Source organism: Sorex fumeus, unplaced genomic scaffold (genome assembly GCF_029834395.1).
Source record: "Sorex fumeus unplaced genomic scaffold, SorFum_2.1 ptg000155l, whole genome shotgun sequence".
In the NCBI taxonomy this organism is placed as follows: domain Eukaryota; kingdom Metazoa; phylum Chordata; class Mammalia; order Eulipotyphla; family Soricidae; genus Sorex; species Sorex fumeus.
The window spans coordinates 1,992,766-2,061,934 of record NW_026606212.1 but is presented as its reverse complement, the minus strand read 5'-3'; the positions used below and the strand labels follow the sequence as shown (position 1 = coordinate 2,061,934).

General features: G+C 52.5%; 3 protein-coding genes across 4 annotated transcripts in view; 2 read left to right on the top strand and 1 right to left on the bottom strand.

Moving 5' to 3' along the window:
- The window catches only part of PPP1CC (protein phosphatase 1 catalytic subunit gamma), a 17,687-nt gene extending 10,350 nt beyond the window's left edge, over nt 1-7,337 (top strand). The window contains exons 4-7 of the mRNA XM_056107234.1: nt 2,691-2,795; nt 3,735-3,958; nt 4,160-4,294; nt 6,017-7,337. Of these exons, the coding sequence (XP_055963209.1) occupies nt 2,691-2,795; nt 3,735-3,958; nt 4,160-4,294; nt 6,017-6,106 (554 nt within the window). The 3' untranslated portion in view covers nt 6,107-7,337. The remainder of the gene's footprint in view (nt 1-2,690; nt 2,796-3,734; nt 3,959-4,159; nt 4,295-6,016) is intronic.
- A 10,046-nt stretch (nt 7,338-17,383) lies between these two features.
- HVCN1 (hydrogen voltage gated channel 1) lies at nt 17,384-35,683 on the top strand. The gene is made up of 6 exons (XM_056107147.1): nt 17,384-17,434; nt 23,318-23,584; nt 29,156-29,260; nt 31,298-31,529; nt 34,637-34,749; nt 34,922-35,683. The coding sequence occupies exons 1-6, from the start codon at nt 17,414-17,416 to the stop codon at nt 34,985-34,987; spliced, it is 804 nt and encodes a 267-aa protein (XP_055963122.1). The 5' UTR covers nt 17,384-17,413; the 3' UTR covers nt 34,988-35,683.
- On the bottom strand, nt 34,538-56,397 carry TCTN1 (tectonic family member 1). 2 transcript variants are annotated; one of them, XM_056107144.1, is made up of 15 exons: nt 56,131-56,397; nt 54,252-54,372; nt 52,596-52,726; nt 50,004-50,155; nt 47,881-47,968; nt 46,483-46,592; nt 45,293-45,313; nt 42,773-42,910; nt 42,064-42,189; nt 41,641-41,726; nt 40,337-40,477; nt 38,240-38,402; nt 36,595-36,717; nt 35,973-36,117; nt 34,538-35,199 (listed from the first exon to the last, which is right to left on the bottom strand). In XM_056107144.1, the coding sequence occupies exons 1-14, from the start codon at nt 56,342-56,344 to the stop codon at nt 35,974-35,976; spliced, it is 1,758 nt and encodes a 585-aa protein (XP_055963119.1). In that variant the 5' UTR covers nt 56,345-56,397; the 3' UTR covers nt 34,538-35,199; nt 35,973. The 2 variants fall into 2 exon arrangements, with proteins under 2 accessions (XP_055963119.1, XP_055963120.1); XM_056107145.1 differs by having other exon boundaries at nt 42,773-42,907.
- Between the last annotated feature and the right edge of the window lie 12,772 nt (nt 56,398-69,169).

Genomic DNA, 69,169 nt, shown 5'->3' with positions numbered 1-69,169 from the left:
GTACTTGATAGTGCACTGGATAATTGACAGAAATAAGCCTTACTGCCTTGAAAATATGTTTGGTACAGGTTATTGTGTTTTCAAAACAACTATATAAAGAAAAAGATTTGAATCCTTCTGTCTCCGTTCTTAGTATTTCTACAAGAAAAGGTTCCATCCGAGAAGAGGGTGGTTGTAGTTGGAGACTGGGAGAGCCCGACCAGGCCCCGCCTGGCGTCTCAGGGAGGGTTCTCGGACCCTTTCTAACTAACCCTGTTTAAGTGCGCCCCTAGGAAGGTCACAAGGACAGGCCTCTCTCCTGCTGCTGTCTTGAGCCCCCTCGGAGAAGTGAGGTGGGTGGGGTCATCAGGGAGAGGAATCGGTCTTCTGAACTGTGGCCAGGCCGAGAACCTAGTAAGACAGATGCTGGGCCCAGAAAAGGTTCTTTGGGGGACCAGAGCTAGTGCCGTGGGTGGGGTACTTGCCTTGCATGTGGCCAAGCCGAGTTTGGTCCCGGGCAGTGCAAAGGGTCCCTGAGCACCACCAAGAGGAATTGTTGAAGACCACAGTTGAGTGTTACTTGTTTTCATACTTCGTAGCCATCAAGACACATTTTGCCTCAAGACTCTTGCACTCTGAAGGTTCAGGCTTAGGTAGCTTTTGTTAGTTTGCACACTTCTGTAAAAAGACCAGTGATGATGATGCTGGAATTTTAACTAAAGTTAAATATAAATTAATTTAAACTTTGAGGTTTAGTTTTTAAGATGAAAACTACAGGTCCAGAGTGCTGGCTAGTCTAACGGCCCCGGCATATCGTTTGTTCCCTCACACCCCGCCAGCTGTGGTCCCTGAGCACAGACAGATGTGGCCTGAAAGCCAAAAATAAAATGGAAAATACACTCCCATGAACCATTATTCAGAGCCAGACTTCAGTAGGAAATGGAAACGGATGCAAAGCATTTCTATAAATGAAGTTACCTGGGCCGCAGTGATAGCCCAGCACGGAGCTGACCGGGGTTCAATCCCTGGCATCCCATATGGTCCCCTGAGCATTGCTGGGCGTGACCCAAAAAGTAAAATAAATGAGTGAATAAAGTTGACTGGCCCTGTGGCTGGGGAGAGTCATGGCCTCCGCAGGGCCGCCCCTCTGGTCCCTGAGTGTGGCCCCAAAACCAAAAGAATCAGAAGATCCGGGTCTTGTTTCTTGGGCGATTGGAATTGGCGATGGTGACTGTGCGCTAGTTACCTTCTAGTCCCTGTAGAAAGGACTTCTGTCAAGCTTCTGAACCCTCTAGCAGGGACAGGGAGAGTTCTCAGCTTCCAAGAAACATTAAGCAAGTGGCAGAAGTAAGCTAAGCCGTGAGCTGTTTGTGTAGGACAGACCCCAGTTCTCTGCAGCAGGAAGGGCCAGATGTGTCGGATTCGTGCCCCTGTCCGGCCCCTGTGCTGACTGCCCAGTTAACAGCTCGCTTTGCTGCCGGGGGAGAGGGCAGGAGGCCAGACACCCTGATACGAGGGCCATCCCCGTCCTTTCACAGGTCAATACTGGCAAGTGTGGCATGCAAGGCAAACGCCCTACCCTGCTCTGCTGTGCTAACGCTTCAGCCCCAGCCACTCCGATTCTTACGGAACTGTCACAGGAAAACTACTTTGTGTTCAAAACCCAATTCCCAAGCTTGCCAGTATTGACCTGTGAAAGGACTGAGGGTCCCCCCCCAAGCACCGCCGGGAGTAATTCCTGAGTGCAGAGCCAGGGGTAACCCCTGAGCATTATTATGTGTGACCCAAAAAGCAAAGATAATCGGAATGGGTCAGAGCCATAGTACAGCACATAAGGCTTTGGCCTTACATGCAGCCAACCCGGGTTCGATTCCTGGCATCACAGATGGTCCTCTGAGCCTGGACACAGGCTGACTCAGGAAAACAAGGGAACACTGGGCATTTGTGCATTGTTATCCTGGGGGACCAACAGGGGGCAGTATAGTTCCCTGTGGCTGTTGGCCTCCTGTTTGCATAATTACAGCTGGAGAGTACCTGGGGCCCGGCAGTCATTGAGCCATTGAGCCATTGAGCGTGATGGGTGCTAATCTGAGCCTTCCTCAGAAGGAAGAGGCTACTTACTGCACATGTGTGAGTTGTTCATAATTCCTTTTTTTTTTTATTTTAAGAAAGGAATAACTGGTTGTTTGAAAATGGACAAAACAGTAGATTCCAGAGCTGCTCTGCCAGGCTGTTTCTGTGTAATGGTGTTCCTCAATCTGCCGGGATTCCAGTTTCAGATTTCTGTGGGATTTTTAGGTTTTAAAATTGCTCGTGGAGATTGAAATTGTTGTTTACAGATTGAACTCTGAGTGACGCGAGAAGCGTAGCTCTGCATCCGTCACGAGGGTCTGGACGGTAACCTGAGAGGTTGCCCAGTGGCGAAGCCCCTACCTAGCTGTAGAGGCTCACCCCATGTCGCTGCCCAGGGACCCGGCGCTGCCAACTAGCTCAGCAGCTGGCTCTCAGCCTGGGCCCTGATTTTTGAAAGGAAAGGGTGAAGGGGCCAGCGGAGATGGCCCAGAGGGGTCGTGCACGTGCTCCGTGGCGGGAACCTCAATTTGATCTCCAGCACCACGTGCGGGAGAGGGAGAGGCGAGTTCTCCTGAGATGGAATCTGCAGAACAATTCCTCGGTTTCTATTTTTAAAAATCCACCCTAAAATTTTACAGGCAAAAGAAGATACAACATTAAACTATGGAAAACTTTCACAGATTGCTTTAACTGTTTACCGATAGCCGCCATCGTGGATGAGAAGATATTCTGCTGTCATGGAGGTATGTGGCGCGGGGGACGGCATGGTGTGTGGCCACGGGGCCCCTTCGGCATGGTCGGGATCTTTGGCTCGAAGTCTGGTACAAGCAGTGGGAAATTCTAGATGGTGGATGTGATTGGAAAACAGAAGTGGGGCGGGAGAGAGTTCTGCAGGAAGGCACTTGCTTTGCACACTGCCGGCCTGGGCTACGGCCCCTGAGTGTCAGGTTAAGGCTGCGCACCTCTGAGTGTGCCCGCCACCGAAGAAGTGGGGAAAAGAAAGAAAGTGGAGCCGAGTTTTTCAAATCTGAAATTAAACGACCATGAGATCCAGCATGGTGTGCTTGACCGAAGTCCTGACCCACTGCCTTCCCTCGGGGACTCGGGCTCCGGCAGAGCTGAGCGTGTGGCGTTGGAACGCACACGGTCCCTGTGTCAGCCTGGCTAGTCCCCGTCTTCATGCTGGTCATTCAGAGTGGAAACGACATCAAGTGTCTCTCCTGTTCATTGTCATTAATGGGGACGCACTCTGGGGATGGGGCCGTTCCTGTCTGGAATTTGAATGTGTCGGGCTCAGTGTGTTGATCCAACTATCTCTATCTGCTGTGACTGTCAGGTTTGTACGTGAATACGTTCCAACTGTTTTTCTAGTTGAGGATTTGCTGTTGCACCCGCACGCTGGGGGTCGGACAAGGTGGGAGCTGCACCCTGCAGTGCTGGGGGGACATTAGTGCCAAGGATTAAATCCAAGCTTCCTACGTGCAGAGCTTGTGTTGGGCCTTTTGTGTTGTCTGTGGCCCTGGGGGGTGAGGGGTGGGCCCTACCCGAGGTGCTGGTGCCCGCTGAGCTGGCAGAACCTTGCCGAGTCTTTAGGCCTTGATGTAACCTTTGGCTCTTAGAAACCAAGGAAATTAAGTAACATTTTCTTTTTCAAAATGGATTTTTTTCTGCCCTTCTCCTAGGTTTATCACCAGATCTTCAATCTATGGAGCAGATACGGCGAATTATGCGACCAACTGATGTACCAGATCAAGGTCTTCTTTGTGATCTTTTGTGGTCTGACCCCGATAAAGATGTCTTAGGCTGGGGTGAAAATGACAGAGGAGTGTCCTTCACATTTGGTGCAGAAGTGGTTGCAAAATTTCTCCATAAGCATGATTTGGATCTTATATGTAGAGCCCATCAGGTATTGATTTTGAATTTTACATGTACACTTTAGAGCATGTGTGTGAGCAGATTCTCCTTGTTAGTTTGGTGGGTAGGTATTGCTGGTTCATACAGAATGTCTCTGAGTGACCTCAAGGCTGGCAGGCTCGGTGGGGAGCGGAGGTGTGGTTTACTGGCCTAAAGCGTGCACCTATTTATACTGAAAACATTTTTCTCCAAGGTGGTTGAAGATGGGTATGAATTTTTTGCCAAGAGGCAGTTGGTCACACTGTTTTCCGCACCCAATTATTGTGGAGAGTTTGACAATGCCGGCGCCATGATGAGTGTGGACGAGACGCTAATGTGCTCATTTCAGGTAACAACGCCTTTCCTGTTGCTTCCATATGCTGATTGGATAGTTTTCAGGCTGTTTTTGTTTTCCCTGAGTGTTTGTCCAAGTTAATGAGTAGATCCCTTTTATTTAATTTAAGTAGATCCCTTTTAAAAGAAGACTGTTTGGGGGCTGGAGAGATAGCACAGCAGGTAGGGCATTTGCCTTGCATGCGGCCGACCCAGGTTCGATTCCCAGCATCCCATATCGTCCCCTGAGCACTGCCAGGAGTGATTCCTGAGTGCAGAGCCAGGAGTAACCTCTGTACATCGCCAGGTGTGACCCAAAAAGAAAAGAGGGGGGAAAAAGACAGTTTTGCTGGAAACTCCCTCAGTGTTGAATTTCTGTTTCCTCTTGATTAAAATGGGTAAATACACAGATACCTTCTGTTTTCTTGGCTCCTTTACTACTGATCTGCTTGTGTCTGCAATGCAGAAGCTGTGTGCACTGTGTGATAGCTTCTCTCTCCCTCTGTTTTCCTCCTGTCTGTAAAGCCTTCCTGATACACCGTGACATGTCTGGCCTTCACTGGCTACAATAGCATTATTTTCACATCTGCTCTAATCCTTTCCTCTTGATTTAGGATTAAACTTCCTTGGCTCCAAAGCGGCTCTGCCCTAAATTTAGCCACTAAAGACATGTGGCAACCATGAATAAGAGAATTAAAACTTCTGGAGCCAGAGGAATAGTAAAAAGGGGAGAGTGTTTTCCTTGCCCACCTGGATTTGATCCCCATATGATTCCTGAGCACTGCCAGGAGTAGTTCCTGAGTGCAGAGCCAGGAGTAACCCCTGAGCCTCTCAGGTGTGGCCCAAAATCAAAGAGGGGCGGGACTTCTTTGGAGACTGAAGTAATAGTACAGTGAGTAGCACATTTGCCTTGCATGAGGCCAACCTGGCTTCGGTCCCAAGTATCATGTATGGTCCCCTGAGCCCACCAGGAATGATCCCTTAGAAAAGAGCCAGGAGTAAGTTCCAAGAACCACCTGGTGTGAGCCAAAAACAAAAACTCCTTTTTAAAACACTTGGCCTGGGGCTGTAGTGATAGCACAGCGGGGTAGGGCGTTTGCCTTGCACGCGGCCGACCCGGGTTCGATTTCCAGCATCCCACGTGGTCCCCTGAGCACTGCCAGGAGTAATTCCTGAGTGCAAAGCCAGGAGTAACCCCTGAGCATTGCCGGGTGTGACCCAAGAAGGAAAAAAAAAATAATAAAACATTTGGCCAATTACTGGAGAGAATTTGCTCCCTGAGATTATGAGAGGGTGATTAGGGGCTGTGGGAATTGTGGCTTTAGAGAGCTTCCCACCTCAGGTCGGGGGACAGCAAGAGGGGGTGAAAGGCAAGCCAGCTGTGAGCCCTGCGGGTCCCCCAGACGGCACAGGCTGTGGCCACACCCCTTCTGCCACTAACAGGAGCGTTTCCCCTGCAGTGTTGGAAAGAGTAGCCTAAAGAGGCACTAAGGTGTCACTCAAAATTGTCTGTACAAAGGCAAAGGAGTTTGCTCAAAGTTTGTGCTTGTCCCTGTCCATAGCATTCATTACCCAGATTCTGAGTCTGTTTAGTTCATTTGCTAGAGGGTCTTTCAGAGTTTGGGGCAATTTTTAGATAGAAGCTTTTTTGCACGAAGTATTTGCATGAGATGTAAGGAATCTTAAGGTTTGGGGTTGCGTGCGTTTCCTAAAGTGCATTGCTTTTGCATCTTTGCAGATATTAAAGCCTGCAGAGAAAAAGAAACCGAATGCCACGAGACCTGTAACACCTCCACGGGGTATGATCACAAAGCAGGCCAAGAAATAGATGTCATTTGACACTGCCTAGCGGGGACTTGTAACATAGAGTGTATAACCTTCATTTTCAAAACTGTAATGTGCATTGGTCAGCTTGCTCAATAGTGTGTCTGTGGAGCGCGCCCACCCTTCCATTTTTGTCTTAATGAATCCATTTGCTGGTTGTAACAGCAAATGAAAGACTCTACAATTCCACCAAGTATTTTGTTCTGTTTTTTAATTCTCGATTCCTTTTGCAAACAATTTTAATCATGGTGTTAATGCTGTACATCCCGGACAGTTATCCTTCCCGGGGGGTCGTTGTACAATTGATCTTTTTTTAATTCAGGAAAAAGAAAACAACATAAATAATGTAAGAGCTCATTTTCTTTAGGACATAAACAGAGCCCTAGGGTGCTCGGTATGTACATGTTATTGTCATATAATACATATCTGTTGATACAAGCCACTGTGAACATTTTTTTTAATTTTGTTTCAAAGGGATTGCTTTTTTTTCTCTCATTGTCTTACATGTAAAAACTATAGTTTTTATAGCTGTCAACATTAGGAGTAACTTTTCGACCTTGCCAGCATCACTGGTATGTATATTTAATTAAAGCACACTTCCCCCTACTATATAAAAGACAATTAAAGCCATTATTTTAAATGTTTGTGACTCTTTCCTAAAGCCAAAGTTTCTGTTGGAAAACACTGAAACACCCGAAGTAGAAGGTGACCTGGGTCTGTCCACAGCGGCCTCCTCGGGACTCAAACAGCGATTAGTAACTTAGTGCTAGTTAAGCTATTAATGATCAGACTTAATAACATTTTGTACAATTCCCATATAGTCTATTCACTAAGTAATCTTTTTACAGTTACGTCAGGCCTGAACCCGACCATTCAGAAAGCTTCAAATTATAGAAACAATACTGTTCTATACGAGTGACCGGTTATGCTTTCTAAGGCCACATTCTTTATTCTGCGGTGAAGTTGAGGCTTATAACTCAAAACAAAGGAACTCACTCTCTACCAGTTTATACAGAATTCACAGTATGACTTTTTTTTAAACTAAGACCTGTTAAAAAGAAATCTGTTTCAACAGATGATCGTGTACAATACCATGTGATGGAAATGAATATCAGACTTATTAAATGACGAACTTGGTAAACCCTCTGGTGTCTGTTTATCAGCTCAGTACCCACAGGAGACTGTTGGTGGCTTACTGGATAGATTCTAATGAATAAATTGCTCTGGAAACCACAGTGATGCTGTTTGGATTTGTCTTCCTTCCAGTGTTCTGTTCTCAGGCGAGGATTAGAACACGAGCATTCGGAGTTTTTGTTCTGGCCCGCACCGAGGGCGCTTCTGCAGTGGAGGGATCGGGTCACAGCATGCTCCCTTGTACTCGGAGAGCTCAGACATCATTCAGGTCCAGAATCTTCTCGCTTGGGTTCAGTCAAACTGGATTCACTTCTAGGGTTGCTTTATTATTCTCATTTCACCAGCATTTTCTTGAACATTCTTTTCTTTGATCTCTTCGTCCTTAATCTCGAGCACAGTGTTGTTGTTAATTGGTGACGGGTGTGTCCGGTGTATATTAATCTCTCAAAGCCCATCAGAAGAGGGTGAAGACATTGCTTGTCTTTTGGAAAGCCGTTTCTGCATCAAGATCTGCCCTCCTGGGTGCTGTTGGGCACTGCGCAGGCACGCAGAGCAGTGTGGCTGCATTAACAAGCCCTGGCCGGGGGCCTCAGGCGCAACTCGGACCTCGGCTCTCCAGGAGGAAGGAAGCACATCCCTCGTGGCTTCCTGTCCTACTGCTATGCCAAGCACGGGCATCGTTTCCAGTCTGCCCGCCTTCTCCCAGGACCTCTGGCTACAGGGTGAAAGACGCCAGTTCCTTGTATGAAAGGCAGACTTCCTGCATCTTTGATCTACACATGAACATTAGGAGTGGAGTCACTTCTCAGGGTTCCAAAATTCTGTAGTCAGGGGCTGGAGTGATAGCCAGCAGGGTGGGTCTTTGCCTTTCACGCAGCCGGCCCAGATTCAATGTCCAGCCCCGTATAGTCCCTCGAGCCCACCAGGCGTGATCTGAGCGCAGAGTCAGCAATAAGCCCTGAGCCATGCCAGGTATGGCTCAAAAGGTGCCTTAACACTGACTCGAAGACTCGAGAGAGACAGGTATTGTTGCAGTTGGAGATCTGTGGAGCCAGGGCTCAGACCAAAGCAGGCCCTGAGACATAGGGGCAGTCACCGTCACAACAGTCCCTGGGAGCTCCCTGTCAGGAGCGCAGGGAAGAGGATTCCCAGGGGGCTGCCGCGTGCAAGGAGCAGGTTTATGTTCCCGTTTCCCCTGCCTCTTACTCAGCTCTACACACCAGCTAGCTGCAATCTGCAAGTTGGGCCTTCTCTCCACACACAAACACCTGTCAAGGCCAAACGGACCCCCTGTGCTGGCTGGCCCACCACAGAGGAGAGAAACCGGAGGATTATAAGGATCCAGGCACAGGGAGGGTTTCAAGAGGGTCCTACAGGCCAGGGCAGTGGGAGTCATACAGGGGGCCCCAGTGCAGTCCCTGAGAAACAGGCTGCTGTGGCCCCAAAGCCAACACACAGGGGACTTGCACATAACCATCCTAAGGATAAGCTTTAAGATAGCAAAGATCCCTAAGTTCCTCCAATAGCAGGGAAAGGAACTTAATGTTTCCGTTAGGATCGCTTGATCCAGGCTATGTAAATGTCAAATTGCATTCACTGGATCGTGTGTGTGAAGCGCGACACTCCAGATGTACTCCAGTGCCTTCATCCACAAGACTGAAGGAAAGAAAATCACTGGCGCCCCTGCAATTAGCACGAGTCTCAGGATAACCGGCTGGCCTGGGAAGCCAGCCGAGGGAAGCCTGCTCAGCATAGGCTATTTGAGAACTTGAGGGGTGTGATGTATATAGCCACTGAAACGCCAGAAGTTCTCGGGAAGGTTGTCACGGTCAGTCAATGACTTGATGTATGTTACAGGAGCAAACGAAACACTTTATGAAAACTAGTGTACGGGCTGGAGCAATAGCACAGCGGGTGGGGCGTTTGCCTTGCACGGGCTGGCCCGGGTTCTATTCCCAGCATCCCATATGGTCCCCTGAGCACCGCCAGGGGTAATTCCTGTGCATCGCGGGGTGTGACCCAAAAAGCAAAGAAAAAGAAAACTAGTGTAGGGCTGGAGCAATAGCACAGCGGGTAGGGCGTTTGCCTTGCACGCAGCCAACATGACCGACACAGGTTCAATTCCCAGCACCCCATATGGTCCCCTGAGCACCGCCAGGGGCAATTCCTGAGTGCATGAGCCAGGAGTAACCCCTGAGCATCGCCGGGTGTGACCCAAAAAAGCAAAAAAAAAAAAAAAAAAAAAAAAAGAAAACTAGTGTAGCCTGTAAAGTTGGGAGCTCCCGCATTTTAAAGAGAACTTTAATACTTGATCTAACGAAACTAGCCAGCTTTAAAAGGCATGCAAAGTACTGGGAACGAGGCAGCAATGTTTAAGAACTAGAAGTTCTCAAGCCTTCTTGGGGGCTTGCACAGAGCCTCAGCTGGAGGGATCATAAAATGAAATCACTCTCAGAATTGAGCATTGAACAATCAGTTTCAGGCTCTTCGTGTTCCTAGAACGAACAGACGCCATTGGGCTACACTAGCACGCGACAGGGACAAATGGAGATGTTACTGGCACCCGCCCAAGCAAATCGATGGTTAATGGGAAGTCAAGTGATCAGAATTGAGCAGAACCTAAGCTATGGCTTGGCAGATGCAGTGCTGACTTGTTGATAGGACAGGCAGAAGGGCCCCTTTCCTCCCCTCGGAAGTGACGGCTTAGTTTTATAAAGAGGCAGAAAAGCAGAAGTACAAAGTGATAACAGCGGCCAGAAATGTTGGGGCCCAAGAGGTAAGAGGGGCGTGAAGGTGCCACATATGGCCACCCACGTACTGCCAGGAGTGATCCCTGAGCAGAGCAAGGAACCAGCCCTGAGCACTGTTGGGTGTGGCGGAGGAGCAGATAGATTGGTTCCTGGATATTGTCAAACTTGGGGGAAATTTTTTTGTTGTGTGTCCAAAACCCCAGGCTAGCATACACTCTACTACAGAGCTATGTCCCTGGATTTGGGGGATATGCAGTACCTGTTCGTGTCCCAAAGCAATTTTTTTTGGGGGGGGGGCTCTTTAGATCACACCTGGCAATTCTCAGGGGTTTCTCCTGGCTCTGCACTCAGGAATTAGTTGCTCAGGCTACCCTATGGAATGCCAGGGATCGAACCTGGATTGGCCTCGTGCAAGGCAGACGCCCTCCCTGCTGTACTATCGCTCCAGCCCCAAACCCATTTTTCTGAGATAAGTACATGTGACCAAATACTGGATTTTAATAATCACCCAAGATTCCTACTTAGGAAAAATTCTGAAGAGCCACTTCAAAGCGTGTCTTCCCTTTTCTCTCTAGCTCCCCAGTAGTTCAGGGTCAGATTCTGTGTTGCTGGGCGGACCGGCCCGCATGGCCCACAGTACACAGTCCTGCCCTGAGCTGACCGGCTGGCAAACCCTGGCAGGTGAAGCAGATGGAGAGAGTGAATGGGAAGGGGCTGGACAGACAGCTCATGAGCTGTGGGCTCAAGCTGCCCACCCTCAGCCCAGTGGTGCTTGAGAGGGCGCGAGTCTGCCAGCTAGTTGCCAAAGGGAGTTCTTGGCCCGGAGTCCAACCCAGGTTTGCCACCTGCAAGGCAAGCACCTTCCCCCACTGTCCTGTCGCTGTGGCCCTGTGATGTCTTCTAGCTGATAACCCCCATGTCTGAAGTTGGAGGATCCGTTTCTAGCTTTTGTTCCCACTGGTTGCAGTTCCCCTGTGTCCTGTGCGTATTTGAGCTGGGACCTGCATCTTTTAACTGCAGGCACATCCGCCCTCTGCACCTGCGCTGACGCTGAGCTCCCTCTCAGACCTGAGTTTGCCTCTTGGGATGGGCTGCAGCATCGACAGGAGCGAGCCGTTAAGGTGTGACCCTGGCACCGCGCTGCCTCCCTCTGTGTCCTCCCCAGCACTGCCACCAAGTGGGCAGACCGGCCACAGGCCTGGGAGGGAAACAGGGTGGGCGGGACGTGCAAAATCTTGATGCTGTTCAGGTTGCACACAGGTATGAGACGAGCCTCGAGCCTACAGGTTCCAGTGAATTCTCAGGCTAGAGCCAAGTCAGGCGAGTTGGGGCTTTGTTTTGTTTCAGTTGCTGGATTCCACCTAGCAGGCCTCTTTATCTTCCTATCACAGAGCCCAATGTGTTGGGGTTTAGGGAAATTAGGGCTGGGCCCTGTGAGGTACCTAAGAAGCCCCACAGCACCATCAAGTTTAGCCTCAAAAATGGCAGCTTTGCGGCTGGAGTGATAATCCAGCACGCAGCTGGCCCAGGTTCAATCCCTCCCAGTAGCCCTATATGATGCCCTGAGGCGGCCAGGAATGGTCCCTGAACATGCCAGGCATGGCACAAAACGAAAAATGGTGGCAACTTCATAAAAGACTCCGCTTTGAGTAGGTCAGCTTCATCGCCTTCCCCTGCGCCCTAAGTGTTGCAAAACACGCCAAGTGGAGGGCGGGAGCGATAGCACAGTGGGTAGGGCGTTTGCCTTGCATGAGGCTGACCTGGGTTCAATCCCCAGCATCCCATAGGGTCCTCCGAGCACCGCCAAGAGTAATTCCTGAATGCAGTCCAGAAGTAACACCTGAGCATCACTGGGTGTGACCCCAAAATGAAAAAAAAGGCACCCTAAGGGGAAGATCTCTGGGGTGCAGAGAAGCTTTGAAGACGAAAGTCCTGTGGGTGTTCGCTTGCCCCCCCCCCCCAAGACCCTGGTCCCACTTCTGTGGAGACCCGCCTGCTGGTCCTTTGGTTTCAGTCCCGGCTTTTATTTTTGTTCCTTTGGAGTTTGCTATTTGGGGGTGCCAGAGATAGAACTTGGGGCCTTACTCTAGAAGCATGCACTCTGCCAGAGCTGCGTGCCCAACCCCTGTGGTGTGCTTTAGAGAAAGGTTTTATACTCCAGCATTTCAGTGTAGACTCTTAGCACTTCCCTCCCCCACTTTCTTCTCCCCAAGTCTCTCTGCTTTTTTGTTTGGTTTTGGATTTTGGGCCACGCCCAGACATGTTCAGAGCTTGCTCCTGGCTCTGTACAGAGATCACTCCTGGGGGCTTGGGGGACCACATGGGGTGCTGGAAATCAAACCCAGGTCAGCCACATGCCACACAAGCTCCCAGGCCCTCCCTGAGCATCATTGGATGTGGCCCAAACCAAAACTATATATATATAAGATAAAGGCCCTCCCGTTGTTCATCGATTTGCTCGAGCAGGCCCAGTAACGTCTCCATTGGAGATTTTGTTGTTACTGTGTTTGGCATCTCGAATACATCACGGGGAGCTTGCCAGGCTCTGCCATGTGGGCGAGGTGCTCTCGGTAGCTTGCCGGGCTCTCCGAGAGGGGTGGAGGAATTGAACTCGGGTCGGCCATGTTGGCTGTGTGCAAGGCAAACGCCCTACCGCTGTGCTATCGCTCCAGCGATATCAAAGCTATAAACATATATATATAATTTATATATATAATTTATATATTATAATATATAATTATAAATATATATATAATTTTTAAAAACACATTTAGTTCATGCTAATATCTTTGATCCAATTTAGGATCACAGTTTTTACTTATTTGATTTCCATTTATCCTTGTTGAAAATCTTCCTTCCTGAACAGTCGCATCCTTTTGCCCTGCGCCCTGAGTTCTGAGCAGAGTCCAGAAGTCGGGGGCGAGCATCAGTGAGGGGCCGCTGTGAGTGGCGCTCCACGCTCCTCCGGCCGCGTGGCGGGGAGGGGGGGGGACGCATCTGAACTGCCTTCTGGAACCTCTGATGGGGACCTGGGCCCACTGCAGCCACGTGGAGCCACACGTGCAGGAGGCGCCCCCCGACCCCAGCCAGGTGCCCCTGAGCCAGAAGCCTGGGGTTGAGGGGGCTGGCCCGGGTTTGGCCCCTGGAGCCCTGGCGGGGCGGGGGTCTGCTCACTTCCGCTCCCCAGAACCTGCCTGCTGGCCCTCGCGGCTTCTCCCGGCTGGGCAGGGCCGGAGGGACAGTTTTGGGGTCTCCCGCCCCCCTCCCCATCGGCCTCTCTGCTCCTATAAGCTGGCACCGCTCAGCTGCTGTCACGACCGGGGGTAGGCACAGAGGGGCGCAGGCCGGACCCCCACCACTCCTCCCAATCAGGGACTCCAACCAGGCCGGGTCCACCGTCCCCCTCCTCTGGCCTCTGGGACACCCCCACCCCGGGCGCCCCCCGAGGGGCAGTCTGGGGGCGCTCCAGTGCCAACGGCCGCTGGGCTCTGGGAGAGCCGGCTGGCCCCTCGCTGGCACCCAGAGCCAGCAAACGCAGCGTGGACCCCGAAGGCCTCCCCAGGGGCCCCGCGGTGCCAGCGCCCCCTCCCCGCGGCCGCCTCCGCGCCGCGCACCCTGCACCCCCGTCGGGTCTCCCCTAAGGCCGCCCGGCCGGGCCCGGGGAGGGGCGGGGCGCCCCGCGTCGGCGGAGGGCGGAGGAGGGTGACAAAGGGCCGGACCTCGGCGGGGCGGGGCGGGGCGGGGGCCGTCGGGGGCGCGGCGGAGGCGGGCCGGGAGGGGACAGCGCGGCCGGCCGGGCCTGGGGCGCAGTCGCTGCGGTGGCCGCGGGCGGGCGGGGCGCAGGTAAGTGCGGGGTCCGGGCGGGGTGCATCCCCCTCTCCCGGCGCTCCCGGCCCGGCTGCGGGACCCCCGTGCCGGGCGCGGCGGGCAGCTCGCCCGAGGGGCGGGGGATGACGTGCCCTCGGGGGGCGGGGGCCAGAGGCCAGCGGAGGGGTCGGCGGACCCCGGCCTGGTTGGAAACCCTGAGTGGGGGGAGTGGGTGGGGGTCCGGCCTGCGTCCCTCTGCGCCTGCCCCGTGGCCGTGACAGCAGCTGAGCGGTGCCAGCTTATAGGAGCAGAGGCTGGTTGGCGGGGGTGGGGGCGGGAGACCCCAGAATTGTCCCTCCGGCCCTGCCCACCCGGGAGAAGCAGTGAGGGTCAGCAGGGAGCGGAAGTGAGCAGACCCCCGCCCCACCAGGGCCCCAGGGGCCAAAGGGTCCCGCTGAAGCCCTTGATCCTCACCAGCGGGAGCCTTTCCGCAGCCCCTCCGGGCAGGGCCCTCGTGGGGGTTGGTCCCTGGCTGCCCTGTCCCCTGCCCTCTTAACTCTTGTCCATGAGTGACCATGGCCCACGGCTGCCCCTGGCCTAACTGCTGTTTCCACAACCGGGGCCAGCGGCTGTGGAAGCTTCTTGAGTAAGAATTGGAGGGGGGGGGGGCGGGGGCAGACAGCTTCTCCCCCACCCCCAGGGATTGGCAGGGGCCTGGGTTATGAAAATGTTGGGGCTAACCCTTGCACAACTCCTGCAGGCCCTCGAGCCCCCAGCCCTCCCGCTGGTTTAGCAAGAAGGTGGAAACCCAGCGGGGGTTTTTATTTTTTTTGTCAACCCCCCAACCTCCAACGGCTTTCCCCTCTGCCCTCCAGGGATGCTGTCCCCCACATCTAGGTGGCGGCAAGTTTGAGTCCCTGTGGCCCCTCCTGCCTCCCCCCCCCACCACGATGCTGACCATCCTCCTGTCCTGCTCCCTACCATCCTGTCTCCTTTAGTGGCCCCCCACCCCGAGCTTGGCCTAAGAGGTAGGGTCTCTGGTACCCGCTGCATCCCTGCCTCTGTGCCATGAGCCCTGCTGTGGGGCTGTGCCCTGCACCGTGCCGCCACCCTCCCGGTGCCTGGCCGAGCACTGTGGTTTCCAGCCCTCCGCAGAGGTGATAAGGTAGTGACCCTCTAACCCGGAGAGGCCGCCTGGCCTTGTGCTTTCTTCCTCCTCCACTCGCGGCACAAACATCAGCCTGAGCTTGTTCTCGCCTCTGCTCTTGGATCACCCCGAAACCCACCCTGTGCCTGACACATAGGAAAGGCACAGACCATATGACCAGGTGCAGGCCGGGCATGCGGCCATCACACTTCCATGTTCCCTCCCGTTGCCAAACAGCACCCTCGCTCCATTTCTCCACCACCCTCAGAATCCTCTTTCCACCCTCTGGCCTTCCTTGGCATTCCCCTGATGCTGGTCAGTGGGTACCACCAGCTGTAATGTCCAGGGCGCATGGGTTTGTGTGGCTGGATGGGAATGTCTCCCTGGTGAGGACTGCCCGTTTCCCTGCAGCTGCGCCAGCACTGGGCTTTTTCACTTTCCTTTGTCTTGTTCGGTTTCGTGGCTTCACGTTTTCCTTGTTTAGTGCTGCATGAAGCCGGGGCTTTCCTCGGCATGTGCTGCTTCTGTTTCCTGTCCCGTGCAGGAAGCAAATCACCCGGCACCTCCCTGCTTCCTTCACCTTCACTTGTGGTGTGCAGGGTTACTCACTGGAACCCCAGAGCGGCAGAAATCTGGGGAGGAGCCACATTGACCCCTAGGGGAAGTCTGTGCAGTCTTTGCTCCTTGAAGAGAGAGCTGGTCTCTCCTACAGGTCACATACACACAACCATGGGCTTGGCACAACAAAGGCAACCCGCTGGGCTTAGCAGGGCTGAAGTCCACCCTTGGTCTGGGGCCCCCTGCAAGGTGCTGACTGCTGTCAGGAGCTCCAGGGAGAATCTGCTTCCTCTGGCAGCATCTAGCAGCACCCAGTGCCTTGGCGGGACAGTCCTTACCTGTTTCCCTCTTCTGGGAAGGGCGGGAGGATGGAGAAGATGTTCAAATACATCTTTAGGGTTAAGAATTTTGGGGCTGGATGGGGCTGGAGCGATAGCACAGCGGGTAGGGCGTTTGCCTTGCACGCGGCCGACCCGGGTTCGATTCCCAGCATCCCATATGGTCCCCTGACAACCGCCAGGAGTAATTCCTGAGTGCAGAGCCAGGAGTAACCCCTGTGTTTCACCGGGTGTGACCCAAAAAGAAAAAAAGAAAGAAAGAAAAAGGAATTTTGGGGCTGGAGCGATAGCACAGCGGGTTGGGCATTTGCCTTGCATGTGGCCAACCTGGGTTTGATCCCCAGCATCCCATATGGTCCCCCGAGCATCACCAGGAGTAACCCCTGTGCATCGACGGGTGTGAAAAAAAATTCGTGATATGCGGGGCCGGAGTGACAGCAACATTATCTCCTGGTGCAGCTCTCTCCCTCGACCCCAGTTCGCCTCACCTGTTTGAAAGCTCCGATTCTCCTGCACTTCCCGCCCCATTGGCCCCGCCTGACCCCACCCAGCTCCAGATCCTACATTGAATCCCATCCTCAGGGGAGTCCCTTGACGAGTCCCAGACTTCGAGAACCACAGAGATCAGGGTCGGAGCTGTGTGTGCGTCCTGAGCTGCAGCCATGAGGGGGGAAGGGATGGATGGAGACCACCCCCGGGGCTTCCAGGACACTGGGAAGAGTAGCTGCTTCTGGTCCCTTCCACACACCCCTCCCCAGTGACAAGACAGTGGGGAGGGTGTTTGCCTTGTGCACAGGCGACCCGAGTTTGATCCCCGGCATCCCCTATGGTCCCCCTATTTCCACCAGGATTGATCCCTGAGTGCAGAGTCAGGAGTAAGTCCTGAGCACAGCTGGGTGCGCGCGCGCACACACACACACACACACACACACACACACGCAGCAACAACCCTAAAACAGAACAGAACCCAACAATACCTGCTGCTTCTGGGGAGGGCAGGAGGGCAGGGGAGATATTAAAATACATCTTTGAGGTTAAGATTTTTATGACATGCGTATGTCACCTTCTTTAAAAATTACTTGGGGGGGGCGGAGTGATAGCACAGTGGGTAGGGCGTCTGCCTTGCACGCAGCTGACCTGGGTTCAATCCCCGGCATCCCATATGGTCCCCCAAGCACCGCCAGGAATAATTCCTGAGTGCAGAGCCAGGAATAACCCCTGAGCATCGCTGGGTGTGACCCAAAAAGCAAAAAAAAAATTACTTTGGGGTGATAGCGTGTAGACCTGGCACCACATGGGCCCCCCTGAGCCCCCCCAGGAGTGATCTCTGAGCATGTATAGGTACGTGTGCAGAGAGATGGCACAGAGGGCTGGAGCACGTGCTTTGCAGGTGGGGCTCCAGGTCCTACACCCCCAAACCGCCCACGGGGAGTAGCCACCAAGCACTGCCAGGTGTGGTCCCCGCCCAAAAAAAAGTGCAGTAACTTGTCAGTGTAGCGAAACACACAGAAGAGCGCCCGCAGAGGTAACGGGTCTGTGTACGTATCCTCTCTTTACAGGGCCAGAGACCCAGGACCATGGCCACCTTGGATGTAAAGGTACGTCTGTCCGTTCTGGTGGGCTCGCGACATCAGTGGTGCCCCAGTGCTGAGGAGAGAACGCTGAGAATCCTCCGGGGCTCACCGGGGTGCCGTCGTGATGGCTTCTTCTGGGCTCACCCCTGGCAGGCAGGGCTTGGGGACCACATGGGGTGCTGGGGATCAAACTTGGGTCAGCTGTGTTCAAGGCAAGTGCCCTCCCCACTGTGCTCCAGCCTTTGTCTAGTGCTTTTGCTTTGGTTTTGTCTTTTGGGGCCACTCCTGGCTGTGCTCAGGGCTGACTCCCGGCTCTGAGTTCAGGGATCACTCCTGGTGGGCTCAGGGGACCCTATGGGACGCCGGGGATCCGAGCCAAGTTGCCGTGTGCAAGACGAGCGCTCTCCCAGCTGCGCCCTGTTCTGCAGGGCCGTGTGCAGAGCTGCGGAGGCTCTGGGGAGTGCCGTGAGTGCTCCTGGCTTGGGGAGGGGGCAGCCTCACCTCAGCGGAAGAGGAAGGTCTAGGAGCACGGGCTGCTGCAGGCCCCACATCATCTCGGGGGCTTGTTCGCACAAACCTCAAACTTCCTCCCCGGCCCTGCAGAGGAAAAGCAACTACGGTTGTGCTTATTTAAGGACTTCCCTGATCTTAAAAATAGGGACCCCCAGGGAGGGGAGGGGCCCCGAGGGATTCGCAGGAGCGGCCGCACCCACTCTGACTCTGGGGGTCGTGAGTAGGGCCAGGTGACAGAGCCGGGGAGGATCCTGGAGGGGGCGTGGTCACTCCCTGTCTAAGTGTACAGCAGGGAAGGCCCTAGCCGGGCAGGTGGGCTCTTCTGGTGAGTCCCAGCACCACAGAGTTCCCTGAGCACAGAGCCAGGAGTAGCCCCCGAGCACCTCCAGGATGACCCACCCCTCCCCCCACACACCTCCCCAAAAGAACAACATCATTCTGGTTGCTAGAAAGTCCTGCTTTCTTTTTTTCTTTCTTTCTTTTTTTTTTTTTTTGACTTTATTGGGCCACAGCTGGCGATGCTCAGGGTCACTCCTGGCTCCGCACTCAGGAATTACTCCTGGAGGTGCTCAGGGGACCATATGGGATGCTGGGGATCGAACCTGGGTCAGCCGAGTGCAAGGTAAATGCCTCCCCCCCCCCCACACACACACACACTGGACTATCGCCCTGGTCCCAAAGTCGAGTTTCCCTGCCCTGCTTCTCCTCATGGCCAGCGTGTCCTGGGTAGGAAGGACGCTGGCCAGCTCGGGATGAGATCTTGGTGAGATCTTGCTTCTTCACATTGTCTCTTTGTTTGTAGTGAACATTAACATATTCTCTGCACATGATTATATGATTAAAAACAGCCCCAAACAGGTATGCGTATATTAGGGTAGACCATATGAAGCCAGCCCTGAGAGAGCTCAACAGGCTGAGTGTGGGAAAGGTGGGGCGGGGGTATACCGGGGATGTTGGTGGTGGGGAACGTGCACTGGTGGAGGGATGGGTGTTTGATCACTGTGTGATTGTAACCCAAACATGAAAGCTTGTAACTATCTCACGGTGATTCAATAACATTTTAAAAAATAAAACAAAAAACAGGTTGAGGCTGGAGCAATAGCACAGCAGGTAGGGCGTTTGCCTTGCACACGGTTGACCCGGGTTCGATTCCCAGAATCCTATATGGTCCCCTGAGCACTGCCAGGGGTAATTCCTGAGTTCAGAACCAGGAGTAACCCCTGTGCATCGCCGGGTGTGATCTAAAAAGCAAAAAAAAAAAAACAAAACACCCAGGTTGAGTGTGTGGCCCTCCTTTGATCCCTGGTACCATAGAACCCCCTGAGCACTGCTGAGCATGACTGCTGAGCACTGATCCAGGAGTAAAAACCTCTGAGCACTGTCAGTTCTGGCTCAATAAACCAAAAAAAAAAATAGGTAAACCATATGAAATACCCAGCCAGTTTGACTGAGAAAAAAGTTGCCCAAGGGGCCCCCAGAGTCACCAGTTCAGAGGATGCAGTACCATGACCCCTGCCCCAGCACCCCACCAGCAGTGCTCAGGGGATTCCAGAGCCACATCCAGAAATGATCTGAAGACTGCAGAGTACCAGGGATTGAGCCCAGACTGGGCACAGAGCAGGCATGTGCCCTGAGCCCTGCCCGCTCTGCCTGTCCAATTCCTCTGCTCTGGGACTCCTACGATCCTGGTCCTGGGTCTCCTGCTCTCTCCCTGACTCAAACGTTGATTTTTTTTCTGCGTTTGTTTTGGGACACACTCAGCAGTGCTCAGGGCTTAGTCCTGCTCTGCACTCAGGGACCTCTCCTGGCGGGGTTCAGGGGACCGTATGGGATGACGGGGATCGAATCTGGGTCTGGTGCATGCCAGATAAGCGCCTTCCCACTGCACTCTCTGGCTCCCAGAAGTGGAATTTTTCCCCCCGCTATTTCTCCAGATACTTTTCTGCCCTGGTCTCTCTCCTTCGTCTTGGGACTCCAGGTCACCTGCCTCTACCTTGCGCGCTGTTTCTCCCCCCATCCCCCCAAACACCCTCCTCCAGTCTTCTCTCTATCCCACTAGACAGTTCCTATTGCGTCGTCTACGTTCCCTGATCTCTGGTTGGTTGGTTTTGGGGCTGCACCTGGTGATGCTCCTGACTGTGTGCTCAGGGTTCCGGGAGGTGCTGGGGTCAATCGGGACCTCCCCTGACTTCTCTCCACCCCTTGTCAATGATCCCGCGCTGAGGGGGTTGCCATCCAGTGACGGTTCACTCATCTCCTGGTTGTAATTTTAGTTCTGGAAAGTCCATCTGGGTATTTGTTAGAGCTTCCATTTCCCTGAGGAAATGATCTTTTCCCATATTTCATGGTTTCCTTGAAATTCTCCCTCTCCCCAACGTATCTGTAACAACTATTTTCAAGTCTTTGCTGGCCGAGGTCTATCCATTTGCAATGAATCAGCTACTTTTTCTACTAGTTTGGGGGCCACACTTTTTTTTCTGCTTCTTTGACCAGTCATTTATTATTGTACGATGGACATTATGGATGCTCTGGGCTCCTCCCAGTAATGCCATGTTTGGGAGGGGGTCACCCCTGGGGAACTGGGGGGACAGAGGTCCCAAGATTGAACTAGGGACTCAGAATTGGAAAACTTCAAAATTGCAAATGTGTGTATGTGCGTATGTGTGTGGTTCTTGGGATTGAACCCAGGGCTTCATCCATGCAAGGCAAGTAAGCCACATTCCTGGTAAAGGGGAACCTGGCTGTGGCCGGCTCGGTGAGGTCTGCTTCTGGCCACTCTGGGATGTCTGGTAAGTCGCCTGTGTCCATGGCTGCTCTGCCCCGATTCTGGGCACTCACACTGCTCCCATCCAACCCGACTCTCTCTGGTGGCACTTTTGCTGTTTAAAATTCAGGGCAAGGGGCCGGAGCAATAGTACAGCAGGTAGGGCATTTGCCTTGCATGCTGCCGACCCAGGTTCAGCCCCTGGCATCCCATATGGTCCCCAAGCACCGCCAGGAGTAATTCCTGAGCATAGAGCCAGGAGTAACCCCTGAGCAGTGCTGGGTGTGACCCCCCCAAAAATTCAGGGCAGGCCAGTGTGGGGCGCTTTTTCTCTCTGCACGGCTTCCTTTCTCTGGAGCACTGCGGGTCCTGAGGGGGCGGGGCTCGGCCACCCTCAGCACAATGTCTGTCGCATACCTGTGGGCTGGTGCCCAGCACAGTGGGGCCCCCAGCTCCTTTCCCTCATCCTCTTGACAACTCGTGGGGAGCAAGGGAAGGTCACGCGTGTCCATTTAGAGCTGTCTGCGTGGCAGGGCTCACGGAGGGAGGAGGAGGGCGAGCCACTCGAGCGTGCCCAGAAATTTCATGATTTTGCACGTTTACACTCTGAAACGGTTTCACTCGTCCCAAAAAAAGAACGGGGCTTTTGCATGTATGGAAAATGTTTTGCATGGGCGGCATTCTCTCCACTCATCTCTAGACCTTCCTTCCGCCTCCCCACGTTGCTTCTGTCACTTCAATCCCAGCGGTTTTTGAGCCTCTGTTCAGAGCGACTTTCTGGTGCCCGGTGCCCGGGAGGGAACCGGAAACCGTCTGGCTCCTGTGGCGTTTCAGGACCATGTCCTGGGGGAGGCAGGTGGCCAGCAGAGGACAAGTGGACGCCAGCCAGCCGTGCGTGCCGTGGAGAGACGAGGAAGGGAGGGGGCACAGCATGCCCCTGGGAGGAGGGAGGTTGTCCGGGCAGGGAGAGCTTTGAGCTGAAGCCTGAGCTATGCGACAGTGAGATGGGGGCGTGGGGGTGGACATCGCCGGGAAGAGGGGACTCTGTGCGTGGGCCCAGCTTTATGGGGTTCCAGGGAGGGCTGGGCATGATCTCATTGATGTGCTAGAAAGTTCTTTCTGGTCGCTCTCTGGAGAGAGGGTGGGAGGCCCCAGAGAGCTAGAAATTACCAGCACTGGGCAGGGCAGAGAAGTGGCCATGAGAGAAATGTCTGTCTTGAAACAGTCTCTGAACAGCGCCCACAGTGTCTGGTGAGGTAAACAGGGAGCAGGAGAGAGAATCCAGGGAGTGGAAGGCCAGGCCGCTCCGGGATGGGCCGTCTGTGCTCTGTGCACTTCCCAGATGGCTGTGCAAAGGCTGGTCAGGGCCGCGCCTCGTGTCTGGAGCTCATCAAGGCCACCATCCCGGGACAGCTGTGGCGCTGAGGGACCCCCAGGAATGTAGATGCCGCCTCGGGTCCAAGTTTGGTGTAACCAATACCAAAAATGCGAGGTCTTGGGACAGAGAGAGAGAGAGAGAGAGAGAGAGAGGAGAGAGAGAGAGAGAGAGAGAGAGTGCACACACCGTGAGGGGAGAGCCTGCCTTGCACGCGGTCAGTCTGGATTTGTTTCTGACACCCCAGAGGGTCCCCCAAGCTCTTCCGGGAGTGATCCCTGAGCACTGTCAGGTGTGGCCCAGCAACGAATGTGTGAAGTTTCCTCTGAAGGACTCCAGCAAACAGCGGGGGCTAGAAGCGTCTCCTGAGTCAGGAGAGTGGAACCCCAGGTCGCGGGGAGGGGGTGTTTGGAGAAAGGGCAGTGGGGCGTGGGGACCCTTGAATGGGGCTGCGAGGTGTCGCCAGTGCCCCGGGCTTGTGCATTGAAGAAATACCCGCCATGATGGGGCACCTTTGCAGAGAACACTCTGGAACGGGGCTCTGATTCTAGCAGATGTGGCAAAGCTTCTCTTTGGAGAGTAGGGACTTCATTCAGAGACACACAAACTCCGCGGGGCCAGTTCCTTGGCTGGTGGCACCCATGCCCCTTCCTACACTCTGGGGGGGAGCCCCTGGCCTCACCCCTAATCCAGCACTGGCTGTTGTCGGCCACAAATGAAACATGGCAATGTGAGGAGCCTGTGGTGGTTCACTTGGGATTTTCCTGAGCCCGGGCCTCTGGGCTAGCTCATCTGCTTCCTCTTCCTCGCTGACACCCGTGGTCTGGGGGGGCGTCCTGCCATGAATCTATCCGGGGTGTGTCTGAGGCTTCAGGCTGGGCGGCCCCATCATCCGTGGCAGGAAGGCGGCCCCAGCTCTTAGTGAAACTCGGGGTACTTTTACTTTAGGCTCTGCCCGGCCCAGCTCTTAGCCTGGGAAGGCTCTTCCAGCATGTCGCGCGTCCTATGAGGGTCCTTTATGCCTGGGGACCTTGGGGGCCCTGCAGGACGATCGCGTGGGTCCAGCCACAGACAGGCCTGCCAGGGGTTTCCTGTTGCTTCACAGGCCCGCGTCCCTGGAGTCCAAAAATACAATCACGAGAAACCGCCGTGACCCAGTGCCTGCGCCGCTCCCCGTCGGCGCGGGGGTGGCGGGGTAGGGTGGGGGGTCCCGGCGGGCCGCCCCGCCCAGCGCTGCCTCCCTGTCCCCTACCAGGCAGCCACCCGCAGGGCCAAGGCGGCTGGCAGCACCGAGAGGATGAGCAAGTTCCTGCGGCACTTCACCGTGGCGGGGGACGACTACCACACCTGGAACTTCAACTACAAGAAGTGGGAGAATGAGGAGGAGGAAGACGAGGAGGAGCCCTCGACGGCCACGGCGGAGGAGGGCAGAGGGGCCGCCGCCCCCGCCCAGCCTGGGCCCCGGCCCCCAGCACAGTTCAGAACCTCCCTGAGGAAGCTCTTCAGTTCTCACCGCTTTCAGGTAAGGTGGGCCGAGCCCCCCGGGGCCCGAGGCGTGGGCACCCGTCTCTGCCACCACCCCCTCGCTCATGGCGCCCCGCACCCACCCGTCTGTCCCAGCCAGGTCGCCTGTTGTTGAGGGGAAAAAATGAGTCGTGATGAAAAGTCCCCTAAATATCCAGCACCTGTCGACAGACTGCGCGTCCCCGCCAAGGCTGCCCCCCCATGGTGCTGGCTGAGAGCGGCCAAACCCCCAAGACCGCCCCCAGGTCCCCCAGCAGGTGGGAAATGTGCAGAGCACCTCAACCCAGGAGGCCGAGAGCAGACTGGGGTCCCCGCTAGTTGGGGGAGGGCGGGAGGGCTGGAGGGCAGCTTCTGGATGTTTCCCATCTGCAAGGGGTGAGAAGGTTCTGGAACTTGAGCGTGGCAAGGAGCTTGTGAATGGGCTTCATGCCCTTCATGCCACTGAGCTTCATGCCAGCGTCGAGGTGGGGAATTTTATAAGGCAAATCGGTTCACAGCCCCTCAGCAAATCGTCGAAGCAGGAGCCGGGGCCAGGCAGTGGCCCAGCAGGCCGTGGGGGCCCCTGGCACCCACACGTGGCGCCGGCGCTGGCAGCCTGTGCTGTGGGGTGACAGAGAAAGATTGGCCAGGCTCAGCCGCTGCCCAGTCAGGTGCGGGCACCAGCAGGAACAGAAAACGCCCCGTGTGGAAGGACCTGCAGCCAGGCGAGTCCTTGGCTCCATGACTGGGAAGGACAGAGACGGCTGAGCCAGTGACCCCTCCAAGCTGTACCCCCAGACCCTGGCGCCCAGCAGGCGGCATCGCCTTCTCTGCTACCTCTGTCCTGCCCATGGAGCCACTCCTGGGCACGGTGCGCCTCACCCCCCCTCCTCGGTTTCTCTCCCGCGGGCTGACAGGCCGCCTCCCCCCACCCCCACCCCCTCCGTGCCGCCCCCGTGACAGGAGAGGAAAGTTGCTATTAAGCCATCGGGGCTGAAATCCCAAACCCCCAATTTCAGGCGCAGAAGGAAGCAGCCAGCTGCCGGGTGCCCCGGCCGCCCCCTCAAGGAGGAGCCCTCCCCCGCCCCCCCACCCCCTGCTGGGACCCCCCAGGGAGGCTTCTCTTGGGGAACAAGTCGCTTCTTAGCACCTGCTGTTGTTAGGAGGCAAGGGGGTGGGGTGCGGGGGTTTGGTGGGGATGCCCCGGTCATGGGGGGAGTCGCTGGGGGGGGCGGGGGGAGGGGGCTTCCAGAACGGGCCGACGGATGCTGATTCCGAGAAGCAACTTTCCACGTGGCTCGGAGTTGGCCGACACGGAGGCCCAAGTGGAGGCTTGAGGAGGGGCCGTTGAGCTAACGGGTCTGGGGCACCTCGGGAGTGTTCTGCAAGGGAGAAGGCTCTGGAAGGTTCTGCATGGGCCGACAGGAGGCAGGCCAGGCTGGATGTGGGTGGGAGTGGGGATACTGCCCCCGCAGAGGCAGTGCTGGGGCTTTGCGCGCAGAAGCTTCTGGAATCCCTTTTGGGGCTGTGTCTCCTTCTGCTCCCCCGGACGCGAAGTGGGGGGCCCAGCACCAGGGACTGTCTGGGGTTTGGCGGATCCTGAGGGCCCAGGAACAACTTTCCTCGCCTGCTCGCTGTGGCTGGACACCCACCCCTGGGCGCGGAGGCCCCTTCCCGGCAATGCTGAGCCCAGGAGGACTGGGGGGGTGACTAGGATGGGGTGAGGGACAGGGAGTCTCCTCCCAACCCCGCCAGCTGTTCTGCCCTGGGCATTTCGGCTAACTCGGCTTCCCAAATCCTCAGCATTTTTTTTAGTGTTAATTTTTTACTCTATTGAATTGCCCTGAGATAGAGCATTAAAAAGCTGTTCATGATTGGGTTTCAGTCATAGAATGTTCCAGCAACACCCATCCTTTCACCAGTGTAATTTGCCAACACCAGTGTCGCCAGTTTTCCTCTCCCCCTGCCCCCAACCCTCTCCCCAACACACAACCCAACCTGTCTGTATGGCAGGCACATCTCTCTCTTTCTTTCTTTCTCTCTCTCTCTCTCGGCATTACGGTTTGCAATACAGATGCTGAAAGGTTATCATTATATCCCTTTACCTACTTTCAACACTCAATTCTTGTCCAGAGTGATCATTTCCAACTACTATTTCATACTGGACCCTCCTCTGTCCTATCTACCTTCCACCCCTGACACCCTTGTCCATTTTCCCTGGCCTTGGATATTAGTTTCATACTTTTTTTTTATATCCCATAAATAAATGCAGACATTCTCTGTCTTGTCCCTCCTTCTGACTCATTTCACTCAGCACAACTCCATTTATAGGCAAATTTCATGACCTCATTTTTTCCTAACAGCTGCGTAATATTCCATTGTGTAGATGTACCATAATTTCTTCATCCATTTATCTGTTCTCGGGCACTTAGGTTGTTTCCGGCTTCTGGCTATTGCGAATAGCGTGCAGTGAACATAGAAGTACAGATGGCACTTCTGCTGTGTGGTTTTGGACCCCCAGGGTAACAAATCCTCGGCATGTTGGTCAGAAAAACTGAATAGGGCTGGCAATGTGGATTTAATTGCTGCAATAATTAGTTATAGCTTGAAATTGGCAGGAGGTGGGGGAGGGGGTCCTTCCACATAGGCTGAGGGGTGATCGTGCCAGGCCTCCTGTCTCGGTGCCTGGGACCCAGGTTTGATGCCTGTGAGGGAGTTGGTTGGTTCTGCTGTGAGCTGGCAAGTCCAGGGCCTCAGAGACCTGTTGCAGAACAGGGTTTGCCATTTTGTGACTTTCCTTCGGGTGAGATCTATGTAACTAATCATTTCAAAGTGAGTAGTTCAGTGACATCTAGTGCGTTCACAGGGTGGTCTCGCTATCCCATCACTCCTTAGTTGAGAAAAATTTTCACATCCCATAGGCTGCCCTGGAACCCCGAACCAGTTACGCCTTAGCCTCTGTATCTCAGTGGATTCGCCTGTTCTGCTCATCAGCCAAGTCACAGACCCTCTATCAGCCAAGTCACAGACCCTCTGCTCTGTCGGATTCTTTCCCGGACAGCCGGTCACCAGGGTGCCTCCCCTTCACGGCCCCTTCCCGGCACAGTCCGTTTCTAATACTCCCTGTCTTGGTATTAAGAAGCTCTCAGCTCCCAGGGCCAGAGCGATAGCACAGTGGGTAGTGCTTGCATGCGGCCGACCTGGGTTCAATCCCCAGCATCCCATAGGGTCCCCCAAGCACCGCCAGGAGTAATTCCTGAGTGCAAAGCCAGGAGTAACCCCTGAGCATTGCTGGGAGTGACCCAAAAAGAAAAAAAAAAGAAGCTCTCAGCTCCCTCGGGCTCCTCAGACCAAGGATGAAGGATGAAAGGGGACAGTCACTCGAGGACTGAACCTCTCTCAGGCCCCTGGGTGTGGAGAGATGTGAAACTTCATTCCGAAGCAGCTTACCTCAAGTTTCATAGCAGACCCCCGCATCAGATGCTTTATTAGACCCCCGCATCAGATGCTTTATTTAGTTATCTTTTTGCACCCTACCCCACCCCCCCACACACATTTATTTATTTGAATGCTGGGTTTACAAAATTGTTCATGGTGATTTGTTCCAGGCATTCAATATTCCAACTCCAAACCCACCACCACCGTCACCTTCCCTCCACCACTGTCTCCATTTTCCCAGCCACCCCTCAAGCCTGCCTCCGTAGCAGGCCCACAGTAACTTATTTTATATTGCTTGTTACTAATAAATTGCTAAGAGAATGATCAAAAAATATCTCCTTAAAGAAAACTAGTGAAAATTGTTGTATCTCACCATGGGGACATCAAGTCTTTGTCGGAGGGATTACTAAGATGTTACAAGTTAAGCCTTCTGTGTTAGTTTTTTGGTTAGTGAAACTGGTTGGCTTCTGCGTTACATCCCATCCAATCTGATGTGCCCCGACTGGGATGTCAGTGTCATAGAGTTTGGAGATGTCACATGGCAGTGAATGTAGCTGTTGCACTCCAGGGAAGCCAGAATGTTTAACTGGATGGTTTAACTCCAGCTGGAGTTAAATTTTTGTTTTTTGGGTTACACCCAGCGATACTCCAAAGTTACTCCTGCCTCTGCACTCAGGAATTAGTCCTGGCAGTGCTCAGGTGACCATATGGGATGCCGGAGATTGAAACTAGGTTGGCCACGTGCAAGGCAAACACCCTCTCCAACCCAACTACTGATCCAACCCCCGGAGTAAAATTTTTTGGTTTTTTTCTTTTTTTTGCTTTTTGGGTCACACCTGGTGATGCTCAGGGGTTACTCCTGGTTCATGTACTCAGGAATTACTCACGGCAGTGCTCAAAGGACCATATGGGATGCTGGGAATCGAACCCGAGTCAGCCGCGTGCAAGGCAAACATCCAACCAGCTGTGCTATCGCTCCAGCACCTGGAGTTAAATTTTTAACTGGGCAGCAGCTTCGGGTGTGGGTGTGACTGTCAGGGCTTCCAGAGGTGCAGGCAGGTGGGTGGAGGTATCCTGTCTCAACCCCGAGAAGGCCTTGAGCTCTCAGTCATAGGAACCCGTGCACCTGAATTTTGGCAGGTTGAGTTCTCTGTAGGCTCAGTCCTGAGGTAATGGAGTCTGGCCAGAGGCATGGCGGCCACTTTGGAGTGTAGGAGCAAGTGACTGCTGGGGCTTTGTTTGGGCAGGCACTGACGTTGAGAGTGCCCTGGAGGTCTCAGCCAGGGACTGGTGTCAAAGAAATTTTTGTGGCTAGTAGATGTCTTCCAAGATTTACTTATGATTCTCCGGAACAAGGCCAGTAGGTGAGCTTCCATGGCAGCTAGTTGGTTGGTGGGAGCTTTGATCGCTGCCACAATCAGCCACAGTTCGGGATGGTCACAAGGCGAAGGAGGCCATACTCGGACTGAGCCGTTTTGTCTCAGCCTGAACTGCTGACACTGGCAGACCACGGCTGATTGATTGCGAGGGTCAGATTCCCCCTCCTGGGAACCTAAGAGACACGGCCTGGAGAAGAAATGATGGTCCAGAGTGGCTGAGGCCAGCGAGGAGACACGCTGTGAACCCCCCCCCCCCCGAATGCCTCAGTGCTGCTGCCTCTCTGGCTGCCAGACCACTGTGCGACCCTCGCTGACCCCAGCCAGGCCCCCACATCTCCCTCCACCCCCGGTTATGGAGCCTGCACGCCCCTCCCCCACCATGGCAATTCCCCTCCCTTGCAGAACCCCAGCCCTCTGCACCCAAAGGGACCGCCCTGCCGCTGGCAAGCTGTTCTGTGCAGGGTGGGCATCTCTGCCGCCCGAGTACCCAAGGCGGCCAGGCTTCGAGTTCCTTTCCCGATGGCACTCTGAGGCTGAGCGTTTCCAGCTCTTCAACTGTGCACTTGCTCTAGGCGTGAGACAGCCCCAGACATAGAAAAGGGGAAACTCTGGGGGAACTTGTTGTTCTTGGTTTTGCCACAAGAGCTGACTGGTTTGGTTTGAGAGTGAGAAGGAGCTGGTCAGCTGAAAGGCCCCTGTGGGGTCAGGCAACCCTGGCACGGGTGGTGGGTGGAGATGACCTGGTGGTCCTCATGCCCCCCCTTGGCCCGCAGGTCATCATCATCTGCCTGGTGGTTCTGGACGCGCTGCTGGTGCTCGCCGAGCTCATCCTGGACCTGAAGATCATCCAGCCCGACAGGAACAACTATGCTGCCAGGGTAAAGTGTCCGCCCTGAGCTGGGGCAGTGGGGGGAGAAGCACGACCTGGCTGGGGGGCTCGCGAGGTACTTCTAGTCCCTGAGCAGAGAAAACGCTTCCGCCCGTGCACGCGGGAAGTCGCCACAGCGGATGCGTCCCTGAGAGCTCATGTCACCCGGCTCTCCTGGCCCAGGTTCTTGGGGATCCCCACCTGCTCCCCATCCACACTGACTGCCCGCGCCAGTCCTGGACACTCTCCCAAGAGTGGCAGGTGCCCCCAAACAGACCTCATGGCCAGCAGCAGCACCGTGGGAAGTTGGGTCTCGAAGCAGCTGCCGCACTGCCTTTGGACAACGGAATTCTCCTTTGATTCTGGGGCTCCCGTTTCAGAGTCCCGCTCCTCCCTGCCGCCCAACTCCGCTCTCCACACGCCCAGGGAAACGCCCTGTTGTACTGGCTCTCGTGCCTTCTCGCTTCTTTTTATGACTTTTTCTATACTTCTCTTGACATCCTTTAACACCTAAATATTTAGCTCTTTTTTTTTCTTTTTGGGTTACACCAAGCAATGGCCAGGGGTTACTCCTGGCTCTGTACTCAGGAATTACTCCTGGTGGTGCTCAGGGGACCATATGGGATGTCGGGGATTGAACCCTGGTAGGCTGGGGACAAGGCAAGCACCCTACCTGCTGTACTACCACTCCATACCAACACCTAAATATTTGTGTCTGGCCATTTCAAAGTCAGACATCAAGGCACTGCGCTCCTAAATACTTCGGTGTGTCTAAGAACCATAATTACCTCTGATGTTCTCATAAAAAAAATCAATATCCCCAGTTAAAGTCAGTAACAGCCTGCTTGTATTCTAATTTCCTCATTTGTCCCAAGAATGTCTTTTTAATTTTATTTATTTATTTAACTTTATTTTGCATTTTGGGTCACACCCAGCGATGCACAGGGGTTACTCCTGGCCATGCTCGGGGGACCATATGGGATGTTGGGAATCGAACCCGGGTCGGGCCGTGTGCAAGGCAAATGCCCTACCCGCTGTGCTATCACTCCGGCCCCCTTAATTTTATTTTTTATTTACTTATTTGGCTTTTTGGGGCCACACCCAGTGGCACTCCTGATTCTTCACTTGGGAATCATTCCCGGCAGTGCTGGGGTATCCTAGGGGATGCCAGGGATTGAACCTGGGTTGGCTGCATACAAAGCAAATGCCCTACCTGCTGTATTTTGCTCTGGTCCCAAGAATGCCTTTTTTAAAAAAGAGGGTGAGACCACACTGTGCTTAGGGGGCCAGGGTCACTCCCAGTTGTGCTTGGGGGCCACCAGCCCATACCGAGTCCAGGCGGGCTGTGCTTGGGACCACACTCAAATGTGTTCCTGGGGGCTGTGCAGAGAGAGGGCCCCCTGCACTCTTTCCCCGCCCCTCAGTGTGTCTGTACATTCTCCCTGCCTGACTGCACCCGTAGGGGTAGGGTGCGCTCGTGCCTTCTCGCCCCACTTCCCCCCAACACCTGGGGGCTGGTGTCCTTTTATTAAGAAAAACCTCCGCGTGGTGAGTGGAGCCCATGCATGTATGTCTTCCTGCCCTGTGGGTTCTTCCGCGCTTCACTGTTCGCACTCACGGTCACGGTGCCCGTACTGACAGCTGAGTCCTGTGTGCAAGTCCCTGGCCAGCTTCCTGCTGCCTCTGGATGTCCCCACTGACTGTCCTTCCCTGTCCCTGCCCAGAAAGGTCCCTTTTGTTAAGATCGCTCTCTGCAAAGCAAGAGGTGGAAACTCGTTCCACTCACTGGTGATGGTTTCTGGCCAGAGCCTGCGGTCAGCTGCTGGGTCAGTCTCCAGTCTTTTGTTCCGCAGCCCCTGGTGGCTGGGACTCTCCTCACGGGCATCTGTGCCTGCCTGAGCTCCAGCTGCGGGATTTGCTCCTCTGGGCAGAACCGCGAGGCCCAGCACCTGGTGAATTTGCTGTCTTAGCCCTGGCCCGCCCCCTCACTCGGCCCAGCTGCCGTGGGGACCAGCCGGGCCTCTCACCGTGACTCCTGTCCCTGCAGGTGTTCCACTACCTGAGCATCGCCATCCTGACCCTTTTCATGATGGAGATTTTCTTCAAAATATTCGTCTTCCGCCTCGAGTTCTTCCACCACAAGTTTGAGATCCTGGACACCATCGTGGTGGTGGTGTCCTTTGTCCTGGACATCGTCCTCGTGTTCTGGGAGCACGAGTTTGAGGCCCTCAGTCTGCTCATCCTGCTGCGGCTGTGGCGGGTGGCACGGATCGTTAATGGTAGGTGCCCTGCGTCCGGGGGTGGCGGGGGGGGCTGTTCCAGGATGGGGCGCCCTCCAGCCGCGCCCCCTCAGGGACCCTCGGGGAGAGGCAGGGCTGCTTGCGCATGCGTATCAGGAGGCCTTGCGCACCTGCATCGTGAAAGGGACCTGGAGGGACTGGAGAAACAGTTCAGCGGGGAGGGCACTGGCCGTGCACACAGCTGACCCGGGTTCAATACCCAGCACCCCATAATCCCCCGAGCACCTCCCAGAGTAATTTCTGAGTAACTCTGAGCATTGCCAGATGTGGCCCCCAAAACAAAAGAAAAACAAAGGGAACTGGAAAGCAGAGACTGATACATGGTCCCCTCCTGGCTTGGTTCCCATGTCTCCCGTTTCTGATTGGGGTTTCCTTAGCATGTGTTCACAAACCCCATCACTCCTCAGGACGGGCCCGTCCCAATGGGGTGCCAGTCAGCTTCTCCGCTCAGAAGCCACGCATGCTGAGGCACGTGCCTTCTGAGGACGTGCCGCTTTCCTGGGATCACCTGTTCACCTGTTGACCGTGAACGGCTGCTTTACCACCCTCCGCGGGAAGTCCTATCCCCAGCACAGCCCCTGCGGGAGCCAGGACAAGCTGGCTTCACGTGGACAGAGGGTCCCTGGTTATTTAAACGTCCCCAGTGCACTGGACCGGTCAGGGTTGCTAGAATGCTGTGAACCTGCTGAGTCAGTCATTTTTGTTGGGGAAGGGGTGCTTCCGGGGGCACCCTTTCTGCCAGGAGTTTCAGTGTGACAGCTTGATGGTGCGGTGTGGTGATGGCCTGATGCTCGGGGCCCATAAAGGCCATCCAGGCAGTACCCAAGGGACCCCAGGCTATACCTGGCAGAGTTCAAGGGGCTGCACGGTGCCGGGACTGAGCTGGGATGGGCCACCTGTGAGGCGGGCTTCAGGCCGCTGTTTGCTCTGTCCCATCAGAAAGCTCAGGGACACACACACACACACACACACACACACACACACACACACACGGCTGCATCCTGCGTACGAGCTCACATATTTTGATTTCTGCATTCATGGCCACATGTTTGTGGTGTGCCAGTCATGCGGCATTGTGATGCCAGGGCTCCCAGTGGCAGTGCCACCGTGCCAGGGCAGTGCTGGGGACCCAGCTCGGGGTCTCGTGTGGCAGGGCAGATGCTTTGCCATCAGGCTGTGCTTGGGCCAGTGTTTCTTGGTCTTACCTTGACCGTGGCGTCCTTCTGACCTTCCTACACCCTCTCCATTTTACCAGCAGCCCCCTAGCCTCTTGTTGTGACCCCTCAATTAACCTTCAGGGAGGCTTCAGTCCCCCTGAGAAATGTGCCTGGGCCTCTTCAGTTTATTTGGGGGGGGTGGCGGCATGCGGGGGGTTGTGCCACACCTGGAGGATTACTCCTGGCAGGCTCTGGGGACCATATGGGGTGCTGGGAATCAAACCCAGGTTGGCTGCTTGCAAGATAAGCACTGTCCTACCCTCATGCTCCAAGGCCACCCCCTTTGGTTTTCTTAGAGAGGTGGAGAAACTGGGAGGCAGAGAGCGAGCACAGGAGTTAGATGTTTGCCTCGCACACAGCCGGCCCATTCCAAGTCTGGCAGCGCATATGGTGCTCTGAGCACTGCCAGGAGTAAGCCCTGAGCACCACTGGGTGTGGCCCCAAAACAAACCAAAAAAGGAGTGTGGTGAGAGGTGTGGGGTTTTTCTGCAGTGCTCCCAGGCTGACCTGGGACCCGCACATTAAGGCCTGTGCAGCACCCTTGGGTGCTATCTGGAGAGACGGTGGGTCTGTTCTTCCTGGCAGACACCCAGGTTCCCGCCCGCTGCCCCCCAGTGTGCGCCCTACCAGTGAGGGGCGTGTCTCCTTGGCGGTGGGCTATGTAATGCTCTGGGGTCTCTCTGGGCCCTCAGGCCCTGTAGCACACTCATTTGGGTCCTGTGGCTCCTAGTAAAGTGCTCATGCTGATTATCTCATTCATCGGACAGGAAAAGGCGCTGTCTGACTGAGATAGATAAACTAGTGATTATAAGTCTCTTTTGAACTCATTACCCCACTGTGAAACTTCCATTTCTTAACCCCCTCCACCAAAACAAAAAACAAAACACAACAGAGGTGTAAGACTTGTCCATTTCCTTTGTCTCAGCGTGGCAGGGCTGGGGAGGCTGGTCGATGGCTGTTACTGTGCCACTGACAAACCTTTTTTTGTTTTGCTTTCTGGGACACACCCGGCGATGCTCAGGGACTCTTCCTGGCTCTGCACTCAGGAATTACTGCTGGCGGTGCTGGGGGACCATATGGGATGCCTGGGATGGAACCTGGGTCAGCCGTGTGCAAGGCCAACGCCCCACCCAGGCGTGTTATGTGTGGGGCGTATTATGTGTGCTATCTCTCTGGCCCCACCACTGTCAAACTTCATGCGACACGGATGGGCTGGGCCGCCCAAAACCACAGCAGCCAGCCACGAAGGCACGCATGCATGTAGATGCCAGGGGCCGCCGCGCTCACGCCTTCTTGGGGAGGGACAGGCAGCTCTGGGCAGCATGAGCATTTGGGGGCCATCCAGTGAGGCCCAGACCCCAGACCTTCGTCTGTCGAGGTCTCCTTTTGGCTTGACACTGTGAGGCTGCAGCTGCGGGGGAAGGAAGGGTCCCAGCCCACTCTGGGCGCCCCGTCGGCCCGTGTGCAAGTGGTACACAGCTGCCAAGCACCGGTGCTGGGAGGAACGAGGGTGGCAGGCAGGGGCTGCGCACATGGCAGGTCAGGGATCTTTTTATTTTTTGGTTTGGGGGCCACACCTGGCAGTGCTCAGGGGTGACTTCTGGCTCTGCACTCTGGAATCTGCTTGGGGGACGGCACAGGATACCGGGTCAGCAGCTTGCCAGACAAGCGCCCTGCCCGCCATCCTGTCTCTCCAGCCCCAAGGACCATCTCGGGGCTCTCCCAGCCTGAGCAGCCAGAGAAGCGTTTGGCTCAGCGCGGCCATGACCTTCCACACCAGATGCCTTGGCGATGGCTCTTCCCTGGGGGGAACATCTGACGGGAAGCCAGGTTCTCTTTCCAGAGCTGAGACCCAGGCCTCTTTTCCAGGGATAATCATCTCCGTTAAGACGCGCTCAGAACGGCAACTGCTCCGGTTAAGGCAGCTGAATGCGCAGCTGGCGGCCAAGATTCAACACCTCGAGTTCAGCTGCACAGAGAAGGTAATCAGAGTCCTGGGGGATGCCCATCGGTCACCAGGCCTGGCGCCCCTGGTCCTTTCAGTCAGAGCCCAGGGGTCACCTCCTTCCCAAGCGTCTCACCAGGCCCCAGGGTACCCCAGGTCTCGCGGCCACGGCTCACAGTTTGGGCCTTCCTCTACTCTTGTACCAACAGGAGCAAGAAATTGAGCGGCTGAACCAGTTGCTGAGACAGCATGGGCTGGTGGGCGACGTGAGCTAGGCACCCGGCCTCCTGGCGTGGCTCCCGCGGGGACAGGCCTCTGGAAGGCCCGAGCTCCTCTCTGGCTGGGAGAGTTCCCCGTCCCGCACCCGAAACCCTGCGTCTCGTTCAACACTTGACTCTTGCTTCAAGCTGAACAAAGCTGGCCGGTGACTTAGCCGCGACTCTGAGCTCGTCCCACCAACTGCTTCTCGAACTTTCAGGTCTTGTCCCTGGAAAGGAGAGAGAAAGGACCACTCCCTTGGCCTCCAGCCCACTGTGGACACCTTGATCCCGCCCCGCTCGCCTCCCCAGGGCCGGGGTTCCCAGCTGGGGCCCCTCCTCTCCCTCTGGCATCCTCCAGCTTCTAGCTGGCTCCACCCAGTTCTGCCCCCTGACAACATTTTTCTCAATTACCGTCCAATTAACATATAAATAAGCCCTCTCCTTCCCAGGGGCCCTCCTACTAGATTCTTCCCAGCTTCAGCTGCTCTGCGGGTCCCTGGCCAGCCTCCCGTGGGAGAGCCAGCTAGCTTCAGCGCCTGGCAGAGACGCGGCAATTAGCCCAGACTCCACTATAATTAACGTGGCATTTGGGGAAAGAGCCCTCAGGAGGTCTCGTGTGCGCACGATTTCCTGCCATAGTTGCTATTTTTATACGCAAGCAAGACCTGAAAAGGAAAGAAAACCTGAACTACAAACAATGACTTTTTTTTTTTTTAAATAACTCACATCAAGGAGGCGATGGATAAACGGGATAAACCCGCAGAGCCTGCACCAGTTCAGGGCTGTTCTCAGCCTTCTCAAAGGCGCCACCTGGTTTCCACTTCGGTGGAGAGTAGCAGAATCAAAGATGCCCCAGACCATAAAAAGTCAAACCCAAAAGAATAAAATTTCCAAAAGGTAAAAAGGAGGGAATGCGTGGCTCGAGGAGGCCGTCTGCTTTGGGGGCAGCCTCTCCGGGGGGCCTTGGGGCCCTTACACCGTTGAGGGGTGGGGGGCTTACGTCAGACAAACGGGAAGAAGAAGTCAAAAGGCAGCTTGGCGTTGATGGTGGGCCGAGCCCGGTAGCCCGCCTCTGCCGGGGCCGACACGTCCACAAAGGTGACCGCCGTGGAAATAAGAATTGTCCTCTCAGCGCCGGGGCTGGTCTGAAAGAAGAAGCCGAGTCAGCAGCCTCGCCTGTCTGTCAGCAGAAACGAGCCACCTTCTCCCAGACAGCCGGTCACCCGCCGACCCAATGGCCATGTGACACTCATTCAGCCACTAACAGGGCTAAGAGATATGATTTTTTTTTTCCAAAAAATACAAGTTTTACTCAGGTGGTTCTAATCAATCAATACATCAATAGCAACCTCACCTCAATTTTCACGTGTGAATTTTAAGATCAAATCCAAGTAAGACGCGTGTGAAAGGAACCACTATCAGTAAAGTTTCTGTTCTCTAGAAGAGGACTGCTATTTCCATTTTAATCTTTATCACAAATAAACCTCACCTATCACACTTGAGTTTCACCTGGACTTATTTTTCCTTTGCTGGGGTTCGGGGCCACACCCACCAGCAGTGCTCGGGGCTTGGGTGGCTCTTGGGAGTAAAGCCAAGGACTGAACTTGGGGCTCCAGGCTTACCTTGAGCGCGGATGAGATCAAGGTCGCAGTCACGTTTACTATCTTGGCCTGCGGGTTCAGTAAGGAGCCGTATTTAGTCCATTTCACTTCCAGAACCAAAGCCACTGGGAGCTGGCAGGAGTCCTGCAAAGCAAAACGCCATTCATCATCTTGAAAGTTACGCAACCTCGAGTCAAATTTTATCGGCACTTCAGAGTTTTAATTACAAAAATGTTTCACATATTACAAAATGTCCTGAACAAGAGAATGAATAGAGGTTGGGGTGAACACAGCTTAGACAGCGAGGATTTTAAAACACCGATTGCTCCAAATACTTGAAGAGTTGTCGAGTCTCCCCAGCCTCCTGTCGAAGGCCCAGCACTACCTGGCTCTTGGGGTCACCCAGTGCCTGGCTGTGGCGCCTTCAGGGCCTTCGCTGCTCTGTCCATCTACATCTACCCCTAGATCCTTTGGCGGGTAACTGGCACTGGGCAAGGAGAAGGGTGAGAGTGGTTGGCACCCACAGAAATTAAACCTGTTCATCTCATTCAAATGTGCTTAGAGAAAAGCCAAGTACTCCCTTTTCAGTGACCTGACAGCTTCGGCTGGCAGTCGAGAGGACACAGGCGTACAGTGGGGCCCTTGGCTTGTCAGCTCCTGTCCGTGGCGCTGAGGGAGTTGTTTGGCCAGCCAGGACAGGGGGCAGGGGGTCCTCCAGCCAAGCTTTCCTCCTGCCTGCATCTCTGCGGGGGCCAGAGGAAACCGCTAAGGCTCTGCCACAGGTAGGAGTATCCCACTCACATTACTCTACTCTTGTGTACGTTTCAGGTTTTGCCCTAACAAGTGTTTTAAAATCCATCTTTTGGAAAAAGGCAAAGCCAGCAGTCTGCTAAATTTGGTGCCGGCCCCAGAGGCCCTGCTGGCTGGGAGCTGTGTGGGTGGAAACTTGCGGCTACTACAGCAGACGGCCCACACTCAGACGCCCTGTGCCGGCGCCTACCTGGGTTTCCCGGAGGGTGGGCACCCACCCCACCCCAGGCCTCTGAGCATCCACACGGCCACCTCTGCTAGCCTCCGGTTCCCCAGGGAGTAATAACCAGGTGTCTTCCCCCATCTCCAGTCCCTCTCGGCTGAGGCGGCAGAGCTGAGCAGCAGGAACTGAGTCACCACGGGGGTCTGCGGGGCTCAGTGGGGAGGGCGGCTGGGCGCTGGGGAGCTAGTGCTCACCCCATTGTCCTGGTGTCTATATGTGGCACGCAGACAATGAGGCCTGAGGAAACGGTGGTGGCAGAGGAGCTGGGGTCACAGGAGATGAGCGCTCGCCTCTGAGGGCTGGCTCACACTCTGCCCCGAAGACAAAAGGCCAAGGTGCGCCTTGGGGCACGTGGCTCAGGGCCGAGCGTCAGCTTCTGCTCCACTGAGAGCAACTTTGGGATGGAGGCGCTGGTGTGAGGGGACAGCCCATGTGGGTGGCAGGAGGCCCCCTCGGGGGACAGCCCGGACGCTCAGCCGCCAGACAGTGCGGGGGGCAGCGTGCCCGCCCCACCACCGGGCACCACGAGGAGCACCTCGCCGGCAGTCCCGGCTCAGCCCTGAGTCCCCCCGTCCATTCACAGGAAATAGTCAAACCCTGAGTCAGGGTCACCTTGGGGAGACCAGTGCTTACCTTCAGGGTGGGCGCCTGAGTGACGACGTGGACGGGCACCCAGTCCAGCACATCCTGGGCTTGCGAGTTTCCGAAAGGAGCCACGTAATCCGGGAAGCTGCGGCCCCACAGCAGGCTCCGGACCTGCCGCGCCGCCAGCTGACAGGTGACCGTGCCGGCCAGCCTGGGTAGAGGACAGGGACCTCAGCCGGAGCCCACCAGCTCTTTGCCTGCCTGCCTTCCTTCCTTCCTTTTTTTTTGGGCCTTTTGGGTCACACCCGACGATGCTCAGGGGTTCCTCCTGGCTCTGCACTCAGCAATTACTCCTGGCGGTACTTGGGGGACCATAGGGGATGCTGGGGATGGAACCCGGGTCGACCGCATGCACGGCAAACACCCTCCCTGCTGTACTATCGCTCCAGCCCCATCCTTCCTTCTTTTCTTTTCTTCCCTTTTTGCTTTTTTTGGGCCACACCCAGTGGTGCTCAGGACTTACTCCTGGCTCTGCACTCACCGATCACTCCTGGCAGGTTCGGGGGCCCATCTGGGGTGCCAGGGATCAAACCCAGGTCAGCAGTGTGCAAGGCAAACGCCCTCCCCGCTGTACTATCTCTCCAGCCCGGTTTTAAACTTTGTTGTTCCCCAAACATACTGACACAGGTCTATCCTGTCCTTGTGCAAACATATTCTTTTGAGGAATTCTTGTCTCACATAAGGGGACAGGGTCACTAATTTATCACAGTGGAAGTTCAATTATTCACAAAAACCCTAAACCACAAAGTAGCATTATATGCCTCTAACTTAGAGATTCGGAGGTAAATTTCCCCATAATCAGCTGTAAGAATTGAAAATTATTGCCTCTTGAGAGGGGAAATGAAGGTAGGAACTGGATCAGTGGATGTTTCCAGTAAGTCCTGCATAGCTACTTGATTTTTCATATTTTGGTACAAGTTCGATAATATAAAGGTTGACTTTTTTTTTTTTTTTTGCTTTTTGGGTCACACCTGGCGATGCACTCAGGAGTTACTCCTGGCAGTGCTCAGGGGACCATATGGGATGCTGGGAGTCGAACCCGGGTTGGCCGCATGCAAGGCAAACGCCCTACCCGCTGTGCTATCTCTCCAGCCCCAAAGGTTGACTTTTTTTTTTTTTTTTTGCGTTTTTGGGTCACACCCGGCGATGCTCAGGGGTTACTCCTGGCTCATGCATCAGGAATTACTCCTGGCGGTGCTCGGGGGACCATATGGGATGCTGGGAATCGAACCCGGGTCGGCCATATTGGCTGGGTGCAAGGCAAACACCCTACCCGCTGTGCTATTGCTCCAGCCCCCCAAAGGTTGACTTTTGAGTTGCGTTCAAGTTTCCTTTCCTGGTTTGTCGTGCTGTGGATGTTAAAATTCAGACACGGTGGCGCTGGAGAGACGTTGCGCAGGCAGGTCAATAGGCAAACAGACCCCTGCCATGTTCAGCCAAGGCGGGTGCCAGCCCCTCACCCCAAAACCCATTCGGAGTGATTCCTGAGCACAGAGCCAGGAGTAAGTTCTGACTAATGCCTGGTGTGACCCAAACACTGAAAAAGAAAAATTGAGACATAAAGGAATGACTTTCAAGGGAGATATTTTTGCAGTGAATCCAAGTGTTATGCAACCTTAAAAACCAAAGTTTTAAGATTTTCACTCTGCAGTATTTGATTCAAATGGTTGTAATACTTTTTCCCTGAATCATTACCAATGGCATAGCAGTGAAAATGAGAGAATCAGGAGCCCAAAAAATCAACATCACAATAAGGTGTGTTACTATTGCTTTTGCTTTACTCTTCCTGTTTTTGCTTGGAGGCCACACCACCACTTAGGGGCTACTCCTCGCTCTGTTGCCACCTGAGGTGCTCCAGGGATCGTGCTCAGCCTGGTGCACTCGTCCTGTGGCCCCAAGGTCCCCCGCCCTTCTCTGCTATGAGGACACGGTTGTTCCTGCTGCTGTGACCGTGAGGAAAGACAGGCCACATGGTGCCTTCCTGCCGATCCAAAGGGTCAGTTCAAAGGGGAAGGGTAGGGACCTTTGTTTTCTGATCTCACAAATGAAACAAATTCTCACAAATGAAACAAATCACTTGCTTACCTTAGTTTACAGCCAGTTTGCATATTGTAGCCAAATAAGACGGGGGTTCGCGTCCCCTCCACTGCTAAGCAGTCTTGCTCAGCCGTGCTACGAAGGACAGTAAGTTGTTCATATCTATTTGTGGTCTGAATGATCCCGGACATGTGAAAAAGTTAAGGAACTTCTGGCGATCATTTTTAGCAAATTATTCATAGCAAGCAATACAAAATAAAACACTTAGGGCCTGGCAGGCTTCGGTGGTTGGAAAAACTCGAAATATTGCTCGTGGAAAGTGTCATGGTGGTGGGATTGGTGTAGGAATACGAAATGCAATAAATTTATTGTGAACAACTTTATAAAAATAAAATTTTTTTAAAAATTAAGAAATAAACAAGTGCCTGGTCCCAAAGCAGCCTGAAGCTCAGAAGACAGACAGTCCAGGGAGACAGAGCTGCGGTGACAGGAGGCACAAGGCCCTTGTCTGGGTCTTTGGGATTCTGCCAGCTGTTTCCCAGGGAAAACACTGCATCATCCTCCTAGGAGAGCTGCATAAGAAACATGCTAGAATACAGCACTCTGAGTTTCAAAAATCACAAAGTTTCTTTTAGGACTCTTTGTTTTAAGCATGCGAGTAAACGTGTCTAGTGCCTCAATGTTTTTTGTCTTGAGATTTTCCTTTTAAAATGCTGACATTTTGGGCCAGAGTGGTAGCACAGCGGGTAGGGCATTTGCCTTGCATGCGGCCGACCCGGGTTCGATCCCCGGCATCCCATATGGTCCCCTGAGCACTACAGGAGTAATTCCTGAGCGCAAAGCCAGGAGTAACCCCTGAGTATTGCTGGGTGTGACCCAAAAAGGAAAAAAATAAAAATAATAAATAAATAAATAAATAAATAGGGCTGGAGTGATAGCACAGCGGGTAGGGCATTTGCCTTGCACATGGCCGACCCGGGTTCGATTCCCACCATCCCATATGGTCCCCTGGGTACTGCCAGGGGTAATTCCTGACTGCATGAGCCAGTAGTAACCCCTGTGTATTGCCGGGTGTGACCCAAAAAGAATAAATAAATAAATAAATAAAATGCTGACATTTCCCCCAAGCTGTGCTGATTCAAGCCAACTGCTGGTCTGGTGGCCCACCCTTGCCCAGCGGGCACCCCCGCCCACTGGAGGGCTCCAGCCCGCTCTGGCCAGGCTGTCCCCCAGCCCGCATAGTCCAGTGCCCTGGGGAGAAGCTCTGGCCAGGCTGGTCCTTCAGCCACAGAGCTCAGGGCCCCACCGCGCATGGCCGGGTACCAACCTGCCCCACAAACCCCAAAGGATACCCCCGCTGCGGCCGAAATCCAGCGACTAGTGGGAGCCCCACCACATAACCTGGGTTGCCGCTGAGAGGAACGGGCTTTGTGGCTTGCTGAAAAACAATGTAGAAAGACCCCAAATCATCCCGTCTCCAGAAGGAAGAGACAGAGAAAATGAAAAGCGCTTCATAATCAAATCTGGGATTGCCAGCCCCTGAAAGCATTTCTCCCCCTACTCAGAACTATAAATAATTCCGCTGCGCGTGGGCGTACATCAGACTGTCAGAGAAAGAGCTCACGAGGACGAGAATATTCCACCCAAAGGAAGGACCCAGCCCCCGTGGCGGCCCGAGGCTGCTGGGCCTTGGTAAGTGAACACGCTTTGAAACTGGAGCTGGTGTTTTCCCGAGAAGCTATGCTACGTTCTTCCCTGGCGGTGACCGAACATACCTGGATAAAGTGAATGTTAAATTTTTGCTGGAGAGGCATCTGGGCGCTGCTCACGGTCCCCAGGAGGAGGGAGAGTGCAGCATTCGTTACCTCTCCCGCGGGGGAATACGTGAGGCTGTATTTCACCTGCGAACAGACGGTGCTTGAGACAACCCTGGTCCCTGGCGTGTCCGGGAGGGGACAGCCCACTGCAGAGGCAAGCCCGCCCCCCTTCCCCCACTTGCTGAAGTGTTTCTGTCCTGCCGAGTCTGATGCGGAAGGTGGAACTTGCCCCCTGGGGATAGAGGGTCACCTGCCTCATCTGCTGGGGCGGCTGGCCTGCGCACAGTGGGACCAGCCTGCGCACAGTCACAGTAGGACCAGCCCATGTCTGCGGAGCTCACTGACTTCCACAAAGCAACAACTAGGTCTGACTGTGCTCAGAAGCTTCTAGATGCGTGAAGAAAAGTCCCACATGGTTATTTTGACCCCACTGGGTGGGTATGGGGGCCGAACAGTGCCACCTCCTCACATGATTATGGTGGTCACAGAGTCACATCTGGCACCTGCGCCCCTGGCTACTTTTCAGACACCAAAGAAGTGTCTAAATGAGGCAAGCAGCACGGACAAGTCCCCAACAGCAGCCCGTGACATGAGCTTAGGCCTCCCGGAGGGTGTTCAGTGGCCCAGTGACTACCATGTGAGCCCGGGTGCCCCAGTGGGCGCCTACCTCAAGAACCACGTTTCTGCAGACTTTCATATGCCCGGCCTCTGTGAGCACCGGCCACAGCACCCGAGGGCCGTCCAGCCGGGACAGTGTCTTGTTGAGAGAACGGAGGATGACGGACCGCATGGACAGAGAGACCTGCTGGCACAGGGCCGGAGCTCCTGATGAGTCGGGGAGGAAGAAGTCCCCCAAAAAAGTCCCCACAGTCCCCTCCCCACACACACATGCACAGGGAAACCCCACACAGCCAAACACCCATCACACAACAGATGGACAGGACAAGGAAAATCCATCCCTTTACTTTACCTTACCCATGATCCCACCGTGTGTGTGTGTGTGTGTGTGTGAGAGAGAGAGAGAGAGAGAGAGAGAGAGAGAGAGAGAGCGAGAGAGAGAACCGTTGGTTCTCTACTGACTTGAATTTTGCCCTCAGCCAAAATGCTGTCCGATGCTCTATGACACACTGTGTAGTATCAAGTGCTGAACTGGGCGATGCTATCTCTACTTCAACATTATCAAGGGCTGTAGCTGTCATTTTACAGACAAGTTTTTGTTTTTTCTTTTTCTTTTTTTGCTTTTTGGGTCACACCCAGCCATGCACATGGGGTAATTCCTGGCTCTAAACTCAGGAATTACCCCAGTGGTGCTTGGGGAACCATATGGGATGCTGGGAATCGAACCTGGGTCGGCCACGTGCAAGGCAAATGCCCTACCCGCTGTGCTATTGCTCCAGTCCCCAGACAAGTTCTTTCATGTCTGCTCAGTGACAAAGACATGAAACTGTCTGTCATCCCTCTTGTGGCCGGAGGAAGGCACTTGCCTTGCACACAGTCAACCCAGGTTTGATCACTGGCACCACATATGGTCCCCCAAGCACCATCAGGAGTGGCCGTGAGCACAGCCGGGCATGCAGCACACCCCCACCCCCCTCCTCCGGCTGAACATGATGTGGCTTGGAAGCAGAGATGGGCAGGGGGGAGTGGGGAGGGCAACCCCATCACGACACCCCCTGCCGGACAGGTCACAGCGGTGGCTTTAAAGCCTTGTATGAGTCCTGTGTGAGAGTCATGAAGATGAGCCGGGTCCCTGTTTGTTCCAGCACAGGGCACCCCCGTGCTGAAGGATGGAGCTGTCCCATGCTGTGTGGGTGAGGCAGGCACAATTTCCACAAGCATGGGGGGGCGGCGGACTATGTGAGCGGCTGGAGCTGAGCTTGCTTGGTAGCTTCCACAGGAACAGTCCAAGAGTGAAACGGCCCTTCTAGCTCCGTGAGTCCCTCCCACACCCACCCAGGAGCCAGGAGCGAAAGAGAGCTCCGCAGTAACACTACCCGCCACGCCGATACTCATGGGTGCTTTCGTGTGAATTCCAGGCTTCAAAGTGGGCTTCACAAAATGATTTCACATTGTATATTCCCGACTCTCTACCAAATCTTCGAAACTGCTCCTCAGAAATCTTTCAGCAAGTCTCTGATACTGGTTGACCTGTTTGTCCTTCAGAGTACAAGCTTTGATGGCCCAGATACTGCAATGAGTCGGAAGCCTCAGTCCCCTATTTCCTGAGCACTGCTGGGAATGCCAAAAGCCCAGAAAGGAAAAAAGAAAACTCAGGGCCAAAGTGCTAGCACAGCGGGGAGGGCCTCAGCCTTGCATGTGGCTGACCAGGGTTCGATCCCCAGCATCTCATAGGGACCCCGAGCACTGCCAGGAGTGACTCCTGAATGCAGAACCAGGAGGAACCCCTGAGCATCACCAGGTGTGACCCCCATCCCCCCCACAAAAAAAGAAAAAAGAAAACTCAGCTTGGCCATTGTCCAGCTGCCACGCCTCAGTCTCCCCAGTCTGCACACGGAAGCAGATGGGTGTCGTCTGGTGTCAGGCTCAGGTACGCTCAGGGCCATGTCAGCCCCACTCAGAGACTTCACTGTCTGATAACAGTGTGCCCATGCCAGGTGCTGTGAGAGGCAGCCCCACCATTCCGTGGGCAGAAGGGGGCTGTGACGGGGAGGGACTGTGAGGCTCGGAGGGCTCATGGTGGGCTCCCTGAAGCAGCCGGACTGCTGGATCCCTGCTCCCCGCAGGCGCAGAAACCAGGCCTGCTCAGTGGCTGGAAGCTTGCCGCAGGGTGTGCGGGGGGCAGAGGGCAGTTAGGATGGAGAAGGGACCAACATGACAATAAGAGTTGGAAATGATCCTTTTGGACAGTAACAGAGTGTTGAAAGTAGGTAAAGGGATACACCTGATAACCTTTCAGTATCTGTATTGCAAACCATAAGGCCCCAAAAGAAAAGGTGGGGGAAGAGAGACAGACAGACAGGCAGAGAGGAGAGACACTGGGCCCACTGGCGGTGAACAATGGACACTGGTAAAGGGATGGGTTGGAACATTGTGTGACTGAAACCCAATCATAAACAATTTTGCAACTGTGTATCACTGTAATTCAATTTAAAAATTAAAAATAATTAAAAAAAAAAGAACTCAGGCCTGGGATTCACAACACTCACTGTCATCCAGAAACACTCACCTTCGCTGTCGAATTCGGAACCTAGACAAAGGAAATCACAGTGAGTGTGGTGAGACAAGGCAGAAGCACCCCAGGCCCCGGGTGTGTCCATCTTTCCCAGGACTTCATAAGGAGAAGACGACAGTAAGCCACAGACTTCCTATGCCGTGGGACTCCGGGGCACGTCATGGCACCACCAGCACCACCAGGCCCTGAGCTTCTCCTGTGCCTGTCCTCAGAGGGGGCGGCACTCTCGCCACCCTCTCGGGACAAGCTGCAGGTGACACTCCTCAGAAGCATACGCAGGCCCAGGGGACGAAGAGGACAGCGAAGGAAAGGGCGGGGTGGGGGAAAGGCCAAGAGAGAAGCACGGGGAGGCGCTAGTCAGCCGGGAGGTGTGTGGCTCTGAGTCACCTCCCCTCCAGGGAACGCGAGTCCCCTGCCACGGGGCTGCTGAGCCCACTCCTGTGTCCAGCCGAGGCACTGTGGCCAGTGGAGCCTCCTCACCTCTGCCTGCCGGGGCTGCCTCCCTCCCCGCTGCCCACTGACTCACCCGATCATTAATCTGGCCCGCTGCCACACCCAGCAGTGCTTGGGGCTTCCTCGGATGTGGCGTCAGGGACGCACATGGCCAGCACCCTCCCCGAATGCCCCATGCCCCAGCGCACCAAACATGGATTTCTCTCTCCTATTCTGGTCTTTTTCACAGAGAGAGATCTCTGGTGCTAATATGATTATTTCTTTCATAGATATTATGATGCTCTTTACAATTTTTATAGTTTTGGATTATTAATTTTTAAATTCAGGATATAGGCATTGGTTACCATAAAAATGAATGAGTTTTTTTAAAAAAAGCAATGAAACAAAATACGAGCTAACTGTACAAGAGAAATAGATGATTATCCCACTGCCCGACACAGGAGAAGATCAGAGGCAGGGCTCAAGGCGCTGTTGGCTACAGGCTAAGGGGCTGGAGTGATAGCACAGCAGGTGAGGTGTTTGCCGTGCACGCAGCCGACCTGGGTTCGATTGCTAGCATCCCATATGGTCCCCCAAGCATCTCCAGGAGTAATTCCTGAGTGCATGAGCCAGGAGTTACCCTTGTGTATTGCTGGGTGTGACCCAAAAAGCAAATAAATAAATAAAATAAAAGGTTGCGAGGAACAGAAAACATCCCTAACGAATCTGTTTCACTTTGAAAGCATCCTTACCTTCAGAATTTTAGGGCTGCTGTAATAGGCCATGCTCAGCACTTCGGCTTCTTCACACTGCTCCAAGCTTATCTTTCTGCTGCACTCAACAGCTTGATTCACCAGAAAAGCTAGAAATCAGAACATTTCCAAGGTGGGGGTGGGGACAATCGAAAAACAAAGACACGTTAGGACTGTCTGGTACTAACAAAATATTCTCACTTAGGCAAAACTGTAAAATATGATATGATAAATATAAAAGTAAAGTAAGTAAAGTAAAGGCCCTCCCGCTGTTCGTCGATTTGCTCGAGCGGGCCCAGTAACGTCTCCATTGGAAACTTTGTTGTTACTGTGTTTGGCATATCGAAAACATACTTAAAATTTTAAATTATTTTTTCAAATAGATAATGTTTGCATGATTCAATACTCTAAAAGCACAAGCCACTGAGAAGTTTCCACCCAATCCTGGTCACCTGTCCTCTGGCAACCAATGGTTTCCTGCCCTGAACATAGTCAGCTTTGAGGTACTTACGTAGTCTCCTGGAAACAAAACAATCGATGCAGATAAAAGCTTATGCATGTTATACATCTGTGTGTGTGTGTGTGTGTGTGTGTGTGTATACCCTTTTAGAAATAAATGCCTGGCATATTCTGCCATGCATTTTCCCACTTAACAATGTATCCTAGAGTTCAGGTGATTTTATAGACTGTGGTGTAATTCATCCACCCCACTGGCAGATACTTCAGTTGCCTCTAACCAAATCTGCTTCATAACAATGCTGCCAAATATTTTGCACGTGGGCCAAAATTTCAATAGGGCAAATCTGAACAGCAGAAGAGCTGGGTCAGTGGGCATATTTCTTTCTACTTCTGACACACTGCTAACTTGTTCCATAAAACCAATAAAAGGGGTGGCCAGCGGGCAGCAAGGAGGTGGAAGGTAAAAAAACAAACCAACAGCTAGTTTCATTAGCAGTGAACTGAGGCTCTCCATCACTATAGCTTGACATTTCTTTGGTTTTGTTGTTTGGTTTTGGGCCACAGCTGGCAGTGCTCAGCAGGCCTTACTCCTGGCTCTGGGCATAGGGATCGTCCCCTTTTCTTATTCTTTGGCTTTCTGGGTCACACCCAGTGATGCTCAGGCTCTGTACTCCTGGCTCTGCACTCAGGGATTACTCCTGGCGGTGCTCAGGGACCATATGGGATACCAGGGATCGAACCCGGGTCAGCTGCATGCAAGGCAAGTGCCTGAGCCACTGTGCTATCGCTCCAGTCCAGCCTCCGATTTCTTAAGCTTTTCCAATCCCATAGTTAGAAACGGTCTCTCAGCTGGCTTAGCATACAGGGGGAGCCAGGTGGTGTGTTTCCAATGGAAGAATGAAGTGTTTGCAGGCAGAAAGGAAGAGACTGCTGCCTTACCCGCAGGGTTGTTATCGGTGCACAGAGCTGACATGAGCGGCGCAGGGAACCTCAGGAATCCATCTGCCGTCTGCACAGGAATGCCATACTGGAAGGGAACAGCAGCAGCATCACGTGGGGCACCGTACCCGACTGCCAGTGCCATGTGGGAATGTGTAGGAGTGTGCCAGTATGTGCCAGTGGGTGTACCAGAGCCAGTGTGTGTGCCCGTGTCTGTGCCAGTGTGTGCCTATGTAAGTGTATGACAGTGTATGAGCCAGTGTGTGTGTGTCTGTCCGTGCCAGTGTGAGTGTGCCAGTGTCTGTGCCCGTGTGTGTGCCAGTATGTATATGTGCCAGTGTGGCCAGTGTGTGCCTACATGTGTGCCAGTGTGTATGCGTGTGCCACTGTGTGCCAATGTTTAAGTGTGCCAGTGTGCCAGTGTGTACCAGTGTGAGTGTGCCAGTATGTGCCAGTGCATGCATGCAAGTGTGCAGCAACCGTGTTCCGATTCTTCATGAGAAAACCCCTCTGGACCTGAGGCAAGGGTCTGCCTCTGCAGACGGGAGCAGGGCGATGCAGGACAAAGGTGACAGCAGGTAGGTATTCTTGCTAGAAGTGAGGGATGAGGGGCTGGAGCAATAGCATAGAGGGTAGGGCATTTGCCTTGCACGCAGCCGACCTGAGTTCAATTCCCAGCATCCCATATGGTCCCCTAACTCCGCCAGGAGTGATTCTTGAGTGCAGAGCCAGGAATAACCCCTGTGCATTGCTGGGTGTGACCCAAAAAGCAAAAAAAAAAAAAAAAAGAATAAAATAAATAAATAAATTCAACCAGCTTTTTAAAAAAAATGGAAAAAAAAAAGAAGTAAGGGATGGAGGTGACAGCATGCAGGCATTCTCACTAGCATGACTATCAAACAACCTGTAACTTATATATCAGACCTTCACACTGGGAATTTCATGAGAATTCCCCAGTATTCAAGATGAAACGTAGTGACTGTGGAGTAAATTTCCCCTTTTTTTTAAAGCACGTTTTATTTAATTACTTGTGCGGAACAGGGGATTGAACCCAGGGTCTTATACATGTGGGGGTCGAGCCGGGATCAACAGCATGCAAGGCAAGAGCCTTCCCTGCTACATTATTTCTCTGGCCTATTTTCTCTTTTTGTTTGGTTTTTGTTTTTGAGTCACACCCAGCAGTGTTTAGGGGTTACTCCTGGATCTGTGCCCAGGAATTATTCCTGACGGTGCTCAGGGGTCCAGATGGAATGCCGGGGATCATTCCGGCCTCCATCATCTGGCTACATTTCTCCAGTGAAAAAGTGGATGCAACTGCCCTAAAGCAAGTCCCCTCCCTCTGACCTGGGCCAGACACGGCTACGGCGCTTCTGCAGGGTGGCTGCACCGGGTTCATACTTTAACCAGCCACCCCACTTCTGAGAACATACCCTAAAGACTTACTCTAAGAGAAATGTGTCTCTCAGATGCCGGGGCTGGGGACTCAGGCCTGCGGGAGCCCCAGGGCCAGGCTCACTGCTAGCACTGAGCGCTGAGCAGCACATCCTCGAGCTCCACATTCAACTGCCAGTCCGGGGGCTTGGGAAGCACCAGGAGGGACCACTTGAGAGCATCCCCTCATGAAAGGATATTCACTGAGGACTGTTTGGGAGAGCAAGACTGGAGGCTAGTGTCTGCCCGGGGGAAAGGCGCGCGATAAACACATTAGACACAGGAGGCGTGGGATCGGCAAACTGTCAACTCCAAGTTACTTTCCTCTATGAACCTGCTTGTCAGCAACACAATGGGGACAGCCGTCTGCCCGCTGTGGGAGGGGATGCCTGGAAAGCTCTTCATGGTGACTGGCACGTGAAAAATGCTCGAGATGGTAATTTTTATGCTGACCCGGTATTTATCATGAATTAAAAAGGAAGTTTACAGACCGGAGCTACAGTACAGCAGGGAAGGTGTTCGCCTTGCATGCAGCAGACCCTGGTTCAATCCCTGGCACCCCATAGGGTTCCCCGAGCAATGCCAGGAGTAATTTCTGAGTGCAGAGTCAGAAGTACCCCTGAGTATCGCCAAGTGTGGTCCCCAAACAAAAAAACAAACAAACAAAAAAGAAAGTTTAGTTCTGGGTTTACCTCATATTTACCAGCCTTTGGAGCATCTGATGTGTTTGTGAAAGAAGTATCTGATTCTGCGTTCAAAGAAAAGCCAGGAGATGTTTTCATCAATTTATCAAAATTACTTTCATCAGGTACTTCTGGATCAACAAAGGATAATGCAGGTTTATCTGTTTTTAGAAAAAATATTTTAAATTAGTATGTTATATATATAATGGTATTTATCATATATATATCATACATATATATATATATATATATATATATAATGGGCTGGAGCGATAGCACAGTGGTAGGGTGTTTGCCTTGCATGCAGCCAACATGGCCGACCCGAGTTCGATTCCTCCACCCCTCTCGGAGAGACCGGCAAGCTACCAAGAGTATCTCACCCGCATGGCAAAGCCTGGCAAGCTCCCTGTGACGTATTCAATATGCCAAACACAGTAACAATTGTCACAATGGTGACGTTACTGGGCCCACTCGAGCAAATAGATGAACAACGGGAGAGCAGTGACTCTTATTATACAACATGGATAATATTTTGTGAGCAGTTTCAATGGTATTTGAGGCTGACGTGGGGAATGGGGGAGAGTCCCTATTTACTTTGGCCCAAATTTCCCGAATTTTATAGAGTTGTCTCTGCCCTTTGCTGCCTGGGGCTCCCCCATGCTTTGGGGCTCTCTGGGGGTCAAACACTTCAGCTGCGGTACTTGCACACTCCTGAGGGCTGTGCTCTGGAGATTGTGAGCTTTGGGGCACCAAGGGTCCCAAACTGCACAGCCGCTGGGACCATACTAGCACCTGCAGGCAGCACCTGAGGTCAATATCACACGCAGCTTCATGTGTGCAAAGCAGGTACTCTTGCCACTGAGCTGTTCCCTCGGGACCTGTGAGTTACACTAACTGAACAGGATTCCTCAGACTTGTCCCATTTCTCTCCTGTGGAAACGGTACAGGTAAAGAGTGCCAGAGGAGCCAAGAACAATCCACCTCTCTCTGCAGCTGACGGGCTGAAGACTGGGCAGTGTCAGTCTCTCAGGGACGTGCTCTCCAGATGGCAGCGGGAGCGAGAGGTCCCGTCTGTCCCCTCATACATCACAGATAACAGGCTGGGAAGGCGGCGGGAGGAGGAGGGGACCAGCTGGCGCGGTCACTGCACTGGAGTTTGACCAACTGCGATGAGGATTACAAGGCAAAGCACATTCCTCTCGATTCTCAGTCAGAGGGGAAAGGCTCCAAATATGGGCTGGGGGATGATGGAGCATGATGGGCTGGAACATAATACTGCAATGCAGGAGCCTGGGTCTGTCGCCCCCACCTGACTCCCCAAGCACTGCCAGGAATAGCCCCTGAGTACCACCTGGTAAAACCCTCCCATCCCCCTTAAAAAGAAAAAAAAACACCCACAGGGAGAAGCGATAGTATAAGAGGTAGAGGGTTTGCTTTGCTAGAAGCCAATCCCTGGGCCAAATGGTTCCCCAACCCTCACCAGGAGTGATCCCTGAGCACAGAGCCAGGACTAAGCCCTGAGTACTGCTGGATGTGGTCCCCAAACAAAACAAAAACAATATAAAGACATTCAACAATAATGACAACATTTGATTACTAAAAGCATAAACAGGACTGGAATGACCCGTGTAAAATAACAAATATTTTAAAAGATAGAAATGTGTCTTTGGCCTTTGGTATTTGAGAATGTTTTATTTTCCTGTACTTTGAAAACAGACAGGTATTCAAGCTGGTTGCCCAGATAAAAATAAAGATCCGGTTTTCATGCAAATATTCTTAGTAAAAATAAAAGCAAAAAAAGGGAAATTGAAACGAAAGTTGGACCTTATTCTTAACCATTTACACCAGAAGGGAAAAATGTTGACAAAAAAAAAAAAAAAAACACATCAGGCTTTTCCACTCCAGAGAAGCTCATGCTCCTCATACATGTATTCCTCTCTACCCTCACGTTTCCTACATAATCTATGTAGATTTCTTTCAGTAAAAACTATCTTGTTTTTGAGGCTGGAGAGAGTACAGCAGGTAGAGTACTGCCTTGCACACTGACCCGGGTTTGACCCCTGGCACCCTACATGGTCCCCAGCGCACCTCAAGGAGCGATCCCAGGATGCAGAGCCAGTACAATCCCTATGTACGTCTGCAAACCACAGACAGCTGTAAAATAGAACATGCTATCTCAGAGACAGGGCAATGCACCCCATCACTTTTATTTTTGTTTTTTGTTGTTTGTTTGTGGGGGGTGACACTTGGTTGTGTGCTTGGGGCTTAATCCTGACTCTGTGCTCAGGGATCATTCCTGACAGTGCTCGGGGATCATCCAAGATGCCAGGATTGAAACCCAGGTCTGACATGTGCAAGGCAAGTGCCCTGCCTGCTGTACTCTCTCACTTTCAGCAATACTCAGGGGTTACTCCTGGCTCTGCACTCAGGAATCACTCCTAGCGGGGCTCAGGGGACCATATGGGATATTAGGGATCGAACCTGGGTTGGCCTCATGAAAAACATGCTTTTAATCTCACTGAATGGAACATTTATTCAGAAAAGAATTATAAAGACACTTTTTTCAGAGTTTCAGAAAGTACATCACCATCAAATACTTACAATTTGTAATATGAATACAGAATACGGAGGGATTGATCTGATCAACAAGTTTAAAGACTCTTTGGGGTGGGTTCGCTGTAAAATTCAAGGAATAGATGGCTGCTTTTTGACTGCAAAACTGACGATCACCCCTAAAAAATTTAAAACAAAAAAATTTTGAGGCCGATACACACAATTTTAGGATTATTTTATTTTTTTGCTTTTTGGGTGACACCCGGCAATGCACAGGGGTCACTCCTGGCTCTGCACTGAGGTGCTCAGGGACCATATGGGATGCTGGGAATAGTGCTATCACCCCAACCCCTAGGATTATTTTAAAATCACCAATGCTTGTGCCATTGTGCTCAATAACTGCAAGAAGGACATTTATGAGCATGTGGTGTTAGACTGAACCCATTTCTATAGGGCGTTTGCCTTGCATGCGGTCAACCAGGGTTTGATCCCCGGCACCCCATGATTCCCTGAGCACTGCCAGCAGTAATTCCCGAATACAGAGCCAGGAGTAACCCTCTGCATCACCAGGTGTGGCCCAAAAACAAACAAACAAAAAAACCAGGAAAGAATCGAACCCATTTTTATTTAGATTATTCAGGCTTAGAATGTTTGGCATTTGAAAATTTTCCCACTCACAGGGAAAGTAATTGAGACAAGTTTAGAATAACATTTAAGGAATCCTTTTCAAGTAAGAAATATTAATAAGGGTACAAATTTGATATAAATGAATCTTGTAAACCCTGATGGAGTCAATTACATAAATTTTGGTAGAATTTCAGGTAGTTTTATTTTTTTTTCCCTGTAAGTGGGTAAACTTTCAAGTTCCAAACATCTTAGCACTGAATAAACTAAATAAAAATGGGTTGAATTCTTTTTTTTTTTTTTGGGTGGGGGACCCACACCTAATGATGCTCAGGTATTCTTTATGGTATCTTCCAGCAGTGCTGAGGGCTTACTCCAGGAGTGATCCCTGAGCACCGAGCCAGAGCACCACCAGAGTGAGCCCTCAGCACCACTGAGTGTGGCCCAAAAACAAAAATAAAAAACGTTGATGAGGGGCTGGAGCAATAGCACAGTGGGTAGGGTGTTTGCCTTGCACGCAGCCGGCCCGGGTTCGATTCCCAGCATCCCATATGGTCCCCTGAGCACTGCCAGTGGTAATTCCTGACTGCATGAGCGAGGAGTAACCCCTGTGCATCGCTGGGTGTGACCCCCCCAAAAAAAAACAAAAACAAAAACAAAAAAACCCTTGATGAACATACCACAGAATCATATAGAGTGCTTTGTAGGCGATTTAACTCCACGTTACAAATATTACCTCCACAATAAAAGCCATAAAATTAAGCTGTATTTTTCACCCCATGCTTCAAGTAAGACCAATTCCTTCTTCCATCAAAAGACAAAAAAATTGATACCCATATCTGCTGACAAAAGACAAAAAAAATGATACCCATATCTGCTGACAAATCTATGTGAACTGTCCTTCCCTCCCCTCCACTCTTCTCTACCAGCAAGCCAGATGCCAGTAAGGAGCAGAGACTCTCCCCCACTGGCTGGCTTCGGGAGGATGGAAACCAGGTCAGGCTTTTCAGCCCTGAGAGCACTTTCACTTTCTGGCCTTTGGTTTGTTTTTGGTGAAAGCTACACGCGTCATAAGCTTACGTGACAACTGGAACTGAGCAGGCAGAAAAGACACTGAAATCCACAGGGCTGCAGTCAGGATCACAGCAGCAGTTGACGTCACACCGGGCTGGAGACAAGTCACAGACGCACAGAGCAGCAACTGCGGGCACGGGGGGTGGGGTGGGAAGCGGGTGTCACAGGAGGCGGGCGGCTGCTCCCTGCCAGGCCCTGCACAAGCTCAATTTACCCCATCATGCTTCGGAGGACAGTGGGAAGTGGAGACAAGTTCGTTTGCATGTGCCACATCCCAGGCCTTCCCAAGCAGATGCAGATGCTGTAGGACGTGCCAGGAAAGTTCTAGGTTTTACCTCTGAGGAATGATTGGATAAGCCAGGACTCCCAGACACGGGCTTTCAAAATGTTCTAAGAGATGACAATCACTCAGACAAGCTACACTCAGAAACGACATCACCTCTCTGACCCTAAGGCCCACCAGGATAGCAGTGCCAAGTCCTCTGGTGGCGTTAACCCACTGACCTTCCTTGAAGCCTCACCCCGCTGCCAAGGAGCCCGCTGGAAGCCACAGTGGGGCCCTGAGTCCTGGATTCTTAGGAGTTGGTGAAATTCTTTACGTTATTCCCACTGATCCACTGTACAGTTATCGAAGTGGCACTGGAGCAATAGTCCAGCAGGTAGGACACTTGCCTAGCACCTGACTGATTGGGGTTCGATCCCTGGCTTCCTATATGGTCCCCAGAACCCCATCAGGAGTGATTCTTGAGTGCAGAGCTGGAAGTAACCCCTGAGCATCATCAGGCATGCCCCCAAAATAGAAACAAAAAACAAAATAGAACATTCAAAGTCCTAACACCACTGTCTCACCCATCCACATACACACAGAGGAGCAAGTTCTCTCCTTGGCACTTAAATAAAATCTTTTTTCCCCCCCTAAACTCAAAACTTTTTGAGGAAGGGGCTGGAGCGATAGCACAGCAGGTAGGGCGTTTGCCTTGCATGCAGCCAATCCAGGTTTGATTCCCAGCATCCCATAGAGTCCCCCGAGCACCACCAGGAGTAATTCCTGAGTGCAGAGCCAGGAGTAACCTTTGAGCATCGCTGGGTGTGACCCAAAAAGAAAAAAAAAAACATTTTGAGGGAGGCAGAAAGACGGCTGAAAAAGGGCTGGAGTGCACGTTGCATGCGCAAGGCCTGGGTTCAGTTCCCAGTGTCACAAGTTTCCCTCAAACACCACCAGGATTGGCCTCCGACGCTGCGAGTGGTGCCTGAGCACATCTGGGTATGCCAAAATTATTTTTCGATTACAGCTCGCGCTGGTTACAGCTCAAATGATTGCCAAAGGGCAGGAGCTCACTCCTGGCAGATACAGAGCCCCAGGCCTCCAGATACAGTCCTGGTGGGACACAGAAGTATTAGGGAGGCTCCCCAGAAATGACATTTCCTGAACTGACAGCCGCCGGCTATTCTGGCCGTTGCTGGGGGGGCCATAACCTCGGAATCCAGCATGCCAAGGCTGCATTCCAGCTCACTGCCTCTCCCTCCTGCCCCATGCATCCTTTTTTAATAGGCGGAAAGGTCCACACACCTTGTGCGTTTCATTTCCACCACGATCTAGAGCCTCTGAATTACTTTCCTCTTCAGATGCAAGGGGGAGAGGACTGATTCGTTATCAGCTTTAGCACTAACATTTTCCCAGGCGATTGGGAAATTCAGAGATTCGTTCCTCTTAATGCTCTTTTCCCACCTACAGGGCAAGTCGCTCCCTCTCAGCGTTGAGAATTAATACCACCATAGCGATGCCTGCACACGTTCGGTGTGCTAATGCATCCGCAAGCATCACCATCATTATCATCTCCTCGTCCGAACGACACCCCATGGGTGGCACTGGTTTGGTACCCACCGTCCGTGACCGGGGTGGGCCGGGGGCCGGAGGTGGGGTGCCTGGGAGTCGCCGGGGGCCTGGGCGACAACGAGGGACGAACAGTCGTCAGGGCGGCCTCCGTGCTTTCCAGGGCCTCCGTCGGGCCCGGCGGCGTGGCCCCGGCCTGGGCACACACGGAGGCCCAGCAGTCCAGGAACACCAGCAGAAGAGGTGGTACTGCCCGAAGCCCCATGGCCCGGCGGAACCTCGCGCTTCCGGGGATGGAACGCGCGTTGCCCAGCAACCGCGGCGGCGGGGCGCGGGGCATCACGGGAAGCGAGTCCGGAGGCCGCGCGAGACTCGGGGCAGGGCGGGAAAAGGGGCGGGGAGGATGCAAAGCGAGGGGCGGAGACAAGGAGAGGGGCGGAGACCAGGGGCGGGGCGGAGGGGAGGGGCGGGGCGATGGCTAGAAGGCGGGGCAGAGACGAGGGGCGGGGCGAAGGCTAGGAGACGGGGCGGGGATCGTGGGCGGGGCGAAGACTGGGGGCGGGGCGGAGACGAGGGCGTGTGACTCCCACCTGCGGGCTCCGATCGAGTTGAATTAAAGGCGTTTCCAGGACCTAACTCTTGGACTCGATGAGTATTAGACAAAGTTGAGAAATCAATGTTTTTGAGAAATGCCCTGGTTCAGCTGGGCACTAAAGAATCTATTGGTAATTGGGCTTTTTGACGGAGCTCAGAGCACCGTCAGGAAATTCCCACGCACAGAGCAGGAGCAATACTTGAGCTTTGCCAGGTGTGCTCCCCGCCCCCGCAGAAACATAAAATGAACTGGCTTGTTTGTAGCGATATGCAAGCCCGGCGATGTTGACTGTTCTTCTGAACGTAATCTCTCCGCAGTTCAGAAAGAGATTACACAATTCTTAAATAGGTAATGGGATGTGGTCCAGTGATAGAACACTTGCCTTGCACGTACGAAGCCCTGGGTTCGAAAAGGCTTGGAGTAACCCCTGATTATCGCTGGGGGTAGTCCCCAGACCGAACGATAAATTAAAATGTAAAAGAATAAATAAAGTTCCAGTTAAACGTAAGGCTGCTAGTTCCGTCCCCAATGTTGCCACAGGAGGCACTGAGCCAGATTCTGGAGCTCTGCCTCTGTGAGCTGGAAACTGCATTGCAGCCAGGTGTGTGGGAGTGCCACAACGATAGCCAGGGTGTGTGTGTGTGTGTGTGTGTGTGTGTGTGTGTGTGTGTGTGTGTGTGTGTGCCTGTGCATGTGTGAGAGAAAGTGAGAGAGAGAGGGAGAGAGAAAGAGAGAGGGAGAGAGAAAAAAAGAGGGAGAGAGAGAGAGAGAGAGAGAGAGAGAGAGAGAGAGAGAGAGAGAGAGAGACCTCCAAGTCACCCAACAACACTGAAGGAACAAGGACAAAATAAATTCTATTCCAGTAATCACTTCCAGTTAGCATTTCAAATAAAGGTGATCTTTTTCTTTTTTTCCCCCTTTTTTTCTTTTCTTTTTTGGCTTTTTGGGTCACATCTGGCAATGCTCAGGGCTTTCTCCTGGCTCTGCACTGAGGAATCACTCCTGGTGGGGCTCAGGGTGCTGGGGATGGAACCAGGTTGGCTACATGCAAGGCAAGTGCTCTACCTGCTATTCTCTTGCTCCAGTCCCTACCCATGATCTTTTCTGTTTTTTGTTTTGTTTTGTTTTTGTTTTTTGCTTTTTGGGTCACACCCAGCGATGCTCAGGGGTTACTCCTGGCTCTGCACTCAGGAATTACTCCTGGCGGTGCTGGGGGAACCATATAGGATGCTGGGAATCGAACTGGGGTTGGCCACATGCAAGGCAAACGCCCTCCCAGCTGTGCTATCGCTCTGGCCCCCTCGTGATCTTTTCTTAACCTTATCTTTTGTCTGTCTTATGTGATCTCTGACACCCTTCTCACTTCTCACCTCCCATCACCACTGAGAGACAATGCACATGGCACCTTAGCGAGCACCTGCTAGATGATCCCATAGTAATTTTATGACACGTGATAAAATCAGAGTAGGGTTGTGGTGGAACAGGGCTGTAGCAGCTCACAGCTGTTTGCAAACCTCTGGAAGGCAGGAATTTACATTTCACAGATGTTGCCCTTTTCTCGGGCTTCTTCTATCTTCAATCCTGAGGAAACTTTCTTCTCCCTCCCCTGGCCATGGCGGGCTACATCTTTCAGATAGAAGGACATGGGCTGAGAGCTATTTTCTTACTTTGTCCAAAACCACAGCACTTGGGTTGTGCATAAATGTTTGTGATTTAAAATACCCATCTGTTTCTCTAGAATTTTTGGCATTCTCAGTTCCTCATAGTCTGTGCCAAAATTGGGAAGAACCAATACAATTCATCTTCTTGGAATTCTGTCCTTGAAAATTGCGAGTGCGCGGGTTAGAGACTGAAGTTGGCCTGGGACTAAAGTTGGCTTCCGAGGCCATGGGAACTGCTTGGTTTGGGGTTTGATGTGGGTTGGGATGGATGAAGTAGGTGTTAGTGTTGTTATTCGTTTCTTTGTTTGGGGGCTACACCAGTTTATACTGGGGGACATTCCCACCTCCGTGCTCAGGGTTACCCTGCACTGTTCAGGGGACCATGTGGTGGCAAAAATTGGACTTAGGGATCCTTCACGCAAATCATGTACTCCAGCCCATGAGCCCTTTCCCCAGTCACTTCTTCTCCTTCTTCTCCTTCTCCTCTTCCTCCTTTTCCTCTTCCTCTTCCTTCTCCTCCTCTTTCTCTACCTCCTCCTCCTCTTCTCCTTCTCCTCTTTCTCCTCCGTCTTCTCCTACTTCTCCTTCTCCTCCTCCTCCTTCTTCCACTTCTTCTTTTTCGTCTCCTCCTCCTCTTCTTCTTCTTCTTCTTGCCACACCCGGTGGTGCTCAGGCCTTACTCCTGACTCTATGCTCAGGGATTACTGGATGACTGGGATCACACCCGGAGGTGCTCAGGGGACCATATAGGGTGCCGGAAGCCAGCTAGCCACCTGCAAAGCAAACACCCTTCCCACTGTACTATCACTCCAGCCCCTCTCCTTCTCCTCTTTTTTCTTGTCTTCCTTCTCTTTTCTCTCCACCTTCTCTTCCTTTTCCTCTCCTCCTCCTCCTCCTCTTCCTGCTGCGCCTTCTAACTTACTTACAATCAGGTATCTGTATTTTTCCTACAAAATCTTTGGGCATAAACTGAATTTTATTTTTTTTTATTTTATTTATTTATTTATTTGCTTTTTTGGGTCACACCTGGCGATGCACAGGGGTTACTCCTGGCTCTGCACTCAGGAGTTACTCCTCACGGTGCTCGGGGGACCCTATGGGATGCTGGGAATTGAACCCAAGTCAGCTGCGTGCAAGGCAAACGCCCTACCCGCTGTGCTATCGCTCCAGCCCTAAACTGAATTTTAGAGTGCTCAAAGCAGGCTAAGCGAATGAATGGTTTTTCTGGGCTCTGCCGAGCAGCACTGCTCTCCCCTCCTCCACCGCTATTTCTGTCTGTGTTGTAAACACGTTTCCTATGTTCTCAGGAGCTGCAGGTGGTTCCGCTTTGTTCAACCTCTTCCTGGCTGCTTGTGGCTTCTTGAAGCCTAACCTGCTTCTCATGCCCCGTCTCTGGGTCGGACATTCCTGTTACAGCTTGTCGCAAGGCACACATCCCTTCTGTTAATCCACATCTTGGGCAAAGAATGTGAAAACAGGGGCCAACCCAAGGTTAAGTGTGCCTCTAGCCCAGACAGCCTCACCTGTAGCAGCCTGCTGTCATGCCCCAGATGGAGACCCACGATCGGACAAGCAGGGATGCAGTGATGAAGATAAGGGGAAAGTCGCAATGTCTGAGACACACGAGGCTTTTGAGGCTGTGGTTCTGACAAGCCTCGAGATGGACGGACCCCACCCCCAGCAGGGACACCCAGGTCTCTGCTGTCACTGTTCTGGCACTGGGGAAGAGGAGGAGGCGATAAAAGACTGGATTTATCTAGGTTTGTTTGAGCAACGCCTCAAACTAATCCCGCCTTTTTATGGAGACCGTTTATGAATGCCTTCAAAAAAAATACCGAAAGTCTTACAGTGGAGATCTAGTCATATCTATCATTTCACACTGCAGATGACCTTGTCCCCAGGATGCAGGCCCGCCACATCAGAGGATGGCACTTTTGATTTCGATTTCAGACAAAGGTCTCTTTTTCCTACAAGTATGTCCCAAACAATGTGTGGACAAAGTTGCACTAAGAAGGAAAGTATTACGGTCTGCAATACAGGTACTAAGCGGCCATCTTGTTTGGTTCATGGCCTACTTTCAGCACGCATCTCCCATCCCGAGCGAGCCCTCCAAGCATCATTTACTTAGTGGTCCCTTCTCTGTCCCAGCTGTCTTTTTCCCCAGCACATGAGACTGGCTTCCACGCTGTGGAGCAATCCTTCTGGCCTTTGTCTCTACTAATCTTAGGTGTTAGTCTCCTATTATGTTACAGAGGCAAGGAGCAGGGATGGGAGGGATACTGGGAACATTGATGGCGGAGAATGGGCACTGGTGGAGGGGTGGACGGGTTCTAGAACATGGCATGACTGAAACATAATCACAAGAGTTTGTAAGTCTTAAAAAAAAGTAGCACTGTCCTTTTATTGTTCATCGATTTGCTCGAGTGGGCCCAGTAACGTCTCCATTGTGAGACTTGTTTTTACTGTGTTTGGCATATCGAATACGTCATGGGTAGCTTGCCAGGTGAGATACTCTTGGTAGCTTGCCAGGCTCTCCGAGAGGGGCGGAGGAATTGAACCTGGCTCGGCAGGGCCGGCTGAGTGCAAGGAAAACGCCCTACTGCTGTGCTATCACTCCTTAAAAAAAAGTAACTTAAAAAAAATTTAAATAAAGAAGAAAAGTATTTGTCTGCTTATCTGAAGGGCAGATTGAACTAAATAGCCTGTGTTTTCACTTGCATGGCAACTTGAGGAGGCTTATTACTTCCAGGTAAGAAACACAGAGCTAGGGCCAGAGCGATAGTACCGTGGATAGGGAGTTTGTCTTGCATGCGGCCAACCCAAGTTCAATCCCTGGCGTCCCATATGGTCCCCCAAGCACCGCCAGGAGTAATTCCTGAGTGCAGATCCAGGGATAACCCCTGAGCATTGCTGGGTGTGACCCACCAAAAAAAATATATAAATAAACCAGCTAAACTTAAAACTTAAATCAGAGCAGTTCTAGATTTAGGGAACATTCAGAGTCATCTCCCTGGCCCCCAATACAATATCTTATTTGCTTTATTCCCAAACACACTTTCAGTGTGGTTCTCTTGGAATATCATTTCCAACTCTGCCTCGACACATAGGATTTTTTGGGGGGGGGTCACGCCTGGCGATGCACAGGGGTTATTCTTGGCTCCTGCACTCAGCAATCACTCCTAGCAGTGCTCGGGAGACCATATGGGAAGCCAGGAATTGAACCCGGGTTGGCTGCATGCACGGCAAACGCCCTAACTGCTGTGCTATCACTCCAGCCCCCTGGCTTGTTTTTTTTTTTTTTTTAATTTACTACACACCTTTTATTTAAGTCTTAACTTTAGCATGTTGCCACCGCTACTTTCTCTGAATGTTCCCTAAATCTAGAACTGCTCTGATTTAAGTTTTCTAGAGAATAAATATCTGAACTTCCATAGAGAGAGGCCAAGAACCGTAGGAGAGGCTGTGGGGTAACAGTTGCTAGTGTAGATGCTCCATTAAGGCACCTATTCCCCCAGGTAGCTGGGATTGAGAAGGCCTGAATCTTTCTAAGCTCCTGTTAGCTTATGCTCATTGAGTCTCCAGCAAGTGAGAAGTAGCTTCTAGCTGGAAAGTGGTGCTGAGGGGTACCAGGCATAGTGGGAGGTGTTTGGAAAGGCGCGTGATGACCAGATGGAGCCCAGGACCTTGTGCATACCCAGGCCTGTATATCAGCACTCCATCCACTTTCTTTTTCTTTTTTTTTTTTTAATGTAGGAGTATTGCTGACTGTCCGTCAGCAACTACACCACTCCGCTTCGCTGATGACATCATTCTAATACCACCAAACTTTAGCCAAGCGGCACAAATGCTGGCCGACTTCAACCATGAGTGTGAAAAGGTTGGACTACAGCTGAATCTCACGAAGACAATGTGTGTGAGAAACGGTCTCGTTCCTGATGTTCCATTGGCTCTCAACGGAATGAACATCTCCGAATGCAATAGTTATGTGTACCTAGAAGTCAACATGATGAATGACCTGGCACCTGAGTTGCGCAGGAGGAAGAGAGCAGCTTGGAGTGCCTTCAAGAGCGTCGAAGAAATAGCTAAGGGGACCGAGAACTTCCAGCTCCGAGCACATCTCTTCAATTCCACTGTTCTTCCTGCATTAACATATGCCTCAGAGACCTGGGTCTTATGAAAATCGGATGAGAACGCTATTCGGGTCTCCAAAGAGGAATCGAAAGAGCTATGCTTGGAGTATCACGCTTCACTCAAATGAGAGGAAGAATCCAGAGTTCTGACCTCCATCAATGGTCAAGAATTAGGGATGCTGTCTCATTTGCCAAGGTGTCAAAACTCAGATGGGCTGGACATGTAATGCGATTTGGAGATGACTGCTGGACTAGAGCCATTACCGATTGGATTCCACAGGACGTCAAAAGATCGCGTGGCCGCCCACCTACGAGATGGTCAAACTTCTTCATCAAGACCATGAACAATCGGTTTAAGGCTCTTTGTATTCCTGAAGCAAGCAGATGCCATTGGGCTACACTAGCACGTGACAGGGACGAATGGAGACGTTACTGGCGCCAGCTCGAGCAAATCAATGAGTAACGAGTTGTCAAATGATCAAGTGATCAAGGAATATTGCTATTCAGCCACTGATTGGGCATGAACTCCACCTTACTTTTTTTTTCTTTTTTACAAATCTATTTAATCACTGTGAGAGCAGCTTTAAAGCTTTTAGTTTTAAGTCTCAGTCATAAAATGATGAAACACCTCCCATTTTCCACCACCAAAAAACCCCAGTATATCCTCCATCCCACCAACCACTTTCTTTGGGGGAAGTTTGGACCATATTCTGAGGTGCTTAATGGTTCTTTCTTGCTCTGTGCTTTGGGGATCATTCTGGCAGGGCTCTAGAGTGTACACGGTTCTTGGGATGAAACCAGGGTCGGCCAATAAAAGTGCCTTTATCCCTGTACTATCTCTCCAGCCCCATCTCCTGTCTCCTTCCTTTAGGATTTGACAATGCCTATGAACAGCCATGTTATCTCCCATCTATTCTTTTTCTTTCATTTTCATTGTGCTTCAGGAAAGAGCGGAAAGAACTGTCCGGGTTCTTTGGGCCCCGGTTCTGGATGTCTCTTGTAAACATTTTCTTCTGCAGGCACAGAGAAGTAGTATTCTGAAGTCACTGAAAGTCCACATCCTGCATCCGCAGCGTTTAGACTCCAATCCTGAGTACTGCCGCTATGTCACCTTGGGTGGGCTTCCTGTGTCCACATGCTTCGTTCATAAAATGGGGGGAAACAGCTAGAACCTGTGTGTAGGGGTGGCATGACATTGGGCACTTAAAAACCCCAAAGAAAAAAATATGCTATTAAAAAAGGGGTTCAGAGCAGTCCCGGAAGGCACCTGGAGCTCTGACTCTTGCAGTTTCAGCTTTTTCCTGAAGGTGGCGCCCTTTGTTACCAAAACTTTGTTCTTCACAGCAGCCTTGACTTTAAGAGAGGAAAAAAAACCCTCTTTCCTGTACTTGCAAGGTTTTCATAAACTCCACGCTTAGGGGAGAGGATTAGGAGGCAAAGGAGTATTGAGGTAGTCTCCAATGTAGAAAAGGGTGATTGGAAAATTTTAAGAATTTTCAACGAAAAAAATTTTTTTCAGCCAGAGATAAAATATTAAATCACTGTCACTGTCCTCCCGTTGTTCATCGATTTGCTCGAGCGGGCCCAGTAACGTCTCCATTGTGACACTTCTTGTTACTGTGTTTGGCATATTGAATATGTCACAGGTAGCTTGCCAGGCTTTGCCATGCGAGTGAAATACTCTCGGTAGCTTGCTGGACTCTCTGAGAGGGGTGGAGGTACCGAACCTAGGTCAGCTGGGTCAGTCACGTGCAAGGTAAGCGCCCTACCACTGTGCTATTGCTCCAGCCCAAAATATTAAATATTAAAAATTATTAAATATTAAACATTAAAAATATTCCCCGGGGGAACCGGAGCGTTAGCACAGCAGGTAGGGTGTTTGCCTTGCACACGGCTGACCCACGTTCGATTCGCAGCATCCCATATGGTCCCATAGCACTGCCAGGAGTAAGTGCAGAGCCAGGAGTAACCCCTGAACATTACCAGATGTGACCAATCAAAAACAAATTCTCCAATTGAGGCCCAAGTGATAGTACAGAGGATAGGGGGTTTGTCTTTCCCGCAGCAGACTGGGATTCAAAGCCTCAGCACCCCAGGAGTCTGCCAGGAGTGACCACCAGGGTGCAGAGCCAGGAGTAAGCCCTGGGTACCTCTGGGGTGACTCAGGAAAAAAAATTCCCCAAATTTCTAAATTTGCTTATTTGTGTTTTTCAGACCACACCCAGTGGTACTTACACCCGGCCCAGTGCTCAGGAGTCTGACCATGACATGTCTGGCCCGTAACCCAGGCCTCATGCTCGCAAAGCAAATGTGGAGCTTATTGAGCCCTCTCCCCAGATGCTGTTCCCCAAGTTTTAAGCCAAACATCTTCTAAAGAAAAATTAACCAAACTTTGGAAACGGAACCAAGAGAGGGCAGTGCAGTTGCTTAACCAGCGTATGCAGGGCTGGCTTCTCCAGCGAGCTCAATTTTTATGTCAAGATTCAGGTCGCAGTGATTTCAGGTTTTGAGACGATGGGATCTTTGTCAACTTTTCAACTTTGTCCTCATAGTAGACAAACTGTAAACAAATGATGTGACTATGCTCCAATCAAGCGCTATTAGAAATGGGGTCCGGAGAGATAGTACAGCCGGTAAGGCACTTGCCCTGCACACGGCTGACCCGGATTTGATCTCTGGCACTCCCATATGGCCCCTGAGCTCTGCCAGGAGTGATTCCTTAATGCAGAGCTAGAGCCAGGAGTAGTCACTGCATATCACCTGATGCAACTCTAAAACCAGGGGGAGGGGGGGGAAGCTCTACCAGAAATGACCAATGGGTCAGGGGCAAGGGCCATAGAAGTACTTCCGTTTATCCGACTAGGATGCTTTAGCGTTTCAAATTTCTTCTCTTCAGTACAAAAAAAGAAGGCTAGGACCAGAGAGATGGTATAGAGCGTTGGGTGTCTGCCTTGCACAGATGGTCCACCTTGTGGCAGACCCAAGTTCAACCCCCAGACCACATATGAGCTCCTGAGCATTGCTAGGAGAGACCCCTAAGCACAGAGCCAAGAGTAGCACCTGAGTCCTACCAGTTATAACCCAACTCCCACTCCACAGAAGAACCCTGAAGTTTATAGGCCTAACTACGCTATAGAGATGAGCTTGTTTTGAATATGTTTCCTACTTCCTCAAATAGCGACTTCCTCAAAATGCTCTCTGAACCAGCCTGACCAGCTTACAGTTTCCTCTCTAACAAGTTGGAGGATTTTTATATATGGCTATTCTTTTTTTAGCCAGTTTTTAACTTTGAATAAGGTCATTTGCTATCCTTTATTATTCCCTAGAAATCAGCAGTAAAGTCCATGAATAAGAGCCCTGTGCTACTGTGAAGAGCAAAGAAAGGCAAGAAGAACGGTAGCAGGATGGCAAGGCAGCTCAGTGGGAGCATGCGCGTTGCGTGGGGAAGGCCCAGGCTGGACCTGTTACCGCAGGAGGTCCCCCAAGCACCTCCAGGAGTGACTCTGGAGCCCGTCAGGACTAGTCTCTGAGCACTGCAGGATGTGGCCCCCAAACAAAGAAAAAGAGGGGCTGGAGTGATAGCACAGCGGGTAGGGCGTTTGCCTTGCACGCGGCCGACCCGGGTTCGATTCCCAGCATCCCATATGGTCCCCTAAACACCGCCAGGAGTAACTCCTGAGTGCAGAGCCAGGAGTAAGCCCTGTGCATCGCTGGGTGTGATCCAAAAAGAAAAAAAAAAAAGGGAAGTTAGGAACACTATTCCAATTCCGTTTTATAAAACCCAGAGGGGAGGGGGAGAGAGAAAGAGAGAAAGAGAGAGAGAGAGAGAGAGAGAGAGAGAGAGAGAGAGAGAGAGAGAGAGAAGCACCTGCCATAAAACATATAAGCAGGCAGGAGGGAATGGGAGGGCTGGGGGTGATGGGAGGGAACCTGGGGTCATTGGTGCTGAGAAATGTACACTGGTGGAGGGGTGGGTGTTGGAACACCGTATGACTGAAACCTAATCAGGAACAGCTTTGAAAGGGTCTATCTCACAGTGATTCAATAAAAAGGTTAAAAAAATACTCAGAGAAGAGAGAAACCATTTGCCATGGAAACAGTTCTGTGCTTTGGAACAAGGAATAAAAAGAAAAGCCACGTAGCTTCTCTCCAAAACCCCACTTGCCCTTGGGCGGGAGTGAGAGAACAGTCCACAGGCCACTTGCCTTGCATGCAGCTGACCTGGGTTTGATCCCTGGCACTGTAGGTGTGCCCCCACACCCCAAGAAAACCCTCCCCTTGGCTCGAAAAGGTATAGTTCGTTTTGTTTGTTCTTGGGCCACACCTGGCTCTGCTCAAGGATCACTTCTGGCAGGCTTGTGGGACCACGTGGGGTGTTGGGAACTGTGAGTCACATGTAAGGTAAATGCTCTACCCACTGTGCTATCGCTCTGACCCGCATAATTCTTTTCAACGCCCCCCCGCCCTTTCTTTCTCGCTCCCTTCCTCCTTACTCTCCTCCCTCTCTTCCTCCCTACCTTTCTTCCTTCATTCCTTACCTCTCCCTCCCTTCCTTTCTTGATAAGGCATGATTCTTTACATTTCCGGAAATGGACTATGGGAGCAATCATCTCTACCTTACCCAGACTTAACTGATTGCTAGATTTTCCCTTCATTTAGGTCCTGAACACCCAATCAACTTTTTTTCCCTATTCTTCCTAATTTTATTTTATTAATGGGCTGGAACGAGAGCACAGCGGTAGGGCGTTTGCCTTGCCTGCGGCCGGTCCAGCTGAGCCGGGTTCGATTCCTCTCAGAGAGCCCGGCAAGCTCCCGAGAGTATCTCGCCCGCACGGCAAAGCCTGGCAAGCTACCCATGACGTATTCGATATGCCTAACACAGTAACAACAAGTCTCACAATGGAGACATTACTGGGTCCGCTTGAGCAAATCGATGAACGGGAGGACAGTACCACAGTGCTACATTATTAATTAATTAATTTTTTATTGAACCACTGTGAGATAGTTATAAAACTTTTGTGATCAGATTTCAGTCATACAATGTTCCAACACTCAATGTTCTTTGCACACGGCTGACTCGAGTTCAATCCCCAGCATCCCATAGGGTCCCCAAAGCACTGCCAGGGGAAATTCCTGAGTGCAAAGCCAGGAGGAACCCCTGAGCATTGCTGGGTGTTATCCAAAAAAAAAAAAAACTTCTAACACTCATCCTTCCACCAGTGTACATTTCCCACCAGCAATGTCCTGCCACCCTCACCCTCAACCCCAGCCTGCCTCTGTGGCATGCACTCTTCTTCTTCTTCTTCTTCTCTCTCTCTCTCTCTCTCTCTCTTTCTCTCTCTCTCTCTCTCTCTCCTTTTGGGCATCATGGTTTGCAATACAGATACTGAGAGGCCATCATGTTTGGTCCTTTACCCACTTTCAGCATACATCTCCCACCCAGAATGACCCCTTCCAACCATCATTGTCATAATGGTCCCTTCTCTCTCCCTTAAGTCCACTTTTTTTTTTTGCTTTTTGGGTCACACCCGGAGATGCACAGGGGTTACTCCTGGCTCTGCACTCAGAAATTACCCCTGGCGGTACTTAGGGGACCATATGGGATGCTGAGAATCGAACCTGGGTTTGCCACGTGCAAGGCAAACGCCCTCCCCGCTGTGCTATTGCTCCGGTCAGTAAGTCCACTTTTTAAAAATGTTTTTTAGGGGTGCCTCCCAAGCCCAGCTCAGGGGATCTGGATCAAACCGGGGCCATGGGTCATGTTCCCCTGACCTCTATACTGTCTCCCCAGCTGTTAATTCACTTTTGTTGTTGTTGTTATTTCATCTTGGGATCCAACACACCATGAAGTACTCAGAGGCTACTCCTGCTCAGTGCTCGGGATTGCTCCTGGCGGTGCTGGGGATTGAGCCCAGAGCCCCAGCATCGAAGCCTGCACTCAGGCATTTAAGCAATTTCTCCAGTCCTTCGAGTTCACTTTGAATATCTTTTTAGATTTTTGGGGGTGCCTACCAGGCAGTGCTCAGGATTTACTCCTGGCTCTGTGCTCAGAGGTCAGTCCTGGTGGTGCTCAGGGAACCATATATGTCGGGGATCAAACCCAGGTCAGCTAAGGCAAGAGCCTTTTCCCTGTACCATCTCTCTGGACCCTTTTTTCTTTATTAATATGAAGAGAACCTTTTTGTGCTTGGGTATTGAACCTTCTCAACTTTAGGCATACAAATATCTTCTCTCAGGCTAAGACTTATGCTTTTTCTTTTTTTTTCTTTTTGGGTCACACCCACCAATGCTCTGGGGTTACTACTGGCTCTGCACTCAGGAATCACTCCTGGCAGTGCTCACGGGATCATATGGGATGCCAGGGATTGAACCAGGTTGGTTGAGTGCAAGGCAAACACCTTTCCTTGCTGTCCTATTGCTCAGGAAATTCCCCTCCCCCCTTTTTTGTTTTAATAAAAGTGGTTTTATTGGGCTGGAGCGATAGCACAGTGGGTAGGGCATTTGCCTTGCATGCAGCTGAGCTGGGTTCGATTCCCAGCATCCCATATGGTCTCTGAGCACTGCTAGGAGTAATTCCTGAGTGAAGAACCAGGAGTAACCCCTGTGCATCGCTGGGTCTGACCCAAAAAGCGGAAAAAAAAGTGGCTTTATTTAGAAAAGCCAGAGAGAGTGAGTACACATCTGAACTTGTGATGCAGGCAGCA

Excerpts from the sequence above, each read along its gene's own strand:
- HVCN1 (XM_056107147.1), top strand. The coding sequence starts at position 17,414 with ATGGCCACCTTGGATGTAAAG. Across the intron at positions 17,435-23,317 it reads TGGCCACCTTGGATGTAAAG|GCAGCCACCCGCAGGGCCAA; the intron begins GTACGTCTGTCC and ends GTCCCCTACCAG. Across the intron at positions 31,530-34,636 it reads GGTGGCACGGATCGTTAATG|GGATAATCATCTCCGTTAAG; the intron begins GTAGGTGCCCTG and ends CCTCTTTTCCAG.
- TCTN1 (XM_056107144.1), bottom strand. The coding sequence starts at position 56,344 with ATGGGGCTTCGGGCAGTACCACCTCTTCTGCTGGTGTTCCTGGACTGC. Across the intron at positions 41,727-42,063 it reads TTAACATTCACTTTATCCAG|CAAGCCACAAAGCCCGTTCC; the intron begins GTATGTTCGGTC and ends ATTGTTTTTCAG. Across the intron at positions 40,478-41,640 it reads GGATTTCGGCCGCAGCGGGG|GTCCGGGATCATTCAGACCA; the intron begins GTATCCTTTGGG and ends ACTTTTTCACAT.